This window comes from Triticum aestivum, chromosome 3D (genome assembly GCF_018294505.1).
Source record: "Triticum aestivum cultivar Chinese Spring chromosome 3D, IWGSC CS RefSeq v2.1, whole genome shotgun sequence".
NCBI classification, from domain to species: domain Eukaryota; kingdom Viridiplantae; phylum Streptophyta; class Magnoliopsida; order Poales; family Poaceae; genus Triticum; species Triticum aestivum.
Window position 1 is genome coordinate 4,446,435 of NC_057802.1, and position 70,395 is coordinate 4,516,829.

The following is a 70,395-nucleotide window of genomic DNA, read 5'->3' on the forward strand; positions in this document are numbered from 1 at the left end:
TCTCTGTTACTGTACATGATTTTGGGACTAACTGATACAGATTCATTAGAAACCACGCATTGTACATGACATCATCATGCATACTTGGCAGCTCATTTCTGCTACCGTAGCGAACATTCAGAAGAAAGTAAAAGGAGGAAGGTTCAGCTTTCCCCGATGCGGCGGGGGCGGCGGAGGGGGTCAACAATAGCAGCAGTAGTAGCGGCTGTAGCCTGCCATTAGGACTGGGGAGCTGGGCAAAATCGCCACCGCCGGGAAGTGTGACGGGCGACAGAGGAAGGGGACGGATGGGCCCTGTTGATTTTTTCTCTCTAGTCGATCCAGGCCACGAACGTTCAGACTTACGCGTCAACATGGGCCATGTTATTGGGCCAGTTGAAGACGCCTTCTTGGCTGGATTGCTTCACTATTCCTTGAGGCGGTAGCAGCGGCGCAGCTTGTTCTGGTCTCTGAATCAGGTTCCAACTGCAATGTTTTGATGTGTTGACATGGCAATATATTTTACAGATCCCTAGTATTATTAACTGTCATATGGTTCAAGCTAGGGATTAAATTTGCAACACCAACCTCCTGCCATATGGCCTTGTGAAGCTCTGCACAAGCATGCATGAGGAACTACGGGACATGGCTCTGCACAAGCATGCATGAGGAACTACGGGACAAGCATGCATGAGGAACTACGGGACATGGCTCTGCACAAGCATGCATGAGGAACTACGGGACAAGCATGCATGAGGAACTACGGGACATGGCTCTGCACAAGCATGCATGAGGAACTACGGGACAAGCTTGTGCAGAGCTTCACAAGGCCAGAGACAGCATGTTATCCGGATTCTGGAACAGCAGAGCGTCTTGTAGACATATGATGACAATAATTTTTCAGAGACAAGAACTGGTTAGGTTAATTTGTCCAACACTAATGAGATAGAAAAAAAAACCTCAGCTGACAATATTGCTCTATTTCCTCAGAAGCGGAAAATACGGCTGAAACCTATCGTGAATCATCACAAGAAAAAAAGTATAAAATGCTACGAATATGGGATTTTGCTGCTCCTTTTCACCACTACAGGTAACTAACAATGTTGGCAGTTGGTTGGGCAAATTATTTGTTTTTTCAGTGGCCGTTTGAGGATTTTGGTGCATTTTCAGTCCAAAGATTTAAGACTTTTTGAGCTTGCCAAGCCGTGTGCTCTGTCTGGAGCTACAAGAAACAATGGATGAATGGAAGGAACAGACCTGCAAAGTAGTAGTTGGAAGGTGTGCAGGAGGTACCTGCCGTTCCTGTGGCCCTTAAGACGATCGACACACAGCTCAGCCGCGAACTCTTCTTACAACACCGTAATTTCCAGAGGATTTCTTACAGTTTGCAAGTCCTTTGGTGTGAGAGTAACCTGAGACAATTTCAGAAAGGTATGCAGGTATTTTGACGAAAAAGGGTTTCCCCGCTTTATATTATATAAAGCAACGACCACAGAACAAAGTAAAGGTAGCAAGGTTCCGTTGACCGGATCAGACACAACCAACACACAAGTACAAGAAACAAAGGTCTTGCTGGGGGAGCAGCACAACAATCCCCAAAATCAAGCAACAAAAGCTAATCCGACTCCGGAGGGGGAAGAGGGAGCGGCGGCTGAAGCGGTGGAGCAAGTCTGGATGCGGAGGCGCGGAGGTCGGTGATCATCCGGTCGATGGAGAGACGGTCTTGGTGCTTGCTAAGCGGCCTTCAAAACTGTAGAAAGCCACACAGTTTGTAAATGACGTCAGTCACATGATGTGGAATGATCTGCTCAATCACCAATTCATTACGGACATTCCATAATGTCCACACCAGCAACCCAACCAAAACTCAGAGGGAGGGACGCGCTGCACTAGGAAAGGTAAGAACCTCCGCAAACATATCCGGGAGGTCAGCATGGCACCAACTGCCGCCCATAATCTCGCGCATGCAACTCTATAAAAATCTTGCAGAGGGGCATGTAGTTTTAAAATATATTCGTAACTTTTAAAAAAATGGTCAAGTATTTTTTAAAAAGAGTTCATGTATTTTAAAAAATGTTCCGTACTTTAGAAAAATGTTCATGTAATTAAAATAGGAATTCAACGCATTTAAAAAAATGTTCATGTATTTTTATAAATATTTATATATTGAGAAAAATGTGTTTTAAAAAATGTGCACATATTATTAAAAATGTTTATCTAAAAGAAGTGATCACATATTTAAAAAAATATTCATATCATTTAAGAAGTGTTCATGCCTTTTCAAATAATTTTTAAAATTGTTTGCTCAATTCTACAATTGTTTGCTTATTTTCAAAAAATACTTATGTATTTGTTTGAAAAGAAACAGAAAAAGAAGAAGAAGAGAAAAGGAAAAGAACAAGAGAAACGAAAAAGATATGAAAACCGAAAAAAAATATTGGAAAAGAAACAAAAAGGAAAAAAAATCGCTCTTGGACATGCAGCCCGTGCTTGTTATATCTCACAATAGGTTTTGCACCAGCACAGGCATCTGGCATGACCGGGCAAGTGATTACAGCATCGATGAACTTTAAATGGCAGGCTCTCTACGCTCTGCAAAGGATTTGCCCTCCCAAATAACCATACTTGTGCATGTACATATCAAATGCGCATGAACAATTTCCAGTGGAGCCTGTAAATACTTGACTAACCTTGTAGAGAAAAATATCAGCATCTACAACACTAAAGTTATATGTTATGAAAATTAATTTCATCATGCATCTAATAATATTGATTTCATAGTGTGAATGTTGATATATTTGGGTCGCACTAGGTACTTGCCTGGTCCCTTTGGTGTACCCGCAATAAGCTAGTCATCGAACGAGTTATTCCGTCTCGTGTGACTGACGTGATCTACAAAATGTGTGGCTTCTTACAGCTCTGGAGACCGCTTAGCAAGCGGAGCGACGGAGGCGTCATCGACAACATCATGGCGGGTCTTCATGCCTTGGCGGCAACTTTTGCTCCTCCTCCACCGCCACCCCCACCTCCTCCCGAGCCGGATTAGTTTCTTTCTTAGCTTTATTTGGGGCTTGTCTGCTGTGCCCCCAGCATGACTCTATGACTTGATTGTACTTGGTACCGATGCGTTGGATGCTTGGTGGTTTGCTTTATAATATAAAGCGGGGGGAAACCCTTTTTCTCGAATGTTGATATATTTTCCTACAAAGCCAGTCAAACTTCATAAAGTTTGGCTTTGATCAAATCTTATATGCAAACAACAACAAAAAATGACTTGTGGCCATGACGTACGTACATGGTTTTCCTTGTTCTTAAGTTTTTTTGGTGCCCTCAACTCCAAATCTTAATACCTTCACTTTAGAAGGCTTGGCATACATAGCTCAAGAGACATTTTGCACCCCATAGTAAGTTGACCACTCAAGATATCCAGGCCTGCAGCTGCCGGCGATCTGACTGTCGCATCAAAAACGTACAGCAAATCAGGAATTAACAAAGGCTATGTCCTCTAGCTAGCAGTACAAGTAAGTTATATGCCCAGTGGTAGCCGGCTTGATATATAGTGGAGGACGGCAGATGACCGTTGAACATTTCCAGCACGCTCGCAAATCTTTAGAGAACTACACACTGATCCAGTTTTATCGACCATTTCCTCCAAGCTAGGTCCTATTAGTAATTTATTCCTCAAGAAAGAAGCTATCACACACAATAAAGGGAATTTATTCAGGTCAGGTTCAACTAGCAATGCGAGCAAACCGCACAACACAAATGGCAGCCACGGCTACCTCTGTAGTAACTCGCCTCCTCCTCTTCCGCCTCCTCCTGCCAGTCGTAAGCACTACCACCGCCGTCACGTTCAACATCACCAACCGATGTTCCTACACCGTGTGGCCGGCGGCTATGCTACTGGACGATGACAACTGGCCAGTGGGCGGCGGCGGCATGCGGCTGGACCAAGGGAAGACATGGACCCTCAACATGGCTGATGACATCAGTAGCGGGGACATCTGGGCACGAACAGGCTGCTCATTCGACAGCAAAGGCAACGGGTCGTGCCAGACAGGTGACTGCGGCGGCCTGCTCGCCTGCAAGAACCGTGGTGAGCCGCCCTTCACAACTGCTGATTTTGCGCTCAACCAGCATGGCAGCAACACTTTCTTCGATATCTCACTCCGCAACGGCTTCAACGTACCCATGGAGTTCCTGCCAGTGCCGGACAAGGGGCAAGGACTAGGGTGCAGCAAGGGGCCACGCTGCGTGGCCGACATCACGTCGCAGTGTCCAAGCAAGCTCAAGGCGCCGGGAGGCTGCAGCAGCTCATGTCAAGTGTTTAACAATCAGGTGCACTGCTGCACCGGATCCCACTGTGAACCCACCAAATACTCGGCCTTCTTTGTGCGGATGTGCCCGCAAGCATTAAGCTTCTCCAACCATGCTCCCAAAGAAACCGACTTCAGTTGCCCGACAGGAGTCAACTACCAGGTAGTCTTCTGCCCCCCGATCAATCTAGCATCTTCGCCGGCTCCAAGTCCTCCTAATTCAACTGCTATTGGGCCATCAAGCACAGGACCCTCATCCAAAAAAGTAGACACAGTTGTTTCAATTGCAATTACAGGGTCTGTAGTCAGTTTCATTTTAACTACCGCATTCATCCTTTTCGTCGTACATCGAAGACTGACACGACGATGCCATGAGATGGAGGAAGAGGAGGCAGAGTTCGGTAAGCTGCAAGGAACACCGATGAGGTTCACGTTTCAACAGTTAGATGTGGCAACCGAGCAATTCAAAGACAAGCTTGGGGAAGGAGGATTTGGGTCTGTTTACAAGGGACGGCTAGGTGAGGAAAGGATTGCGGTAAAACGTTTGGATCGAGCTGGACAGGGAAAGAGCGAATTCTTGGCAGAGGTTCAGACAATCGGCAGCATTCATCATATCAATCTGGTGAGGCTGTTTGGTTTCTGCGCTGAGAAATCCCATAAGCTCTTGGTTTATGAGTATATGCCAAAAGGATCATTGGACAAGTGGATCTACTGTAGACATGACAATACTGCTCCTCCACTAGAATGGAAGGTACGATGCAAGATTATTACTAACATAGCTAAGGGTCTCGCTTATCTTCATGAGGAGTGCATGCAGAGAATTGCTCATTTGGATGTCAAACCACAAAATATTCTCATAGATGACGACTTCAATGCTAAAATTTCTGATTTTGGTTTGTGCAAGCTCATAGATAGGGACATGAGCCAAGTGGTTACTAGAATGAGAGGCACACCTGGATATTTAGCCCCTGAATGGTTGACATCACATATCACGGAGAAGGCCGATGTCTATAGTTTCGGCGTGGTGGTCATGGAAATCGTCAGTGGAAGAAAGAACCTTGACACTTGCCGGTCCGAAGAGAGCATCCATCTTATTACTCTATTGGAAGAAAAGGTGAAGAACGGTCACTTGGTAGATTTGATTGACAAGAACAGTAATGACATGCAAGCACACGAGCAGGATGTAATCCAGATGATGAAGCTAGCAATGTGGTGCTTGCAGATCGATTGCAAAAGAAGGCCTAAAATGTCCGAGGTAGTGAAGGTCTTGGAAGGTACCATGGATGCAGAGAGCAGTATAGATCACAACTTTGTTGCAACACACCAAGCGAATTTTGGCATTGCTGGAAATGTGAACTCCTCGGCTCCACCTGTAGCCTCACATCTATCAGGCCCCAGGTGAAATGGGACAATCCTGACAAGACAGGCAATTAGATTATGAGCAGTACAGGAGATTTTCTTATGTAAAGCAAATGATATGTTCATTGTATACTTGTGTAACTTGTCATATTACTACAATCTGACGCCCCTTGTGTCGAGTTAATTTTACCTGCAAAATACTTGTAGTTGTACAGCAGCTGGACTGAATTTATTCATTGGAATGTTCGGTTTCTCTATGTAATGCAGGTCTGTTTGTAGATCAACTAATGTAGGAGTTCTGTTTCTAGTCATTGTGTTAGGAATTAACAGCATGTTCTAAAATGCTAGAAACAGCTGAAGTGAATTTGTTCACTAGAATGTTGAGTTTATCAATGTAATGCAAGTCTGTTTTTAGATCGATGAAGGCAGGGACTTTACTAGTCATTGCATTTGGAATTAGAGCATGTTTCAAAAATGCACCTAGGCCCCAACAAAGCAGAGAAAATGGACAGAACGAAAGAAAATATCTGGACTAACTAACACGGATCAGTTAGGAACCACAAGCTCTTTTAGTATAAGTTCTCCCAGTTGGATTGTGCTTATATTACATGATCTGCTCACTCGCCGCAGGGCCTTCGGACCGTGCCTTGGGCCCGGCTAGATGTCTCGTGTGTGTTATTTTGGACTTATTGAGTTGTGCCGGCATGTGGCGGCATTTTGCACAAACCATCCTAGAAGGTCCTCTCTTCTAAATTTTTGGCTCTCCTCTTTGCACAAAACCTACATGGATACCATCTAGCCATCAATCTGACTAAGCCGGCCATCTCATTCCCGTGATTCTCTCGCACGATCCAGTTGCCGCCATCCTACGTTTGTGTTCCGCAAATCTCGCTCTCCGACGCGGTGGCCCCTGACCCCCTCTCCATGCGGAGGCGGCTTCCTTCCCTGAAGAGCGATGCGCCAACAGAGTACGCTGGAGGGCGGCACTAGCAGCAAGCAGCAGGCATGTTCCGGCCTCAGTCCTCCTCCTACCACAACGCGGAAGTCTCGATGACTACATCCCCACCTCCTTTGTTATATTTGTGTCGAATATTTGTACGTGTGGGATTACATGGACATGGAGTTGTAATTGATGTGGACAGGTACAATTCATGTTGGAGTCGGACAAATTGCATCTTAGGCCTCCTATATAATGAGGGTGCACCACAAGTTATAGCCCATGATAACTTGATAGCAATAGGTACGCAGGGGAGCTGCCGGCATGTGTCGTTGCCCGGGAGGCCGGTGTTGCGGCATCTTTGGGAGAAGCGCATGTAGTCATTGCCTCAGGGATGTACCCGATCTCGGTAAACCTCGTTAACAAATATCGTGCCTTGTTGTCGTCTCATCGCTCGAAGGTATAACTCAATTTTTAACACCGGCAATATATAAACAGAACCACATAGGTTGTGAAATGTAAGGAGCACTCGTGAAATCTGTATAATTAGCTACCTCATAATGGTGAATTTACTAGGTATAAGAAGAAGAACGTTGATGGCCTAGAATTTTTCTCATATAAATTCATCCCTTGTCATGTTAACTTACAAAATTATGCCAAAAAGAGCACAGTCTTACAGTAAAAGTGATCTCGAGTATTACATCTTAAATTGATGAAGCCCGAGACAAGAAATTCTATTTATTTCCATGTGTTACAGTACTAGTCACCTGCAGAAGGGGCCATGAACAAATGACAAAATCACTAATATTCCAAAAAGTATGTATCTGACGTAATTGTTTTATGGAGTTAGGATACCGAGATAAAAGAATGGATAAAGAATATAACTAGCTTTGAGGTTTCAAACATGCCAAGTGAGTTATAAATTTATTGTTTGATGTGGTATCCTTGAAGACAAAAGGTGGCTTAGATGATAACACTATTAAGTTCTTCCATCTAGCAAAGGGATGATAATTAAGTTTTCTTACCAGGACTTGCTTACCATGTTCATGTTGATAGTGAACATATTATACTTATGATATAAAAAAGGATGAGCAATCACCTGATGGATAAAAACTCTTGAAAAGATATAAGCCATAGACGTCCTCGGTTGTATAAAGTCTCTTGGATTGCATCGACTTGAGTTGAACCATGTATACATTCTCATCCACAGACAAAAAAATTGTATTGGTATCCTCACTATAGCACAATATAGTTTTCATTATAGGTAACTCAAGCTGGGGAGGGAGGCCAAGAATGGTGTGCATTTGAATGGTTTTCCACGGCACCCATGTGCCAACACCACGACAGTTCATGTTTCTCTGCCACATTTGAAAATGCGGGTAAGACAAGATTGCAAAGCCAATAGCGCCATCCTCAGCCAGGATGATCTGACGCTCGCGGACTTCCTCTGTACCAGGAGGCACACTCATCACAGCTAGACTTTGCTCTTCCAAATCAAACTCGATTATGGTATCACCCGTGGACAGCCAGTAAAGGGTCCTGCCAACAAGCAACCCAGGACAACGGGACGTCGTCACTGGAAAAGGCCAACCGTCGAGATGAGATTGCCCCATGCACCAGTCTCCGAGAAGTAAACACAGGCGATCTTTTCCTCATCATAAGCGGACACCAAGACCACCTTAAAGGGGCCCGAATGACAGGCGCCGTGCACGTGGCCAGGGTCGCCGGCAGCGCACATCACCGTACCCATGAAACAGCCCCTGTCGAACTCCGTCGGGATGGGCACGCGCTGCTGCTCGCCGGTGATGGGGGCGCACACGACGAGCTCCAAGCTTTCACGGTCTACGATAAGGACGCGACCGTGGCTGCATCCGAGCATGGTGCAGTGTCCGAAGTCGATGCTCAGAGGGACGCTGTCTGGAGGGTCCAGGATTGGGTGGAACACGACCACCTCGTAATGCTCCGGGTAGTCTTTTACAGAGAAACCGAGGATGGGCGGCCCCTCCTTTCGGTGGTGGTCGACGAAGCTGGAGAGGAATCCGGGGTCGGTGACGAGGCTCTGCCACCGCTTGCAGACTGCGCAGGCGCGAGGGAGGGAGGACGGCAGCGGCGAGAGACGGAGGAGGATCTCCCGGAGCAGATCCTCGTCTTCGAGCGCCATCGAGCTGCCGCGGTGGCTAGTCGTTTCAATCGGCACCCTCTTTGTCACGGAGAGCCCGCGGCAGGCCGACGGAGCACGGCGAGCTGAAACGGCGTACGTGCAAAGCTAGCTAGCAGCCTCCACGTAGGTGAACCTCGCTAGCTGCTCTAACCGATTCACAGGATCGACTCTTCTCGGTGGAACTCTTACGGCGCAAATAAACTGGTCGGAACGAACGCGATTTGATGGCCACGGGCTCGTGTCGAGCCTGTTGTTTCTTTTTGTATTGCTTTGGCCGGTTGTGATACAAGCAGCACCCTGAGGTGCTTTTATACACGTCCACGAGGGGCTACGAAGACAGACTAGGACTAGAAATCCTAATACTATTCCTAATCCTAGGTGTACTGAAGCAACGTGGTTAACTTCTACTCCCATGGTGGTTTCGGTTTCGTGTTCAATCTTTTCCTTTGGGGAATTAATTCACACCTGGACTCTTTTCCAAAGAAGTTAGGAGCATCACCATCACGTGTGCTTACTGTTTACTCAACTTTATATACACCTGTATGTACAGCAGGTATATACAGTATGTGTTTATTAACTTTGCCACACGTAGAGCCACCAGTTTGGCTTGTAAAATTACCACTCCTTTGTAGTTTAGAAAATAAAAAGGTTTTGGGATTCCGATAAGGGTACCCTTCTGATAATAGAGATGGCAGTAGGAAGAACGAACGTCGATACGAATATGGTGAACTTGATGATTGCGTGACAGTGAGTGAGGTAGTAGAGATACTAGAAGATGAGGTTGATGGCTTGCAAATGCTTTCGAGGCTAGTTTCGTATGACAGAACCTCTGGGGTGGCACCGACACCGGGTTAGGGGGTATATAGGGGAAGAGAGGGGTGGTAGGAAGCGCCGGTGGCCAGATTAATTCCCTGATTAATGGCAGGTGCAGCGAGGCAGGTGGCGTGCAGCAGGCGACTCGACCCCGTGTGGGAGTCCATACCGGCAGGGGACTCGGAGCCATGTGGGTCGCATTCTCTTCCAACGAAGAATGATGAGTCCTCTGGCTTATATGAACCATAACAAATAACTGGACAACAGCAGCAAGAAGTCTTCTCACCATCAAACAAATTTCTACCATGCTAATTTTGTCGTTCATGAAAGCATCAAATTATTTGTAGACTGGAACCAAAACTGAAATGTTAAAATTTCGTTTGGATCGACAAGATTACATGCCAATTATTTCTTTTTGAAAAATTGCAACACTTATATTTCCCTTATCTGGTATATTCTGGGTTACTTCCTTCGGCCCTGTATTTTTCCCATTAATCTCAAGGCATCAAAAAAAAGAGCATGGGTAGATCATGATCACAATCGATCTATGGTGATGAACATGCTTGTGAAAAACTAAAACAGTTTAATTCTCACAAACTATATTCAAGTGATATTCTTACTTGCTGAACGATTTCAGCACATTATTAAATCAAAAAATGAAACATTCATCCCAATGCACCGTGCCGCGCTTTAGCTCCATCACATCCAGCAGCAATGCCTATGCCTAGAAGCATAAAATTTAATTAATGAGAATGCCGACGAAAAGAGAAATGGATAAGAGAAGACAATAGTAGTTGGTAACATAGTTGAGCTTAGAAATATCACTTGAGCAAAATATCTCATTTCCATCTAAATGTTACATAGTGTTGGTGCAACAGAGGTGTTGATATTGACCTAAGATTAATAACTAGATCAAAATAAGATAAAAGTACTAGATAGAAAATATAACTAGCTTTGAGGTAACAAACATGCCAATTGAGTTACCGATTTGTCATTTGATATGGTATCTTGGAAGAGTGAAGACATCTATACTGGATGATAGTTACTAAATAGTACCACTATATGTCTGTTTGTATATAATTAGATTTAAGTTGTTATTAAATAGTATAGTAGCATAACGTTAATATTTGGGCAATCAAGTGTAAGATGTAACCAGATCATACACATATAATATAAGGCCTAAGGATGAACAATCACCTGGAGGACGGAAACTCTTAGAAGGATAATAGCGACAGCTTGCATAATTGGTGACTCCATCAAGTTTCTTGCATTGCATTGACTTAAGTTGAACCATATAGACTCCCCCGCGCATATGTAGAACTATTGCTTCAGTATCCTCATCATACCCAATCAATCGCGTCTTATTTATCTTAACCTGAGGAGAGATCCCAAGAATTGCAGCATTGCGCAACAACCAAGTGGTAACACCTTGATAATTGACCTTCATGTGCCACATTTGAATGCTATATTCAGTTAACACGAAAAGACCAACATGACCATCCTCTGCTTTGATGATCCGATGTTTGTGGGGTTCATTAAGACCAGGCCCCTCGATCATGGCAAGCGTCCCTCTATCCAAATCAAATTGAAGTATGTCATCTTTCATGGGCAACAAGTAAATGGCACTACCAGTTAGGGTCCCATGATTATGAGTATAAAAACTCGCACGTGGAGCCGATGTAGAGACGTAACTACCCCATATACCAGTCTCTGAGGAGTAAACGCATGCAATGAATGTTGTCAGTTTTGTACATGGAATCATGGACATCAGTGCCACCTTGTATGAGCTGGACTGGCAGCTACCGTGCATGCGGTCAGGCGCTGTGGCGGCACAAAGCACCACCCCGTCGAGGTGGCCATGGGTCCACTGGAATTCTGCCGGAATCGGCACGCGGTGTTGCTCACCTGTAATGGGTTCGCACACAACAAGCTCTGTCCGCCGCCTGTCTTTGACGAGGACACGGCCGTGACGGCAGTCGAGCACACGGTAATGACGGCGCTTGCTGCAGTGTCCAAGGTCAAAACGCTCCAAAGGGGTGCCCTCCGTGGGGTCTAGGATGGGGGTGAACACAATCTCCTTGTCGCTGCACACGAGGGCGCCAAGGAGGGGCGGCTCCAAGCGGCGGCGGAGGAACCTGGGGTCGGCGACGAGGCCTCGCCAGCGCTTGCAAACTGCGGAGACGCGCCGGAGAGAGGACCGCTGCGGTGGGAGACGGAGAAGGATATCCTCCAGGAGATCATCGTTGTCCAGCGGGGAGGCAGGCGCGGCCGGCGCGCTACTGGTGATGGTAATTTCGTCGCTCATCTCGATTGGGGATCGAGAGTTCGAGACGACAGAGAAGACAGGGAAGTAAAAGACAAAAGCAAAGCAACAGCGAATTATTTCCCAGGTCGTGCGCGTGCGTGCATCCTTTGAAGCAGCCTCGTAAACCCTTCCATCCCCAAATAAGTGACAGACAAATCTGATTTTACGTGGGCACCACGGAATTCTTTTGTAGTTGGAACCCTTCCATCCTTTGCTTTGTTTCCTTGGCCTGTCGGAGGCCAATCCTCGTACGGCCGATACATTATATCTACCTAGTCGTCCATGCCGTTGCTTCTTCGATACCCAATCTACGTCCCGCCGCCATGACCGAGAGCGACGGCGCCGACTTGACCCCCTGCGTCGACCGAAGCTGGCCGGCCTCCCCGCTGGACAATGATGATCTCCTCGGTGAGATCCTCCTGCTCCTCCCGCCTCTGCCGTCCTCGCTCTACCGCGCCTCCGCCGTCTGCCAGCATTGGCGACGCCTCACCACGGATCCTCAGTTCCTCTGCCGTTTCCGCACCCTCCATCGGAAAGATGGGCCGCCCGTCCTCGGTGCCTTCCTGAGCCGCGGCGACAGGGTCGTGTTCAGGTCGTCAATCTTGGATCCTCCCGACCGCATACCTCCCAAGCGCTTCGACTTGGAACGTTGCAACCACCACAGCAACGTTGTGCTTGATTGTCGCCATGGCCGTGTCCTCGTCTACAACACCCTGCCCCCGCGGCAAGACATCATTGTGTGCGACCCCATCACAGGCGACCAGCGCCGCTTGCCCGTTCCGCCTGAGTTCAAGAAATTTTATCCAGTCAACGGGGCGGTATTCTGCGCCGACGACGCCCATGACCATGTGCATGGCAGTTGTCACTCCAGCCCCTTCAAGGTAGCCTTGATGTCCAAGTACGTACGTGATAATCATTCACCTACCGCATGTGTTTACTCCTCAGACACTGGCACATGGGGTAAACTCATCTCAGCAACAAAACCATATGTGGGTGATTGTGCTTATATTCATGGGACCCTTATTGGTAATGTCCTTTATTGGGTGTCCATGAGGGACATCATACTTCAGTTTAATTTGAACCAGCAGAGCCTATCTATGATTGAGGGGCCTCCCGGTTTGGATGAACGATGCAGAGATCAGATCGTCAAGGCAGAGGATGGCGGTGTTGGCCTTGCTCAATTATCTAAATATAGCATTCAAATGTGGCAGATGAAGGTCAATTGTGAAGGTGTTCCCATGTGGTTGTTCTGGAAGATCGTGGACATGCATAACATTCTTGGGATCTCTCCTCATGTTAAGAGAAATAGAGGGCGACTCCTGGGGTACGATGAGGATTCTAACGTGATATTTTTATATATGCATGGTAGTGTCTACATGGTTAAACTCAAGTCAATGCAATTCAATAAGCTTTATGAAGGAGCTTATCACATAAACTATCATCCTTTCAAGAGCTTCTGTGCGCCAGGTGAGATTGCTCATCCTTAATTAGTCCTTATATTCTAGGAGTATAATCTAGTTTGTGTTTTAATATGGACATGATTCCTCATATACTTCTATTCTGGTTCATAAATGTTCAATAACAAGTTAAACTTAGTTACAACTTGTACCTTTGCCAGCTATAAGGACCTGTATAAATATTTTTAATATACTATCATTCGATATACTTTATCCTTCTACTCGTATTTTGGTCAAATTTTGGCCATAAATTTGACATGTAAAATACAAATTATATGAAGCAAAACTAATATGATTAGAAATTTCTTTTGAATACGAATCTGAAACATATTTTTTGTGGTATATCAGTATATTTTTATACTAGTCCAATATATGTTCAAAGGTTGACAAAAATATGAGGGGGGCTATAAACCCAGACATACTTGCCTTCACTATTCTTAGATATCAAATGAAATTTCTAGTGACTAACTCAGTTGGCTTGTTTGGATCCTCAAATATGGTTATATTCTTTTATCCCGTATTTTAATATTAATGATCTTAACTCCATCTCAGAAACCTTTGTTCAATCAATATAGTTGTAAATGGTAACTAGTAGAACATTTGGAGGGCACCGAAATAAATCGAATCGAATATATCATTCGGCATGAGCAGTTAGCTATCTTACAGACCAACAACCAACAAAAAGAATATTTGAAACGGAATAGCCAAGATTAGTGCTTTTACTAGAATTAATTAGTTTTGCCATGTTTTAGTTTTGTCTGCTTGGCATGGCAATGCATGAATGTACATAAGAAAAAATTAGGCCATCTATTTATTTTTCTTATCAACTTCGCTTTGAGATATACTAGTAGCTACTCCTTTCATGATATTCCTTGTATTGTAGAACAAATGTGGTTTTGGTATCTATTGCTAATATCAAGTCTGGATTATATAACACTTATAAATATTAAGTGACAAGAGTGAGTTATCTCGTTAAAGTTATAATTGCCTTCGACTATGTAACCGGCTTACTGCTGCCTTTGACTTACCCGTTTGCCTTTTCCTCAACACTAACATTAATTGACTTCTTATACTTCTAGGCACAACCATTGCTGGTGGATGAATTTCGGAGATGAAGTGTTGCACGATGCATTTGGATGACTGTTTGGTTTGATTTGCTAATGTAATTAAATGGTTCAACAAATAATAATATCATTTGAATACAGTTTGTGATATTTGGAACACTTGTACTTTTGAATAGTAAATGTCTGTCTGCCAACATATGTAGCAACATTACATGGACCCACACACTATTCCCAATTTGGTATTGTGGGATCACACGTCTGAGTAACACGAACATCAACTAAGTTATGGTAATGCAATGATAAAATGTCTGATTTTTATCATAATTTATATGGAGACCGCATAGTCTTGATAGGCGACGACTCCAGCCCACCGGAGATGACACGCCGGTGCAGCCCTCCATACAATAGGGAAGAGCTCCAGAAGATAAACCAGAGAAGATTGCAAACATTTTGAGAAGATAAACTATTGAATAAAACCAAATGGAAATAAATTCCAAAGAAATAAAGAAAAAATCAAGGAGCAAAATCCGGTCTGTGACATATCACATACATGTATCTGTTAGTTGCATACATGTTGTACACGGGAGGAGATTAGGACTAAATGAAATATTACGATGACCTGATCATAACTCCTAACAGAACCAAACTATATTGCATGGGTGACTCAAGATGCTCATCGTGTGCTTCAGCACTCTTTACGAGCAATCAAAGTGAAAGAAGTTGTCGGGTCGAATATTTTGGTGGCATTTTCACAGCACCTACGTACATAGGTTGATCAGGGTCAGTCCTCAGATTTCGGGGCCCAAGGCGAAGCTACAACCTGGAGGCCTTTAATATAAACGTCAAAATAGTTACTCCATCCGTTCCTAAATATAGGTATTTTCAGATATTCCAATATGGACTATATACGGAGCAAAATGAGTGAATCTACACTCTAAACTATGTCTATATACATCTGTATGTAGTTCATATTGAAATCTCTACAAAGACTTATATTTAGGAATGGAGGGAGTACCAATGTATATATGTATACATAAAATCTTGCTAATAAACACTTTGAAGTTCACCTAGGATAATATTCATATCAAATTTAGAAATGTTCTTTGTAATTATGTCATCACGGTGGCCAGTGGACGTGGCACGGTTTTCTCTCTTTTGCATACAGTTGGGGGTGGGGGCTTAGTTTTTCTTTGTGGGGCGGGAGGCGGGGCCGCGGGGGGCATCCCTCCTTCAGTACCATGCCTGAGGTTGATCTCATCTCTTTCGTCCTCCTAATTAAGGATTATCCATGACTTTACCTTTTGGAGTTTAGCCTATAAGCCAAAATAATAATAATACCTGTTTATGAGCTTTTGACAGTTTGGGTTTTTGCTTGCTAGCCAACCTGGCGAACGCCACGAGGCAGCTTTCAGCTGCAAGATAAATGACCACTAATCATCATGACCTAAGAGGATTGAGAGGAAATCAGACGGTCAAAAACATCAAAATGAATATCTGACGCCTACAAACGCTAATGACCTGAGATGGCGGCTTGGGTTTTTTTTTTCTTTTAAACTTCCCTCCTCCTCCTTGCAATCTTCATGTGCCTATTGAGGTGCATCTCCTGAAACGACCTGTACAACTGGACGAGAGAGAAAGTACCTTTTTATGAGCATTTGGCTTTGGCATTTTGCTTGCTAGCCAACCTTGTGAACGACGGACAAACGTGCCGGCCGGCCAGCTTTTCACCCACAAGATAAACCACCCACGAGGTGCGCTGTGAGTTGTGAGCATTGAGAGCAAGCACACTAATCCATCGGTGAGATCCGATGGACGACGCCAAGCCACGGCACCTCGGCGGCTCGCTGCCCGTGCCCAACGTGCAGGACCTCGCCGCCCGGCGTGACGAGCTCACGCTCACGCCCACCCTCCTCGACTGCGTCCCGACGCCCCTGCCTGCGAAAGAGCAGGAGCAGATCCCCGTGGTCGACCTCGGCCGGCTCCTCGACCTCGCCGGCGGACGGGAGGAGGAGGCCGCCAGGCTGCGGTGGGCCTGCGAGAACTGGGGCTTCTTTTTTTTAGAACGAAGGCTCCAGAAGAGCCCGGCTTTGAATTAACAAAGCCATCAACCGGCCAGGATCACAGACTCAAAACCAACACAAGAAAGCGAAAAAAAAACGACAAGATACAGAGGCGCTGGGCAACAGCACACAAGCCTCACACACACCCAGCTAAAGGATCGAACAAGGAGACACGCAGCTCGGGGATGTGTAGGTCCTCAATCGCATACAAATCACCAGGGAGAAGGAGAATGTCAGCACAGGAGCAGCATTACGGACGGCGAGGAAGGGCACGCCGTCGCCAAATCACCAGCGGCCCCAGATTGCCATGTCCTCCCAGCTCCACTGTCAAAGAAGACCCCTGTCTCCTCGCCTGGCTCGAAGGCGCCGAACCGTTGACAGTGTAGCAGTTCACCCTAGAACCTGGGAGGAAAGACACCGGCAGGCTGCATTTGGAAAGGAACCTAGCTCACCCGACTAGCCATGAAATGATCTCAAGGAGCAGAGCACCACCCAACACCCACGGACTGGACACGGATGAGGAAGAGCTGCCGGAACGGAACGGACGGAGGAGCAGTAGCATAGTGTCCCTGTAGGCGTTGAGCCGCAGACGAACTCGCCGCCGACAAAGGAGACCAGCTACTGCCGCCGCTGCACACCCACCACATCGCCGCGGAGCCCACTGCCCACCTAGCTCCCAAAAACGGCGCCTTCAGGAAGGACGCGACGCCGAGGGCGCCGCCGCCGCCCAACAGAGTTGAGGTTTTCACCCGGGAGACTAGAGGGATGGGGGGCGACGGATCTGACCTGAACGGCGCCTCCAGGGAGGGGAAAGGCGCCATGAGCGTCGCCGCCGCCAAGACCGACGAGGCCGGCCTGGAATTTCTCCCGGTCTACGAATCCTCGCCACCACCACCCCCACGACGCAAGATCTGGCGGCCCGCAAAGGAGCCGGGCAGATCTGGCCGGGGCGGAGCGCTCGAAACAGGGGGGCAGGGGCGGCCAGATCTGGCGCCACCGCGAGCCACCAGGGCTCCCGTCCACCGGGCACCCGCCATCCACACGGCCAGGAACGCCGGCCCACGCCCGCGCCACCGCCTGCCGCCGGGCCGGTGACGCCTCTCCGACCAGGGCCGCCGCCCTAGGGAACACGGCCCCCCGCAGCAGAGGCAGGGGCGCCAGGGCCCCGCCGCCACCTTCCTCGGCGACACCCCGGGCTTGCCCGGCGGCGGCCTCAGGCGGCGGCGAGGAGGAGGGGAGAAGAAAGGGGAGGCGGCGGAGCTAGGGTTTGGGGCCCCCGAGTCGCCCTAGCAGGGGCGACGCGAGGGGAGGGGCTTTTCTCATATCACCGGGAACTGGGGCTTCTTCCAGGTGGTGAACCACGGGACACCCGAGGAGACCGTGGAGGAGATGAAGAGGAACGTCATGGGATTCTTCGCGCTCCCGCTGGCGGAGAAGGCGGCCCTCGCGCAGGAGCCCGGAGAGATCGAGGGGTATGGCCAGGCGTTCGTCGTCTCGGAGGAGCAGACGCTGGACTGGGCCGACATGTTCTTCCTCCTCACGCAGCCGCCCAGCTACCGCGACCTCCGCCTCTGGCCGTCCAACCCTCCCACGTCCAAGTAAGTAAGTCGATGGAGTAATAATCAACTCACAGCAGAGAAAAATCAAACGGGATTGTTAAATCTCAGTGGACTTAACAAAGTCTCAGTTGATGCTATATCCGTTGGATATTCATGTAAAATTTTCTTTCATTGTTTCTTTTTTATTTTATATATTCTTGTCATTTGATTGAGACTTCATTAAGTCTTAGTCGACTGAGATCTAGTCACATCCAAAATAAAATCATTGTCGATCCTGTGTCGGCAAATACCGCTATGTGATGACTGATGAGCATGAGCTCCGCTTGGTTTGTTTGCCGTGGCAGGAATTGCTTGGAGAACTACTCTGCGGAGGTGCAAAGGGTGGCAGGCGAGCTGCTGCGAGCCATGGCGGAGAACCTGGGCGCGAGGGACCACTCGGACATGACGAGGCTCGCCGCATCGCAGGCGGTGAGGATGAACTACTGCCCGCCTTGCCCGGAGGCGCACGTGGACAGGTTGCTGGGCTTGTCGCCGCACTCGGACGCCGTCGCGCTGACGCTGCTGCTGCAGGTCAGCCCGGTCCCCGGGCTGCAGATAAGGAGGAATGGCGGCTGGGTCCCGGTGATGCCGCTCCCCGGCGCCCTCGTCGTCAACGTCGGCGACGTGGTCGAGGTGCTGACCAACGGGAAGTACAAGAGCGTCGAGCACAGGGCGGTGGTGAATGCACGCGAGCAGCGGATGTCCACCGCGGCGTTCCACGGTGCGAAGTTCGGTGGCACGTACGGACCACTGAAAGAGGTCGTCAAAGAAGAGGAGGCCCGGTACAGGAGTGTCAGCGTCGAGGAGTACACCAAGCTCATGCTCTCCAGCAAGCTCGACGGCAAGAACATCATAATAGTCCCAAAGGTCAACGAACTAAAAACAGAAGAAAGTTTAGCTAAGCTATCAGTAGCCACATTAGCTTCTCTGAAACAATAACCGTAGTCAATATTGGCGAAATCCATAGCGAGTTGAATACATTCTACTATTACTATCACATCAGGACCCATATAATCATGTGCTCGTGTAACAGCCTTCACCACAAATATGCTATCTGATTCAATGTATAGCTTATTGCATCCAGTTCTCCCTACTAGATATAAGCCATTCCGAATAGCGGTCAACTCTGCTGATTCTGCACTGCGAACATGGGGTAGAACCCAAGGTCCTACCGAAATAAAATTGTCTTTATGGTATCTCGCCACCGCTCCACTAGAGTCTCTGTTAACAAGGATGAGTATTAAGTTTTGATGTTTCCTATTTCAGGCAACTAAATTTGTTTTCCGATCAGTTGATTATATGGACGTCGATTCAGGCGCTTTGTGATTCGTGCATGGCAATGCTGGGCTTTAGTCCATTTCATCTTCCTGGTCTCTTCTATTTTTCAGTGTTGGTGTTTTATTGTATGAAGACTGATTTCTATTGCTATGTTGTAAGACTAAATGCTAAGATGGAACATTAACTTTGGTTTGAAATCAAGGGCTTGCCCCTGCGTAACTTTCATGCTCTTCGAAATCTCAGCTCACAAATTAAGTGATACTGTGAGAGGTATATCAACATACACTTGAGTTCAAACCCATCTTTGTAATCCTCTGACCATTACCAACCCGAGCCCCGCTTGTATACGTTTGTACAAGACCTTTGCCAAATTGTACTCACTTTCTATGTACGATGGGTCGCTAGCCCAAATATATACGTTTTTTTAGGGAAGCCCAAACATATACATACGCTCGAGGAGTAGCGTACGTCCACTCCCGCTGGCTATAGGCTTCCTCATCCTGGGCTTGGCCCATTTACATTTTTCTTTCCATTCTTTATGCTTATAAAATATTGCGCCAACTGGAAACCTACAGGTTTAGTTCCGACCGCAGTTACCAGCTGGGAGAGATAACTGGTTGTGAATAGTTCTACTTCTTCATCTTCTTGTTGTGTACCTTTCCGGTTCAAGTTCTGCAAGGTTTTTCTGGGAAATTTTTCTTTTCGTTTTTTCAAGCATGGTTTTCGCTCGGTTTTTCTCTTTCTATTTTCCTTTTTCGTTTTATTTTCATTTTTCCAATTAATTTTTAAATTTTTCACGAATTTTCTTTTCAACTTGTGAAGTTTCAAAGAATTCATGATTTTTTTCTCAAGACTGCATTTTAAAAAAAATTGCAAACTTTTCACAAACTCGTCAAATTTTTAAATTTTAGCTCGTAAACACTTTCCAAAGTTGTACTATTTTCCAAATCCAGGAACCATTTCCAAATTCATGATCTTTGTAAAAATTTAACTCTTCAAATTTTATAAGTCGCGAACCATTTCCAAATTCATGATCTTTGTAAAAATTTAACTCTTCAAATTTTATAAGTCGCGAACTTTTAACTGTGAACTTTTTCAAATTGATGAATTTGTTTCAAAACAAACGGGCGAAGCGAGCGTGCGAAACTGGCGCAGACGAGCGAGCTGGCCCAATTTAGGCTGCGCCCGCGCGAGCGCCAACTTCCTAACCGGAGCTTAAAGCGCTGACTAGGAGCTCCCAAAATAGACAGCACCTTGCACAGGAATTTGTTGGAAATTCTAAAAAAGATCGCCTTTCAAAATTTTCTCATAATATTACAAATATTTATATTTCAAAAAATTACAGAAATTAAAAAAAGGATTGTTTTTTAAATTCCAAACAAATTTTAAAAGCATGAACATTATTTGCATCTCCCAAAAAATTTGTTAGTTTTCGACAAAGTTTGGAAAAAGGAACATTTTTTTTATTTTCTGAACGAATTTTGAAAAGAGGGACTTTTTTCAATCAATGAACTTTCTTTTAATACGCGAGTGCTTTGGCCCGGCCCAATAGAAGCCCGAGGTGAGCGATGTCGTCGCCTAGTTGGGCAAAGGCCTAAGATTTCTATCTACTTTTTCGGTTAATTCATTTTTCTCCTTTTCAAACTTTATTATTCTTTTCGAACCCCGTTAAAAGATTGAAATATGATTTGCAATACCAAACTAATAGTTTTAAGTTCTTTTTGCATTCGAACATTTATTTATTACTGCTTTGAATTTTGTTCCTTTGTACTTATTAGTTATGTTAAACACTTCAAATAATATTTTTATGAACATGTTTAAACTATGATTTTAAATACTTTTTCGTTCAAACCTGGTATGCTCGCATAGGTTGGTTCATTTCAAGAATGTCCAAAAAAATATCATGTTTAACGTAGGGTGTCCGAGTAGGCCGTATGCTCTGTCTAAGAGCACATTGTTTCTCGACATGTGTCACCCTAATTTTTGTCATTGGCTTGTAGGACGAATTCAAGGCACCATGCCAATTTGTTTGGACTTTTGATAAATTCTGGTGTTTCTGGAGTTTTCTCACACAACAAAGGCCGATAAATGGTCAGACATATCGCAACTTGCATACGGCGTCCGAAATTAATAGTATTTCTGTTCCAAATTTTTATCACTAAGTTAATACTCTCTCCGTTCCAAATTACTTGTCGCAGGTATGGATGTATCTAGATGTATTTTAGTTCTAGATACATCCATTTCTGCAGCAAGTAATTTGGAACGGAGGGAGTAGTTAGCTAGTGGCTTGTGTTGCAATCCTGCATTCAGGAGACTTGGGTTCAATCCTTGACTTCTCCCTTTTTCACCTCTATTTATTTTAAGTGTTCTAATGGGCCGGGTCATTACTGTAAATGCCTCAAGCATATATAGGGGCGCTGGGCGTGGACACCATTTTTTTTAAAGACCGTCATACTCTTTTTCTTTTACTCTTTATTGTGAAGGAGTATGAAGAGATTGTGGACAACATAATTTTTTTAAAATACTATCATACGTTTATTATGAAAGGGTGTGCAGAGATCACGGTTAATATTTTTAAAAGGGGTGTACCGAAGCAGAAGTGTACCAACAATAACTGAATGGGTTTTCACGTGCTATGTGTACTGCTTCACTGCAGCAGATATCATACACTTGATTCGGAGCCCATGCTCATCACCTAAATCAGGCGGGAGAGATACGTGATGTTGGATATCAGCAAACACCTGTGGAAATATGAAAACTCCAGCTAAATCAATATGAAATCTAGCAGTGCTTAGAATGGAAAGAAACATGGGCATAAACATATATTTCTTCTTCACTGCTTTCAGCGCACAAGTACTACTCCCTCCGTTTCATAACATAAGTCTTTTTAAAGATTCCACTACAAACTACATACGAATGTATATAGTTCACTCATTTTGCTCCGTATGCAGTCCATGTTGCAATATCTAAAAAGACTTATATTTAGGAACGGAGGGATTAGTACACATAGGAGATGTCTATCATACAACTAGGATAAGTACAAATCGCTCCTTTCCTAAATATATGCCCATTTAAAGATCTCGATACAGACTATATACATAGAAAAATGAGTGAATCTACACTTTAAAATACGTCTATATACATCTGAATGTAGACCGTATTAAAATATCTAAAAAAACTTATATCTAGAAACGGAGGGAGTATGTTCTTTCGGCCACTTCCCCTGAAAGTGCAGGATCAACATCAACAGGCCTAGACACTATGAAAGCACCCAAGTTGGGGGTAAAGTCGATGGATCGTAACCCCTTGGGTTGTTAAGGTTTTCAACTTGATTTCTCGCACAAACTGGATCAATGTTTTTTTGTCTGGTTTCACACATAAACCAGATCTCTCTCTTTCTAAATTGAGAAGATCAATATACACGGATACGATCATCAGTTAAGATGCATGAAGAAAGAAAACACAAGAAACTGGCAAGGAAATTGTACATAACCCACTAAATAAAGATTGCTCGCGCCAGATCCTTGGAGATGCTAATTGTTTGTAGTGATGCATGCACATTGTTGGGTATATGGTTTCCAAACAACAGGGTACTTCATTCCCTACAGCACACGCTTTATGACCATAGTTCAAAACTAACTGGATTTATTTGGAACCTATGAACAATTTCACCATGCGTTGAAAATGGAATGCAGGTCGCAAAATCTGAAGGGGTAAACCGAGCATGCAAGCTGCACCCTTGTGCTCGATTGCCGCCACGGTCGCGCCCTTGCCAGATACCAGGCACGGGAAGAGGCTGCCGTGTCTCGTGTGCGACCCCATAGCAAAAGTGTGCCTCCACACACCTACTTTATTCCTCTGCTGACTCTGACAAAGCTGGTGATTCTAGCCCTCCAGGGCACCAAATTGTTGTAGAGCTGATTTTAGGATATCTGGGGCGTAACCGTCGACGGAAGCAATTCCTGGCTTGTCAAACGATACGACATCCTCTAGCGAATAGCTTCTGGCGGCATGAAGCTGGTTTGGTGCGGAATTAAATGAGCCTTTGAGTATGATGGTCTTCTGCACGCCTCCGAGTAGCCCTTCATAATCTGTATCGCCGCTTTCACCGACAACCACCGTCATGTTCGACAGCTCTACCCCCCACCTTATATACAAGTACCTGGACAAAGATGAACAAACATACCATCAGGACTTTGCAGCTGCCAAATTTTGGCAGATTTGTCTGAGCATGCAGTTGTTAGTATACATGAAAGAGCATATCACATCTTCTCATTAGGTAGGAAAGCAGTCTAGAATGATACAACAATGAGGTGTCAAACTGACCCTATAGGAAAGAAGAAAAAAGAACGCTAAAGGAAAGCCTAAACCTAACCGTGGTCCAAAGCCCAAACACAGGTCTCAACCTTGCTAGCCTTCAGCCTTCTGATGCTTAATAGGTTTTGTCAGCCAATCGGTGCTTGCAGAACACGGCTACATACATCTTACTGCTCTTATGTTCGTACCAGGAACCAGATTATTAAAGTCATTCAGGACACTGACATAACGATGTCCTACTATGACCACTATTTCGATCGTAATATATGTGATCAATCTATATACTCTGTTACCTCGCAAAAACACTTCATACAAATTGATGATCAGAACTACAAGCATCCTAGAAGGTTAACATGTAGTGGCAGATAGATTATAACCATACAAAGTATAGCATTTTACTCAACTGAGGACTGAAGGCTGTGTTCAAAAAATATATACAACAGTTATAGGAATAAACAAACCTTAGCGCTTGGGATCGTGATGCTAGAACAGGTATAAAGTTCAACTTGCTGCCATCATGGCTGTACAATACATGACAGCGCAATGCTTGAATTCTCATTGTCTTCCTAAGATCCTTCACAGGAGGGACCTAAAACAGTTGAAAGTTGAAGCATAATAAGAACATTGGCTATAGTAGAGAAGGAAAATCAGTGAAGAAGTAGATGAAGAGGGCATAACAGGATGAAGAACAAACGTACAGCCTCAGTATTCTTCACTTTAAATGAAATGCAGTAAGTGGATGAACATTCGTCATCTTCAACAACTGCTTCTTGTCCACTCTCGCTATTCTTTTCTGCCGCCCAACGAATCAGTGTCTTCCTTAAACCTTCTCCTCCCCAACGATATTGAATCTGAGAGTGATAATCAAGATCGATCATAAACGGAAGCTCGGCAGGGCTAAGCATGTCTTCTGAATTTGAAGATGGATAGCAAAGATCACTGCCACTGCTGCATATGAAGGCATCAAAATCAGTAATTTCTATGCCCCCAGATGTTAACAAAGGATGTATCTCTGATGCTGCTCGAGATGTTGACAATACAAAACCAAGAGCGCCAGATGATTTTTCTTTGCTTGAAGCCTGAAAAATGTTTTTGATAATCTGAACCAAGTCCGCATCTTGCACAGAATCTACAGCAATAACAACGATGTGCTTTCTCCTTCGCAGAGATGGCCATTTAGTGGAGCCTGTGGTGGCCCCAGCTTTCTCACCAGACTCATCCTTTGTGCCAGCACTAACAGCTTCTGAAAATTTTTGTACAGCATCCTCAAGGTTTCTCCTATCACTGGTTGAACTCCTTCCATATTTTGACATGCTGCCTGATTTTTCACTGTCCAAGGAAATCTTCAAGTTAAGTGATATATCATGAATATCCCTCAAAGAGTCACCAGGTGAATCAGTTTCAGAAACTTCAGTAGCATCATCACTCTTTTGCCATTGTGGATGTCTAGACTTGAGCGTACCAACCCGTGACAAATAGTTCTTGCAATGTTCAGGCCAAGAAAATCGATGGATATTATCCAGACCATTCTGACGGCATTTTGCCCACAATTGCTTGTCAGAAACAAGTCTATAAAGTGCCTCAGCTATATCATTTTGATTGTGGGGATCAACAAGAATGCCATTGTCAAGAACCTGAATAAAAAAGAGGACATCAATAGCCAGAACAAAAAGTGAGTCACTGTGAAACATAAACCAAGATAGCAGAACAGTACCCGGTGTATATCAACAGGCCCACCATTTTGGGTAGCAACCATAGGTAGACCATAAGCAGCAGCCTGGCAGGCAACAAGGTGTAAAGCTTGCATAAACATTATCAATCCACAGATAAAGTAACAACAAAATGAAATGTTGCAGAAGTAACCTCAATCAAGGTGAGCCCAAATGGTTCAATATAAGCACAGTTAATAAACACCCCCTGGAAACAACAGAAACTGAAATAAGCATATATTTATGTATAAAAATGTGAGTAAGCCACAAAGAAGCAGCACGGTCAGTTTGTTGCTGCAAGTCAGACTGAGCAAAAAAGGAAGCAAAAATAACAAGTCAAAAAACCAAAGCCACTAAAATTAGAACACAAGATATGCATCAGCTAACTAATACTGACAGATAGTTAAAATGTGACTACCAGTAGGCCCATTGCATCCATTCATAACTTAATTATGATACAATGTCAGAGAATCAACTAGCATGCTTATTATAGAAGGCCACCGAAATATTTCAAAATATAATGATACACTTGGTTACCTTTGTTCTTGCCGCTAAACGATAAATATCTGGAACTTCAGATTGCTTATGGTGCTTGGGGTATGCCACTTGCCCATATAGATCATACTTGTCAATTAACTTGAGTACTGATGTCAAAACAGCTCCATTTGTGCTTGACATTTCATCAATAACATCACGGTTACCCATGATCAATGTCTGCCGATAAAGAATAGTTATCAAGACTGGGAACAGGCAGTGATAGTTGGTGGAAGAAGATTATTAATGATAACTAAACGGCTGGATAGCAAAAAAATTAATTGAGGCAACAAGAGAAACTACACAGGACTGGCACATACAAGGTTTGCTAAATTTCTCAGCTCATGGTGTTCACCAAATGCCTTAACCAGCGTAGTGATGTTCTTCTTGGGATCTGGACGAGCAAGAGCGAGAATCATGGGCTTGCGAGGGTTCGAGAAGAAGCGCATTATCTGAAATTGTTTTAACCAGAAAAGTAAGTAAATATAACACCCGATCCCAGTGGAACATCAACAATTATTCCTGCATATATCCCTTAAGGGGGGATAAAATGGAGAACGTACATCGGCCCAAACAGGTGGATCTGGTGAATCTGAGCCAACTTCATTCGCTTCTTCACTATCAAGATCAACATCATGAGGCACTATATGGCTGAACTCCATACCGGGAGGAATTGGCTGATCATATATTGTATAACAGTAAGCATATAAATATACTGAAATAATGAAATCCATTAGACCAGAAAGGAATCAATGTAGATGGACTTACAATCATACGGGGCATTTCACGACCATAGCAGCTAACACCACGCTTTATTCTGGCTCTAAGTTTCCTCTCCATAATTACATCAAATCCATTATATAATCCCCATTGTTTATCTATCTCTTGCCTAGTGCTTGTGATTACAATTTCAGATGCATCAAGACAAAGTTCCTCAGCCTCAATCCGACGCATTATCTTGTATGTTGCATCTATTTCATCCCTGGTTTGACGACCTTGCTTTAAAAGTTGCTCCAACTTGTCTCTGCCAAGAGAATGACCTGTGAAGACCATTGGCACATTGAGTGCCCCAGATAATAAAGCAGCAGAATCGCCTGCATCAGCATAGTGTCCATGGATAACAACAGGCCATACTGGCTGGCCATTGCCAACTTGTTCTCCAAGAACCTTGGACATCTGCATGATATGGACAAGTGCACCATCAACAAATTCCTGGATGTGGGGCCAGAGCTGCTCTTTAGGGATATACTTTTCTCTTGGCCCAAATGGTATCCTGACAATATAAGCACCACTGCTTTCACCCATGTCATCCCCAAGATTCTCTGAATTTCTTGGACTCAGCATCTCTGTAGGTTCCCCATAACTCCAATCAACATCAGGTGCAGAAATCTGCCTTGTCAGCAGATCCACTCTATATACTCCAGGTGTTTCACCTAACGCCCTAGCAAGCTCTACAACATATTTGACCTGCAGGTTATGGAACCAGTTAGCTGAACTCAAGCATCAATGGCATATAGACCAACCTGTAAGTACTATGTAGGCAACTAGCAACAAGATAAACAACAAGCTAACCCAGGAATGTAAGAATTAGGTACAGATATGAAGCTAACATCAAGGACGCAAACACGAAAATGAGGGAGACGCAAGAAGTACCTGGCCTCCTGTATCTGAATCACGCCCAAGCTCCATATTCTCACCACGTATAAGACCATGAATGCTGCACAACGACAGAAGATGCCAAAATAAAATCATCCATGTAAACAATGTTCATGTAGTTTAAAAAAATTAATAGCGCCTCTTCCATGGGCTACTAACATTATGAAAACCTAAAATCAAGTCCAAGGGGCCCCATGACGAGGACGCGTGCATGTGCCATACAAACGGATGTGACTTCACTCCTCTTTGAGCTCCCTGTGCATTTGGATGAGACTTGGCTACTACCCCAATCCAGAACCCTATGCATGCTTAGGTGCGAAGGCAAGGACCATGAATGAGGCTTGGCTACTATCTCAATCCAGCGTGTAGTGGATATACTTTGTGCACATTGGCAGAACCAGATCCATAGGTAGACACAACAAAATTGCAAGGCCCACGTACATCTAAACCATTAAAAATTCATGGAAACCAATGACCTCTGCACAGTGGGTGTATTCATATCCACTAGATACCATCTACTCTTTCACGAATCGCTCTTTTGTGGATTGGAGCTCCACAGTATTTGGAGCAATCAGGTAACTATGTTTAAACAGTCATAAACTCATAATGCATTGAACTGTCACTCTGATCATTCCTACTTCACCAAAAGGTGTCTATTTGAAGCCGCTATAACTGAACTTTCTAAGAGAAAACACATAGGGTGTGATCAATATGTCCCTAGAACAAAATTAGAGCCATACCTTATTAGCACTATGTACAGTTTTTTATCTTTGTGCTGATTTGCCCAAACATCAATAGCATCAGTTGAACCTATCCTTGGCATGTGTCCCCTTGTACTCTCAGCGTGAATAGATGATTCATTAATATGTTCTCCTTTTTCTCCGTCAGATAGGTCCTCAGACAAATCAGCAGCAGCATCTCGACGGGCCTTCTCACGCTCAAGACGTTTCTTCGATGAACGGGAGGCTTCCTCACCTTCAATCTGTATTAAACAATTCAAGATGGTAAATAATTAAACAACATGATGTAAAACTGAGATGTTGGCAGAAACATGTGTTCATGTTAATGTATACTAGGGGAATGAGGAGTGTCCAAATTAGTTTTTGTATTTACTCCTTTTACTAAAATTCAAGAAGCTACCAGGGTAAATGTTCCCTCCATGATTAGTGTATAAATAAGTAAATATGATATCATAAATGGCATGAGAGGTAGTATAGTCACTTGGGAGCTCAGAACAATTGAGATGATTGGTTCAAGAAATGTGACCAGTAAAAAAAAAAACTCCCATCTGACCAGAAGGAACATTGTTTGTGCACCTGGGATAAGTGACCTTTGGTGATTATATTAAAAGTCTGAGGAGAACACAATTACTGGCTAAAGCAGTAAATTATTTCATTGAACACAGAGCCAAGTAAAGAACAACATTATTCTCAAGACTGAAGGAGCATCAAAACCACAAAAGTCAAGCAACATATATGTGTATGGCAATTGGCTGATTTGACCATCATGAGTTACATCAGAAGACCTAGTAACAAAAACATTAGTTGAACACTTGATTATAGCGGTCGGAGTGTGAAAGCATATTCAAAGCACCAAAGTTTGACACAGAATAGGAGTATGAGAAAACTAGAATGCGTGACTGGTATAAAATAGCTTGCCTGAAAGGAGAATGTTCTGGGATTTTATGCAATGCACTTGGTATGCTGTGAATGGTATAACTAGAGTGCGTTTAGAATCCATGTACTATCATTAGCTGTAGGGCTGTAACTATAACTATAAGAAGTACATGTAGTTGGAAAAATATCAGTGTTAACGCCTTGACAGAACTAGAATAGATCCCAAATTGTGACGCGCAGTTGCTTTTCAGCAAAAGAAACAGAATTACAGGTCTAAATAGCAGGGCCACAAAAAAAGTAGCACCAGGACAGGACAGGCCGTTGGCCCTGATAGCTCACTGAAGATGTCCTAAGAATCATGAATTGTAAACTGTCAGACATAAGATTTCTTTTCTTTTTCTGAGCCACACACACGGCAATGGGCTACTACTCTCATTTGAATGGTGATACGAAACGACTTTCTTGCACGAAGGGTGGACAGTCAGTTGAGGCTGGATAAGTGGATACCCATTGCAGTCCAACTCGTGCAGGTGTGCCAAATCCTTCAAGCAGCATATGTGCTTTATGACAGGAGAGAGTTCATCCAAAACAACACATTAAAGAATTGGGGCATTCTAGCTAACAGGAAGGAAGGAAACAGAGCAGGCATATGCTACAATACAGACCCATCATTACTGTCAGCATCACCGGGGGTGCCAATTCATACACAGCACACAAGTATGATTCAGCATTCCCTGGTGCAACAGAAACAAATATGATGCCCAGCCACATACATAATCACTAACCAGCAACTACACTAGTTTAATTTGTTTGGCTGGCACCAGCAGTGAACCCGCCAACAAGAGTTTGGCAGGCGCCAGCAGCGCTGCTAATTAGAGAGTACATAAAGTTGACAAGCAAATCGGGGCATTCGTACCTGCTTCTTCTTCCTGGCGAGGTTCCAGATCCTCCAGGACATGTTCTCCAGCCGCGTGTTCCGCTCCTGCGGGCTCCTCATCGCCGACGTCTGATGCACATAACAAAAAAGGAAAAAAAATATCCAGAATAAATCGCCGGAAACAAACTGCAGCCTCAAAATCTCGCCACCACCTAAGCTAATCTAATCTAATCTAATCTAATCTGGAGCAAGCAGCTAGCTAAGACACGAGGAGGAAGGGGGCGAGGGCGAGGAAGGCTTACGCGGACCCAGGTCTTGTAGAGGTCGGTCTCGTCGAATCCGGAGATGACCTCCTCCACGAAGTAGCGCGCCGGGTTGAAGCGGCCGCGCTCCCGCAGCATGAGCGACGACTTGTCCCGCCTCTTCTCCGCCGCGGAGCCCCCGGGCGCCGCGGAGGCGGCCGAGATTTCCCCCGCGGCGCCCCCCGCGTCCAGGATGGCCTCCAGGTAGCTGTTGATCCAGTCGTTCCCCACCATCGCGCCGCCCGCGCGCCCTCAGGCGACGAGACGAGACGAGATGAGATGCGATGCGATGCGGAGGTGGGTGCGGGGGTCCGAGCGGAGGGGGGAGGGTTCTGGAAGGAAGGGAGCGAGGATTGGGATCGGTGGCGGTGCTAGCGAGTGGTGATGATTGCCGTGGTTTGAGCCTTCCCGAAGCAAAGCTGGCGAGGGGAGATTCGCAGTGAAGATACCGGTGGGTGGGGTGGGGTGGGGGTGGGGGGTGGTGGACTCCGTTTCCGTAGGTTTCTTCTCCCGTTTCCGTCAGCGTGCGCCACGTCGCGTCCCGGGGTGGACAGCTGTGTCCAAATCAAAGCATCTTCAACAGTTGAAATCTCCTGGAATGTTATTCCCCTCAACCGACGGATTTTTCAGCACCAATCCACCGCCCCCCAGGGCGCCACGTGCCACCATATCACCGCTCTCGTTTTTTCCTTTCACTAGCAATAGCAAACATGCCCGTGCGTTGCGGCGAGAGAAAAGCAGTAGGCTGGAATCGGCTCGACGGGGGTGGAATCGACGTGTGGCGACCAGACCCGGCGGCGGCGGACCTCGAGCGTTGCGAACGGCCAGCCAGAGCTTGGGGAACGGCGTTGTCGCATGGCTAGAAGGCGGATCCGATGACGGACGGGCGGCGGGATGCCGATCGGGACGACACCGAAATTGGGTGTGACGGGTGGCGGAGCTTGAGGACAAGTGGCAGCAACGAGCTCGATGTATGGCGGTGGGTAGCTCTGAGGGCGGATGGTGGGGGTGGAGGGGAGCGCGGATTCCGCGATGGACGACTGAAATAGGGTGGCGGCGTCGTGAACCAGTCGCGGGAGTCTCCGAGGGGCGGGGCTGGGCAACGACGGGGCTTGGGTGGCTCGGTGGCCAAAATCGACTGGCACAGATGCGGGATGTGCCCGCACGACGATGGTGAAACTTTATCGAGCAGGGTTAGGGTTGGCGCTTCGGGTTTTTTTTTTTTGGTAGCATGCAAGAGAGAACCCAAATATGGGTCTTAGGTAGCAAAATTCAGGAAGCTGCCAAAAGCTTTTCGGTCTCATTCAAATCTATGTGTGCTTTCCAGCCTTTTTGGCTAAAAGTGCAAACAATATTTTTAAGTCTTTGGTATTTTTTTATCTTTGCTTGATGGAGATTCTAGATCATCTTCAATAGCTGCCCTAACACTAGTAGAGAAACGGCTAGCCACAATTTTAGTTGGTGGTGCGCCATTTACAATCAACTCCGGCACTGCTCTTTTTATAAATAATGATGCGGGGTGGAACCCGGCTGGAAAGCTGAAGGTGACGAAGACATAGACTTCTGGCAAGGGTGTGGCGTGGCGGCCGGGGTGGTGGAACGACGGCGAAGGCAAGAGAGAAAGAAGTAAACAGAGAAAATGGGAAGGATGGAGGCACGAGGGGTGTGGGAAGGGTTCTGGGTGGGCCAGAGGTGTCGAAGTCCTACAGGAAGCTGTCCGCAAAAAGCCCCTCACATATGTCTCGGTTTGCCAAAAAAATACGTTCAAACCCTTCGGTGAACCGATACAATCCTGCATTGAATGGCAAACCGGCGCTCGAACCGCCACGGTCCGAATGGTTGTGAGCGGTTCGAGATCCGCTTTGGAGATGCCCTTATAAATTAGTACATCCGAAGGGCCGATCACTGCGTCATTTTAAGACTAGCCACAATGGATAGTAACATAGACTAGTAACATGCATATGTTACTACCTCTATAGTGGGGAGTAACATATGTGTGGTAACATGCAACACTTCATTTATTAGCCTATAGACTCATCTTGCCTTGATATGTGTGATGTTACTCATATTAGTACTCCCTCCTTTTCGGTTTATAGGGCTCAATTCAAAAATCTCATCAACCAAGGTAGATGGTGAGTGGTAAAATACTTTTTGTAATTTGCAAAACCACCCAATTAATGCTCTTGTTTTCTTTAAAAATTTATGTTTACCAATGTATTAATTGCAATGTATACATGCATAATGAACATGCATTGGTCAATTTTCCCTTAATACTTGCATGCAATTATTTAATGCACCTTGGAATTTGAACTTGTGACGGTGAACAACCAAATTGAGCCTTATAAAATGAAAAACTAATATTTTGAGATAAACCCTATACACCGGAAAGGAGGGAGTAGTAACTAGTTGTGTTACCACTTTCCTCTCTTTTCTTTATTTATTGCTTGCCACGTCATCTATTTTATCTAGATATGTGTGATGTTACTATCTATGTAACTCTCGCTCTGGATAGTCTAACAGTGCGCACTAATCAAAACTGCAGGTGTAGCTAAATAAAAAATGCTTAAAAAGCTCAATCATTGCTTCACTGCATGCGTTCTGGTGCTCACGAGAGAGGGACGCCACGCAACGTCATCTCGGCTAGCTCTACCTTTGTTAGTCGACGTGTAGTGCATTGGTTGTGCCTGTGCTAAAAAAGAAAAGTCTTAGTTCGGCTCTAATTAAAACACTAAAGAGAATGGTTAATAATAAAGCCAACAATTAATTATAAAGAGTTATCATATTATCTACAGACAACTTAATAGCCGGCATGTATAAGGCTGGTCATAGTGGGGAGTAACTTATACTAGTGTCATGCATCTGGCACTAGTCTAAGTTACTACCTTCATAATGTAAAGTAACATAATAATAGTTTTATATATGGGTTCATTTATTAACTCGTAGTTTCATCATTTCTCGGGAAGCGCTATGTTACAGTAACATATTATTAGTATGTTACTCTAAACACATCTCTCCTCATTAACTATATGCCACATAAGTAAAATTTTCTTGGAGTGTGCTATGTTACTATCTAAGTTACTCCCACTATGACTAGCCTAATACTCCCTTCTTTTTGGTTTATAGGGCTTATCTCAAAATTTTAGATTTCCCGTTTTATAAGTCTCAATTTGATTGTTTCCCATCACATGTTCAGATTTTAAGGTGCATTAAATCATTGCATACAGGGATTAAGAGAAAGTTGACCAATGCATGTACTTTATCATGCATGCATTGCAATTAATGCATTCGAAACACAATTTTGTGAAGAAAATGGGCACACTAATTGAGTGCTTTTGCAAACTACAAAAAAAATTCCACTACTCGTCATCTACGCCTTGGTTGGTGAGATTCTTGAATTGAGCCCTATAAACCGGAAAGGAGGTAGTAGTCTATTTTAAATGTGTACTGTAATTGTTGGTCTAACTTACAACCTCACAAATTGTATTTGGGGCTCGTGTTGCAGCTGGCTACTATTCAAGAGTCCGTTTCTCTTCTATTTTCTCTTCTTTTCTTCTCCAACTAAGTAAAAATGTAATATTTTAGTCCTTACAAGCTGCTTATCTCATCTTATTATGCTTACTCTAATAGCACTCACGCAGGGCAAGTACGCACATCTCCGTCTCGGGAGGCGCGCCACGCCCGTGCCTCTAGTTTAATTCAAAGCCTACTGCTCGTCACCATAGAACATGCAAACAGAGGTTGACGTAAGGTGGCACTATTATGTTTATTTGCTACCACTCACTTAGCAAATAAACATAATAGTGCAGCCCTGGTTGGTGCGAACCCGGACATTATCGATGTTAAGTGAGTGGTGCTCGCATCCCTGCAGAGGGCCGCATGCTCCACCTCAAGCGTTAGCAGCTCTTCGAGAAGCCGGAGGTCGAGGGCGATGAGGCTTCGGAGCAACGCAATGACAGATGCCAAAGAGGCCCACGTTACTGGCTCCAGGTTTGAGGGATATAGTTGGATGTCGGCCGCCCGAACAAAGGTTGGACCGGACATTTGCTGGAGTCCATTTGAGATGCTCTAAGGCGCTGTTCGGCAGTCCACCCGCTCTGTGGAAATTATGAATCTTCAGAGTACCTTTTCACTCGCTCCACATTTTTTAACTAGAACTCCGTCAGTTCCGGAAGCGGCCTCGTAGAGCGGAGGGGCTCCGAACAGGCCCTAAATATCGACGGTTGTCCAAATGACTGGCTGGAACACATTTAAGCACTTGGGTAGCACAAATATATTTAACTTATATTGAGGAGCAGACGGAGCAGAACATTCCCGCAAAAAAAAAAGACGGAGCAGAACACGATTCTTAATACACTCCAGAGAGTAATGCTGTTCCAACTTGCATATACAGTCTCACATGTATGTAAATTACTTGCTAGCTGAGCAGAGGGAGCACTCCAACTGAACCCACGATGCCGACTTGACGAGGACATCGCGTTCCTCTTAACTTGAATACAGAATCGGGCCCTATCCACTTTTAAGTAAACTATCACATGCCATCTGTCGGTCCAATTTTTCCAATGTAAGTTGGTTTTGAATAATCAGTGTGAACGGCACGAGAAACAGAAAGAAAGAATACCTGTCGCCGTAGTTCGTCCCATCATCCGAGGAATCCAGTCTCCGGACAGCTTGGTCTCTGTCGCTCAAAATGTTTTTCTCACTCAAATTAAGTGTGTGGAGAAAATACATGTCACCAATAAAAGCATTGACAAAGGCAACAGAAAACAGACCTTCCTGATGGAGGGACCTCCAACTTATGTAAAACTTTTATAATATGCCTCCTTGGCAGGAAAGGGGTACTGGCAGTTCTTCCATCATAGAAGTTCATGCCGACAAAACTTCCATCCGCAAAATTAATAAGGGGGCCTCCAATCCCAGCCTAGTCCAAAATCACAAGCCAACGTTACATGTAAACACCTCATAACCACAAATATATATATATATATATAGGTAAATAGAGTAACAATATATATATAGGTCAATAGAGTACCACAAGCAAGCAAGAGAAATCACCAGTATACCTTCTTGATTTCACAAGTGGACAGCCTGAGGTCTTTGCAGCCACGTGTTATAGGATCTCCACTCACTACCCCCATTGAGCCACATAATAATCCCTCTTCAGGCTCACGACCTATAGCTAGTTCAGGCTCTTCACGAGACATTTTTCTCAACTGCCTGTCCCGGCTTTGGTCTTGTGGGTTGTCAGTGAGAAGAATATAACACGCAGATACTCAACACTAACAATAGCAACATTATAACATGAGTCGTACGCTACCAATGCCCCACCGACACGCTGATTCGGTGGGAGAAACACCACTATCTGCAATGATGACGTCAGCTCAGCCAACCATTATATTTAACTTACACTCCCTCTGTAAAGGAATATAAGAGCAAATATAAACACTCTTATATTTCTTTACAGAAAGAGTAAAAACCAAGAAAAATGTGAAGCACAAACCCTCAATTTCTCATCAGTGGTGTTAGCATCATGAGTTCTAAACAAACTGGCTGAAGTGAGAATGACCATGCGCGACGGCACAACACTACCATAGTGTCGGCCAACCCTACACTTTATAAGCAAGCCTGTGCATGCGAAAAATCTCCTGGCACCTACACATTATAGCCTTGATCATCATCTTGTCAAGATCAAATACTAGCACGAAAAAGTAATGAGCATGTAACTGTAAATTGACCTTTGAATGAACTAAGTGAGACAACACTTCGGGATGTAGATTTAATTATGTTTGAATCAAGTCTTGCCCAGGGATTTGGCCCCTCGCCGCAAAATGAGAGATTAAAAAGATACCCTCTCCAAGCAAACAAGTAACCAAAAAAATCTTCAAATGTATGAAGTAGTTCCCCATTCACTGGTAAAGAAACAAGTATAGAGGTTAGTACTACAACAACTGCTAAAAACAATTGCACAAGGGAGAAGTCATCTATGTACCACAAGCACCGACATACATTCAAGCATAAGTGGTGGCGGCTTGGGATAGCCCATGGCGTCTAGCCACCTTAGCTTTCTCATAAATCCTAAGGCAATAAGATCATGTACATTAGTACATCGATTTTATGTATGATAACATTCACATGATATTCTGAGCACATTGATAAAACGGTAACGTCTAGAACGACAACTTGCATGATAATTCACACCTGAAGGGACTATCACCTTGGCACCTGCAGGAGGGGAATAATCCTGGTAGCTAATTTCAGTTGTTCCGCTTGAGCCCCCTAAAATGTAAAAGAGGGTGGAGGAATCAGCAAACCATGGTAAGATATATTGCATCATAAGAAGCAAGAGTATGAAGCAAAACCATGAAACCTGTGCAACAGCGTAATCAGACTAGCATTGACCATAATAGGTTAATTAAAATGAGAAAATAAAGGATAAGTGCAAACAATGATCAACAATCATGACTAGAAAAGGACGAGGAATTATATTGTAAAGCATGATTTATAGGTATGAAGTGGTCATGCCACACTCACCTACACCATACGTGCTAGTGTCTTCTGTCTCTTCCTGCCCAGAATCATCGCCTCCTTCCACATCTTCCTGCCCTGAATCATCGCTTCCTTCCACATCTTCCTTCTCAGAATCATCGTCTCCTTCCAAATCTCTAAGACTGCAATAGAAGACAGTAGAGTTGTTATGCTAAAAGAAATAGGTGTGTGCGTTAGTACTATGTAGTTCAAAAGCTAAATAGTCAAAGGCTCATGGCAATGTAGGAGCCAAATTGTACAAAAGTATTACAGGAGTCAGGCTTATAAATATTTAAAAAAAGACACAAGAGGATTGAGAAGACCTAAAATTCATGTACAGAGAAAGATAGTTTGTCCAAATTTTATTCCAAGCAAACAATTTAATAATTCAATGTCTGGAGAATATACTATCTCCAGTGCTTCACCATTGAAGACAAAGCACTGAATTAGGCAAGACATCAAAACTAAATTGTTGTCAATCAACAGATTACTAGCAACAACTCCTAAAGCTAACACTGAGTATCCAAAAATGGCTCAACTTATATGATGGAAGTAGATCAGGAGAAGAGGTTTGCAACAAATATAGTCAAGGAAAATGATGGCAGATATAGCTCATAAATACTGGAAGCATAGAAGAAATACATACGTTAGTATCTGATATTGTTCCAAGCATTCACGAATTAACATGCGTGGTAGGAATGCAGTCTTCCCTTTTGCACAACGAATGTTTATCCCAACAAAGCTTCCAGCGGCATCACCGACACGCACAAGTGACCCTCCAAGTCCATTCTAGAACAAAAGTGATGTGGCAGGGTTGACACATTAGAAGACCACGATAATCATATTCTAGTGCAAATTATCCATTTCAAATCTTCCATAAGGCCAAAAGGTGACAAGGAAATCATCATCTACCTCTAGGATTTCGCAATCAGAGAACTCGAGATGTTTAGGATCACCTTCACTTGGAGCCAGCAGATTCCCATGCTGAAGCATCCAAGTACGTGCCATGAATTGACGCCCGGCAGCTACTACCGTAGTATCAGCAGGCAGATCTTTGTCCTGGTGACCTAGGTATAGAGGAATTACATCTGCACGTGATAACAAGGACGTCACGATGGCAATATCGGCAAATTTGACAAATTTGACCTATAATCGAAATCAAATCACAGAATGAACTGTCCGTGAAACTATTTCACGCGGCTGACCCTTGGCGCCTAACTCTCAGGCGCTGCACTAGTGCAACGCCCAGGAGCTAGGCGCTGCACTGTGTAGTGTGGCGCCTAGCTCTCAGGCGCTGCACGCTGACTTGGGCACATATGGGTGCGACGTTGGCCGTGTAGCGCCTATCTGGGAGGCGTTGCACAGTAGGGTGTGGCGCCGGCGTGGCGGGCGCTACACAAAAGGGTCAGGGGAGTGAAATAGTTTCGCAACCAGTTCATTCTGTGATTTGATTTCGATTATAGGTCAAAATTGTCAAATTTGCCGGCAATATCATCATCGTATAGTTCTAAGAACCCATCGATTGGCCCCATTCCGGCAAAAGGTAGGCACACTTCAATCTATAGCAATAATAAATAAAAGCATTATGTCAGCAAAAAGAAGGATCACAGTAAGCTTGAGCAAACAGAGCAAAATGGAAGCACAGTAATAATTAGCAGCACCAACCCTGAGCTCATCCTTTCTATTTCTCTTGTCATTGAAGATGGTAACCAGACGTTCGGAAGTCAGGAATCTTGTTAATCCATTTGTCGACTCGCCGGTTTGTACAGCTATGCCTGTACACTCAAATAGCTGATTAACTCCTGCAAAAAGATCATGGTTTTCTTATCATTAACCAGCGGAAACAAAGTACAGATGTGGACATTCATCATAAGAGCATCTCCAATAGAAGATGCAAATTTGGAGATGTAAAACAAGAGATGCAAAAAATTACATCTCCAAAAAGTGCGTTTTGCATCTCCAAAAAAGTGCCAACTCCAACAAAAGATGTATATTGGAGATGCAAAAGAGCAACTCAAATAGAAGATGCAAATGAAGATGTAAAACTATACTTCAACTACTACTCCATTTGAAACCTATACTTCAAACATAGCAAATTCAACTACTACTTCATTTCAAACATAATTAAACATAGTTCTAATTAATAAAAACATAGCAAACTCAACTACTACCCCGAAAGTGGCGGCCGGCATCGCTAAACTCCACCCTAAAGTTGTCGGAGGGCTTCGCCTTCACGCCGAAGAACCTCGTCTTGCCTCACGGGGTCTTCCTCGGCGGCATGGCAACGACGGGGCGGGGTGGTGCGGTGCGACGGGGTAGGGCGGTGCGGCGACGGGGTGGAGGCGGCGGGATCGAGGCGGTGTCGGGGTGGAGGCGGCGGGGTCGGGGTGGAGCGTGACGGAGCCGGAGCGGAGGCGGCGGTGTCGGGGAGGAGCCGGGACGGCCTGGTGGGGTCGGGGCGGAGCAGGGCGGTGACGGAGTAGGGCGACCCGCTGGGGTCGGGGCGATATGGGCCGTACGAGGCGGGCGGCAGTCAAAACTCTGCGGAATCGGAGGCGGAGGTGGATCCGCGGCGGGGCGGTGGTGGTGCGCTGATTTGGGCAGCGGCCGAGAGGCGGGGCGGTGGCGGCACGTTGATTTGGGCGGCGGCCGAGCGGCGGGGCGGGGGGAGGATGAAGATGGGGGGGGGGAGTGAAATGACAGGCGATTGGTGTGCAGCTGCAACTTTTACATCTCCTATAGGTGGAGATACAAATTTGCACCGCGAGGTGTTGTAGTTTACATCTCTGGAAGGCGGAGATGTAATTTTTTTTCATCTACATCATCTATTGGAGAGGTGTTTTTGGCCCTTGGAGATGCAAAAGTTAGATATTTTTACATGTACATCTTCTATTGGTGATGCTCTAATTAGAGCATATGGCAACATACCCAATTGAATAGCAATTAGCAGCATACGTACCGTCAAACAAAGCAAGAGAGACCACTGTTGGAATAAACTCTTGGAAATCATCAGGCCCGCCGTGGGAGCCAAACGCTCGGCTTACGAAGGGTTCGGCAGGAGCAGCTTCCTTCAAATCTGAGAGGCCAAACTGTTGTTCAAATTCTTCTGACTTCTCTGCCCAAATCTTGCGAACTAATCAAAAAACATGATGATGCAACTCAACTGTGAGCGCTCTGTTGGAGAGGAGAAACAATGTATGCACAGTATTATGTAGATGTAGATAGAAAGAAAAGGAGAAGGAACGGGCGAAGTGGACTCACTTTTCGTTGCGGTTTCAAAAGCACACATGCCCCGTTTGTTTCTTCCTTTGTCGCTCCCAAAGATACAAGGGTTAATGCAAGTTATTTTCTCCATTTGCAGGCCTGAAGCAGAAAGTAAGTAAATAAATATAGATGCCTTAGGGCAACCAAGGTGGCAGCCGCCATGACATTCTTGGAGCTCAAAGCTCTGATAGGTAATAAAAGTTCACGTAAAAACTCAAAAGTTGCTAGGTTTAGAGAGAATAGGCCATGCATGACAGATTCGTGAGCTTAACTCGAACCATCAAACTAAACTACGTACCCACAACTCGAATCAAATCGGTCAAAGCGCAGCTACTCCTGACTCAAACCAATCCAAAAGTCAGTTGGATCTGCCAATGGATGGATTTAAGAAAACGAGATTGTTACCGAGGGGTGTTGAGTACGCTGCGGAATCGGGGTTTTGATCCGCGATTTTTTTGGGTTTTATATTGTGGAGGGATCGGGGGGAAGAGAGAGTCCTTCACGGGTAGGCCTTAAAATATCCAGACCGGGCCCTAATTTCCGACTGCAACTATATATAGAGATCAGATCATATACGACACACAGATAAATAAAAGAAGGAAAAAAGCCAGGGATCAGCCCCCCCCCCCCAAAGAAATCCAACCTAGCTTGCGTGGCAGTGTCTTTGATCGCCGTTCCACGTACGTCCCGCCGCCATGAGCGAGCCCGAGCGCGCCCATGTGATCCGCGGCCGCCGCTGCAGCTCCGTGCTGGACGATGACGATCTCCTCTGGGAGATCCTTCTCCGCCTTTCGCCGCAGCCGTCCTCCCTCCCACGTGCCTCCGCAGTCTGCAAGCAGTGGCGGCGCCTCACAACGGATCCAGTGTTCCTCCGCCGGTTCTGCGAGCATCACCGGGAGCCGCCCCTCCTTGGCGTCTTCGGGTGCGACAAAGAAAACATCGTGTTCGCTCCTTCCCTGGGCCCTCCTGACCGTATCCCTTCCGTGCACTTTGACCTTGGACCACGGCGTAGCGGCAGGATCGCCAAGCTTGTGAACCCTGTGCTCGGGTGCCACCACGGTCGCGTCCTCATTGGGGACTATATACGGAAACAAGTCATTGTGTGTGACCCCATCACTGGCGAGCAATGTCGTGTGGCCGTCCCTTTGGAGTTCCGGAGGGACCACTTCTGCGGGGCAGTGCTCTGCGCCGCTAGCGATCAAGGCCACGTGCACGGCGCATGCCATTCAAGCCCCTTTAAGGTGATATTGGTTTCCACGTGGTGTTACGATGATGGACGAACCCGTGCATGTGTTTACTCCTCGGAGACCGGTGCATGGGGCAATATCATCTCAACGGCATTTCCACGTTTCATTTGGGATGCTGGTTGGTCTGGGTTGCTTGTTGGTAATGCACTTTACTGGTTGTGCGGAAATGCAGATTGCATACTTGAGTTTGATTTGAAAAAGCTGAGTCTTGCTATCATCACCGCTCCACCCATTCCAATGGAATCCTGGTCTTGTCACATCATCCAGGCTGAGGATGACGCTATTGGCTTTGCTGCATTGTCCTACCCACGCTTCCAAATGTGGCAGAGGAACTCCAATGGTCATGATGTTCCCACATGGGTGTTGTGGAAAAACATTGAAATACATAACATTCTTGAGCTACCTCATCATATTGATAGAAGGTCAACAGGTATATATGGATACTCTCAGGATACTGATGAAATATTTATACTTGTGGAACCCAACAATGTATACTTGGTTCAACTTAGGTCGATGCAATCAAAGAGACTTCATGGAATAGATTGTATCATGAAATACCATGCTTTCACGAGTTTCTGTACACCAGGTAATTTCTCATCCATAGTCCTTATATTGTCGGAGTAATCAAATCCATTTATGTTCCATACATCATTGTTCGATCATCTATATTGTGGTTTCTGCAAGTCACTAACAACCTATACCTAATCAACAATTCTGCTACAAAGACAACTTAAGTTATGGCCATAGTTTCTTTATGTTATTATTAGTTGTCTTCACTCTTGTGGGATCCAAATCAAATGTCAAATGAATAAAAATTGTGAAATCAAATTACAGTATGCATGCAATGACTAGCTCATGTGTTTGAAGCAGCTAATGGCTAGCTAGCAATTTTTATGTCGCTCGGCGCATCGCTAGCCAAATATGCCCTCTGTGTTATTGATACTTCAAAACACCTTGATATATAGAAACCACGGTATGCTTCATCCACAAGCAAAAATAATGCATTTTTTTAGTACTATGGTTTTTATAATACTTTGCTGCCAAACCCAACCTTAATCTTTTATCAGCATGTGATCTACTACTAATTTGAATCGTATGACCCCACATTTACTCTGAATCATGTAAGGCGTCCGAGCGGGGAAGAGGACTACTCCAAAATGATTCTTGAGAGGAACAAGTCGACACCACTGACAACAACTCTATCGTCACTCTGCACCCGACCACCCGTACACCATGGACAAGACGCAACTCTTTCTTGGCGCCAACCAGTTGATGGTCAATGATGACAACTCCATCATTTCTCTACACCCGGACACCATGGACATGTTGCGGCTGCATGTGAAAACACTATCCTGCTGAAGGGGTGTGTGCTACCTAATCTATTCTTCCTAGATGCAAGGCTCAAGACATTATGACATGACGGACTAATAGATCAGTAATATGATCCTTAATAATCCCTATTTTTTCCTGTTGCAACGCACAGACGCATTTCCTAGGAAGTAGAATAATACTCCCTCTGTTCCTAAATATAAGACATTTTAGAGATTCCACTATGGACTACATACGGATGCATATAGACATATTGCAAAGTGTGCATTTATCCAATTTGCTTCGTATGTAGTCCATAGTGAAACCTCTAAAAGGTCTTATATTTAGGAATGGAGGGAGCAGAATGAAAAATATTTTCCCATGCACGGTTGCATGTGGTGGTGGATCTTTTCCCATTCGTGCTGCATGTTGAGGTTGGCCTTATCCCATTCATAAGCCACCCTAGCGTCCTTCATCTGGCGGCTGCACCACGTAAATCAATAGGAACATGGATCCCCTTTCATAGTAATATTACCTAGTAGGAGTAAAAAATAAGGTGCTTCCATGATGATCTGCTAAAAATTAGAGGCATAAAATCAATGCAAGTTGCTGCAAAAATATATTAATTTTCTAAGAACAAACTATGTCATCATTGTTTTTAAAAAATTCATCTCAATCTTGAAGGAAGAGATTGCCTTGACAAGTAAATACAACAATGCACGTATCTTCAGCTCATGATCAGTTTCCAAATTACTTTCTTTAAATTCCATCTCTGCGAGGGCTTGTTCAACATCATTATCATACTCCGGGTTAAACTCTTGTCTCTTTGCATTCTATCCACTCAATTTAGTTAAAGTAGGCCCTTCATCTAGCACATGTAAATTGAACAGATCAATTTCTCATATAGTATATTGCAAGATCATGAGGAAAAATACAGATGTGAGGCTTATATTTAGTATGATAAATGACAAGCAACTGTTTCTAAATCTATCTTTGGATGATGAGTGAAAAACTGGAATGAAAATAGCTCAAATGTATCCCTCTGGTCACCCATCAACGGTTTATATATGCCTAAATCCTAGAAAATGCAGCTGCGCTTTTCTGCGGTCCTGAGCGCACACCCCTCTGGCCCGTCCGATCTTCATCCCGTCACTCACGTGCCCAGGTGCTACCTGGACGGGATCCCGTCGCCGCATCTCCGCCGCCGGAAAAAACAGAGTCGAGCTCCAGCGCACCTCTACATCTCCTCCTTACCATTTCTCCCACTCTCCCTGCCTTTATTTTCTCCGACCGAGCCACCCTGCAGGTTCTTCCCGAGGCCATCCATGGCGTGCCGCCGGAGATCAACCCTCCAAGCCCCCATCGGATCCTTGCCGCCTCCAGCCTCTTCGTCGACCCCGCCCTGGACCTGCCATCCGTCCCCTGTGTTGTTCTCGTCGGATGTACGCCAGCCGCCCGCCTTAGCTGTCGACGCCCGTGGTGGTTGCCTCCAAGGCGTGGGGAGGCAGAGCGAGCCACGAGCGACTTAGGAGCCGGTCAGGGCGGGCAGCGGCGAGGCCGACCATGGCTCGATGGGCGATAGAGTCAGCCATGGCGCGGCGGAAGGGTCGGCCAAGGCGCGCGGTACTGCAGAATTTCAGTATTCGGATATCATCTAATGACCACTGCTAAGCAGTTCATAGAATATACTCCTCTACATGCTTCCACTCCGCAATGGTGAGGCATCGATAATGAATCGGTATACCCAGATATTTAATTGGGAATTTGTCGTAAAATTGTCACATCAGATGTCCTTAGCGTGAGGACTTAGTCGTGAGGCCAGCGCATCTATGTAGTAGCTTGAGAGGGGTTGATTGGGATGAGAGACGCAGGGCGGATCAACGCATAAGACAAGGGTTTAGACAGCTTCGGGCCCCGGGAAACATCATCCGGTAACAACCCTACGTGCTGTTTGAGGCTAGGTCTCATTATGATCACGGGAGAGTCGCCGGCTTCGGCTCTCGGTGTTTAGCCCTAGAGATTATTTCTTGCTGCTCGTCCCTCTTTGGGGTGCCCTGCCCCTCCTTATATAAGTTGAAGGGGCGGGTTACATGTGGAGTCCTATTAGGATTAGGAGTAGTCTATTACAAGTGGAATCCTAGTCTGCTCCCTTAAGGGAAAACTCCTTATGCCTTTCCTCGTAAACCGGCCCACCATAACATGAGCCGGCCTTCTGGGCCTTGGGCCTTGTCATCCATCTGACCCGCCGTTGGGGTTATCAGTAAGTCACCAAAGACTCGCCGGGTCTCTGTGAGCCGGCAAGTCCGGCCGGGTCATACTTCCGGCCGGGTCATACCGCGTGGTATATCCCCGACATTAGCCCCCAGTTTAATTTGGATTTATCCATGTTAAACTGATCCTGTAAAATAAACACGAGAACAAACTTGATAGGTTGTGTTCCGGGTTAAATATTTTCCTGAACTGGCACCTGATCATCTTTAAGTCCTTGTCATTTCCTTGTTGATATGTATATGTCCATGATCTCATAGTAAATCTTCTTTAGCAGATATGTTTCAACTTTGTCAATGCAAAAAATCCAGATACTTCTTTTGAAAAGTCTGGGTCAATAGGCCAGCTTCAGAGTCAATTTGCTGACATTGGTCTCTTGTAAAGAAATATTGTGAAGAATAATCCACTTGAGTCGGCTTTCAAAGCGCCGGCTTAAGAAATATTGGTCTTGAAATACTCATCTGATATTCAGCCGGTTTAAAGATGTAGAACTTGCCGGTTTATGATTACCACCATTGTCGGTTTGTAAAAGCCGTAGCCCCCAAGTCTTGAATAGAACAAAGTGATGGTTTAAGATTTGCTTTAATATAAATGCTACCACTTTGAAGAAATCCATATTGTTCATCTCAGTCACTAGTAAAAACTGAATACTCCATATTATGTAGCTCCCAAGTGCCGGGTTGTCAGGCTTGCAGCAACCTGGGACTTGTAATTGCCTTATGCTCATATAAACTTTAACCAGCGTAGCCCCCAAGGGCCGGGTCATTATGCAATAATGAGCAGGGACTTTGTAAATATGATCATTGATAATAACAGTATATGATGTAATCTTCATCATGGGGCTTGAACCCACGTCCACAAGGTTAAGAGCTTTGTACTCTACCAACTGAATAGTGGATCTTTCAATATAATGGATTAAGGCTTGTGTACCTCAAATTTTCGACAGGAGCAATTGATAGCCCCTAAGGGCCGGCTCATTACAATGTGATGAGTCGGGTCTTTGAGCAAAAAATGTCTTTACATTAGCCCCCAAGTGCCATGGTGCATGCTGGCAGTGACATGGGACTTGCATATTTTGATGTGATCTCAATTTAAATAATGTAGCCCCCAAGTGCCGGGTTGTAAGCCTGCAGCGACTCGGGACTATTCCTTCCATTGTAGAATAAATTATATCCATTGATAAAATAATAGCCATTGCGCCAAAGCGACTTTGAATACCTCATCTGTTATAAGTCAATACGGAGTTTAAATACCCGGCGGCTCTTGGCCGATGGCGACTTAATACGCCTCCATTGTAAGCCGGAATTTGTACAACCCGGCAGCTTATAGCCTTTGAGAAAACCAAGAATTGATAACCCTTTTGAGACACCAATTTCAATCTTTGATGATGGGCTTGAACGTAATCATTTATGTAAGTCATAGCCCTGTAAATCCTGCACAGAGTTTAAACAACATATGCCCTGGTGACTTAACGTTAAAAGCCAGGGCGGGTAACCACCCAAATGTAGTCTTATCCTGCACACAAGTAGATCACAAGATCTCTTGGCGGTTTACCGTAGGGCGGGTCATAATATCTCACATATAACCACTGTAATATTGAATTTGTACTGCCGGTTTACAGGACCTGTGCAGTAAGGGTGATAACCCAATCCTTAGAAGCCAATGCTTCCACATAGATGATGATTATCATAAGCTGGCGATTTATCATCGAAAATCAAGCCGGGTTAAATAGCAACCACTCATATACACTTTAGATAGAAAAAAGAGCTTCAAATAAAATCCAAAAATTGTTTGCAAAAAGAGACTTCAAAAAACTTTGAGGCTTCTGATTCGAATACGATCAGAAAACCGTCCCAAAGGGGTTAAGCTAAGATTCGAATACGATCATATAGCCCCCAGTGGCTTTGGCGTTGCCGATCAAGAGGGTACCGACAGCTATGTTCTCTTTTGTTCGAATACGACCTATGTTTGAACAGGAAGCCCCCAAATGACCTTGAGAGTTGTTTAACGACGCTGATTCGAATACGATCCACGTCGGTTCCCAAAGGGGGTTGAGCTATGGTTCAAATATGACCAAGAAACTCCCCAATGAGCTTGGCAGTGTGCCGATCAAAAGGGTATCGACAGCTATGTTCTCTTTGGTTCGAATACGACCTATGTTTGAACAGGAAGCCCCCTAGTGATCATAAGAATATTTAACGACTCTGATTCGAATACGATCAGGGTCACACCAAAAAGATTAAGCTAAATTCGAATACAATCAGCTCCCAATGGTCATTAACGCAGGGTACCTATGTTTGGGTTGTGCTTTGTAAAGACTCTTTTTGGTCCCTTTAATTTTTCCTGAGAACTCGAACTTTGCGAGAGATAAATTCTTTTTGAACCGGAAAAACCGGATATAGAAAGTTTCAAAGCTTTGTGATAAACAAATTTACCTTAAACCGGATTTTGAACCGGATTTGAGAGCTTCAAAACTTTGTGGCAGATAAATTTCCCTTGAACCGGATTTTAAACCGGATATTTAAGAGCTTCAGTGCTTTGTGGGAGATGTCAAGTCTCTTGAGCCGGATTTAAACCGGAATCCTTCTTTTTAAGCCGGAAATTTTCTGACGGCCTTTAAACTTTTCACCAATATGGCGGCTGCCTCCGGGACCGGGTTATTTTTCCCTCCAATGACCCGGAGTTCTTGAATGCATTGAAATCGACCAATGATGCTGAGTCATATCATTGTAGCCCCCTAGTCTCAAGACGACTCGAGGAGTTGGCTTTGAGATTCTCCATATTGACCATAGCATAAGGTGTATATCATTGGTATTGATAGCGCAATGTGAATCCACAGAAGGTTGAAGTGACTGCGGCGGGTTATGAATGATCCCGTATGAGCCGTGTCAGCAACTCGGCCAATGGTTCCTTCCAACTGGATGTTTTGAAGTTAACCAAACTGTAGTGGCATCGACTTGTGCGCCTGCCCATTGAACCATCCAGTGCAGACGGCGGCTGATAATACATGATAATTCGCCTCCAATCTGTTGGAAGAAAACCGGGCTTCCCAAGTAGTGACTCGCTCATATTCAATAAACAGCTCATGCATACAGGTGCGGCCCAGTGTGTATATATAGACCAACCCGCGAGGGACGGATGGCAAAGATGACCGTTGCATCAGAGGCGGCACAGACAGATGAGCCGGCCGTGGTGTTGTAAGCCGGTCCGGACGGGCGAATCGATCGCCGGCGCGGTAAGCCGCGCGGATGGGCGAGTCAACCACGTTGTGTTGATGTAGTGAACGATTGTCCTGTATCAAAAACCTCGCAAGCCAGAGTAATTGCTCTTTTTAAAGAAAACAATATATAATATATATAAATTTACTGGATTGATTTCACCTGATATGTCAGGCCAGAAATTATCCACCGCGGAGTTGATGATCATCACGGTGAAGCTGAAACCAATCACGGCCGAGTCGGCCACGGGAAAAGGTAAATGAGCCGGCCGCGGCGTTGTAAACCGGTGCCGACGGGAGATTCGGCCGCGGCATTGTAAACCGGTGCCGACGGGAGATTCGGCCGCAGCATTGTAAACCGGTGCCGACGGGAGATTCGGCCGCGGCATTGTAAACCGGCACGGATGAAAGAGTCGGCCGTGGCGTTGAAAACGGCACGGACACGGGCAAGTCGGCCGCGGCGTTGTAAGCCGGTGCGAGAGTCCGTTGAATAAGGACGACCACCTGTGCCATCTCCGTGGTATAATACCATTTTGTAGTGAATAATTCTCCTGCATATAAAATACAGCAGGGCAAAGTAATTTTGTTCGGATGAAATAATATGTGCTTAGAAATAAATGGGGTAAATAGCACCTGGTATTTTTTGGATGAGCGCAGACTTTGATAATGTGCAACATGGACAAACAATAGAAGAAATTCTGCTCTGCGAACGTCATAGCACTTGTAGTATTGTACAGGCCTCCACACGTGGTAATAGTCCACCAATAGTTAATCAAATCAGCCTTGACGTAATTGGTCTACCAGTGTACTTTGCTTCTGGTCTTTGGGATTTAATCCAGCATTTTGACCGCCATCAACCTGTTGTAAACATAATAGTAGTACTTGCCCACTGGGAGTCCTGCTCCATTATTATCAGCAGATTAGTCTTCGAATCATCATGGATGTATGCACTGCTCCATTATCCTCTGGCTGAACCCCCAATTTTGTTTTGTACTGGCGAGTCAAGACCACACCAGCAGGGGCGCCTTGGCAACGTGGAGACGAGTCTTGGGAGAAGAAACAGCGGGAGCGGCCGCGCAGGGCCTCTCAAGGTGGAAACCGGATCCAGCTCAGCGTGTTATAGCAGAGGACGGCCTGGGCGGCGGCGGCTTGAAGCTCGGGCAAGGCAAGAACAAGTCCCTGGCGGCTCAAGAAGTATGCGACGGCAACGGCGATTTGGCCGCGCGGCAATGCGGCGACTCACCTGCTGCAGTTAAAACAGGCGGCGGTTCGGCACGCTGTGGTTGCCGCAGCAGGGGACGCCGGCCATGGCTATGCGCGAAGGCAGACGGCGGCTCACGGCGGCGGAGTGACCCAGAGGCGCGCCGGCCACGGTGGCTCGATGCAACGGGGAAGACCGTGGTGGTGGCAAGGCGGCGATGGCCAGTGAGGCCGTGCGTGCCTAAGCAGGCGACGGGGCGAGACGAGACGGGCGAGATCGAGTCCTTGTCTTCCCTCTGCGGGTGGAGTTTCTCGCGGTGGCTACGAGGTGAGGTCGAATTCCAGATGGCGACTGGGGCGAGGCGAGGTGAGGCGACTAGGAGGCGAGGTCAACCCCGAGCCCGACTCGAAAAGGCGCTGGTAGAGGCGGGGCGCGTGGCCGAGCCGCGATGCGGCGGCTCAAACGCGGTGGATCGGGCCGGCGCAAATATGAGGCCGTGGCGGCGAGGCCAACCGAGGTGTCCTCCCCAGCGACAGAGTAGTGCTTTCTTTCTTTCCTTTGATTCCTCACACGAGGCGATGCAATCCGGGGTGGCTCAACAACAATGGAAACCAAGACAGCCAATCCGTTGGGGTGACTTGAAGACAACGGCCGGTGCTTTCCCACAGCAGCGGCCGGCGCTGCGGCGGCTCGGAGCGCTGATGAGGACGGCTTGGTGATTTAGTGCGAGGCCGTGAGGGCGGTTCAACGACTTGAGGCGCTTGTAACAGCAACAGAGGAGTCCGATCCCATGGTCAATCCGCTCCGGGGTCGTCGTTGATTCTGGTCTTTGCGCGGAGGTCATGCTGTAGCAGAGGGCTGGTCCGGCGACTCAGCGCGGGATGGCAGCCGCGGAATCCGAGGCAGCCCGGAGCGCACAGCGGTTGCTGGCGGCATCTCAGTTTCCTCCAAGCAGCAGACGTATTCCTTATTGGGGATTTTTCCTTCAGGTTGCAGAGAGAGATTTGCTCGAACAGCACCACAGAGCACAATAATTGAAGAAAGAAAAGTGGCCCTGTAGCCTCCACGTGACGACAAGTAATATTAGTGAACAGTATAATATCTGATGATCGGGTTTGCTTTGATTTTCCTGCAGTCTGTAGATGATATTGACGTTTTTGTAGGAGCACTAGTAGATCTCCGCTGGCTTTGCAGATTCATTGCGCAGTGCACTGATGAATCATCTCGAAACTTGAAGCGAGGGATCCCAGCCACTTCGCCGAACAGCGGTGACTTTCAAGGGGTTCACCATCGCGTAATTAGACAGTACGTGAAAGAAACGGTTTCGATCGCCTCGAACTCCTGTCGGTCTCGGCTGACACTTGCGACTTAACAGATCGCGGAACGGCGGCTGCACACAGACGTGACCCTACAACAGATCTTGTTGGATAGATGCATCTGCCGGTCGATTCTGAATTTACCTTTTGATTCTCCTCTGTTTTGCGCAGCTGCAAAAACTTCCCCAATAAATTTTTTCAACTATCCGGCAAATCGCGAACTTCTCGAAACCCTAGGACAGATCCCTTCAAGAACTCAACACCACCGTGCGCAGGCCCCACGGTGGGCGCCAACTGTCGTGGAATTGTCACACCAGATGTCCTTAGCGTGAGGACTTAGTCGTGAGGCCAGCGCATCTATGTAGTAGCTTGAGAGGGGTTGATTGGGATGAGAGACGCAGGGCGGATCAACGCACAAGACAAGGGTTTAGACAGCTTCGGGCCCCGGGAAACATCATCCGATAACAACCCTACGTGCTGTTTGAGGCTAGGTCTCATTATGATCACGGGAGAGTCGCCGGCTCCGGCTCTCGGTGTTTAGCCCTAGAGATTATTTCTTGCTGCTCGTCCCTCTTTGGGGTGCCCTGCCCCTCCTTATATAAGTTGAAGGGGCGGGTTACATGTGGAGTCCTATTAGGATTAGGACTAGTCTATTACAAGTGGAATCCTAGTCTGCTCCCTTAAGGGAAAACTCATTATGCCTTTCCTCGTAAACCGGCCCACCATAACATGAGCCGGCCTTCTGGGCCTTGGGCCTTGTCATCCATCTGACCCGCCGTTGGGGTTATCAGTAAGTCACCAAAGACTCGCCGGGTCTCTGTGAGCCGGCAAGTCCGGCCGGGTCATACCGCGTGGTATATCCCCGACAGAATTGGTCATGTGCGCAACCAAATAGGTCAGCATAATCGGCCGCCGCCTCAACGGCTTCTCCAAAGCAGAACAATTCGCTTTTATGGAAGTTTATTTTGAGACCCGACATGTAACACTCAAGATGTGGCTATATCTCCCACGTGTCGAGGCACGACTTAGAGGTATAACCGCATTTTGGTTTTGTCGCAAGAAGGGTTATCTTCACACAATCCCATGTACAAGAACAAGGATAAATAGATAGTTGGCTTACAATCGCCACGTCACATAATGATAAAATAATTCATACATCATTCAGAGTACACACACAGTCCGACTACGGACAAATCCAAATGAAAAGAAGAAAACCCCAAATGCTAAATCCCGATCGTCTCAACTGGGCACCACTACTGATTATCCGGAAAAGACACGTAGTAACGGCCAAGGTCCTCGTCGAACTCCCACTTGAGCTCGGTTGCATCACGTGCACTGGGATCATCGGCACCTGCAACTGTTTTCGTAGTATCCGTGAGTCACGAGGACTCAGCAATCTCAACACCCATGAGATCAAGACTATTTAAGCTTATGGGTAGGATGTGGTTATGAGGTGGAGTTGCAGCAAGCGCTAAGCAAATATGGTGGCTAGCTTACGAGTACAAGTCTAAGATGAGAAACTACGCAACGGTCGTAAACTAGAAGTGATCAAGAAGTGATCCTGAACTACTTACGTTCAAACATAACCCAACCGTGTTCTCTTCCCGAACTCCGCCGAAAAGAGACCATCACGGTTACACATGCGGTTGATGCATTTTAATTAAGTCAAGTGTCAAGTTCTCTACAACCGGATATTAACAAATTCCCATCTGCTACATAACCGCGGGCACGGCTCTTGAAAGTTTATACCCTGCAGGGGTGTCCCAACTTACCCCATCACAAGCTCTCATGATCAACGAAGGATATTCCTTCTCCCGGAATCACCCGATCAGTCTCAGAATCCCGGTTACAAGACATTTCGGCAATGGTAAAACAAGACCAGCAAGACCGCCCGATGTGCCAACAAATCCCGATAGGAGTCACACGTATCTCGTTTAGGGCACACCGGATGAGACATCCTACGAGTAAAACCAACCCTCGAGTTTCCCCGAGGTGGCCCCGCTGTCTACTTGGTTCGGACCAACACTCAAAGGAGCACTGGCCCGGGGGGTTGAATTAAGATAATCCTCGGGTTAATTACTCCCTAGGCAAATTTTAGTTGTTATTAAGCAAATGGCAAAACCAAGGTTGGGCCTTGCTGGAGGAGTTTTATTCAAAGCGAATTGTCAAGGGGGTCCCATAACCACAGCCGCGTAAGGAACGCAAAATCAAGGAACATAACACCGGTATGACGGAAACTAGGGCGGCAAGAGTGGAACAAAACACCGAGCAAAAGGCCAAGCCTTCCACCCTTTGCCATGTATATAGATGCATTAAATTAAATAAGAGATATTGTGATATCCCAACATATCCATGTTCCAACATGGAACAACCTGCAAGGCACCTGCAACTAGCAACGCTATAAGAGGGGCTGAGCAAAAGCGGTAACATAGCCAAACAACGGTTTGCTAGGAAGGTGGGTTAGAGGCTTGACATGGAAATACGGGAGGCATGATAAACAAGTGGTAGGTAGCGCGACATAGCGATAGAGCGAACAACTAGCAAGCAAAGATAGAATTGATATCGGGGGTAATGCATCTTGCCTGCAAAGTTCTCAGGGTTGTCGAAAGCTTGCTCCTCGTAACGTACTCGACAGGATCCTCGTTCACGAACTCGTCTCCCGACTCTACCCAAAGCAAGAACACAAGCAACGGAACAATAATCAATCACGGTGCAATGCACAAGCAACATGATGCAAGACATGGCATGGAATGCAAGATATGATGTACAATGCATATGGGTACTCCGAAAGGGAAAAGATGATCATGGCATCAACTTGGCAAGCCAAGCATGCCACTGGAAAGATGGAGTGATTTCGGTCGAAATCGATATAAAGATCGCCGGAAACGGATACACGGTTTGCAAATGACGAGCAGAACAAGAACGATGCAAAACTGCGCTTAACAGCATCATAGCACTTAAGATGCATCATGAAGCTATGCTACAACACTCCAACATAGCAACAAAGCACATAGCAGTAAAGTACAAGTGAAGCTCTACAAATCACGAACATTGAGCTCCTGCTAGAACTCACTAGAACAAGCCTAAAACAGCATGGCAAAAATGCAAATGATAACAGCTACACAGACTTGGTGAAAATACTAAACATGGCATAAACAACATCAGGTAGCAATATTTAGAGCTAGCAAACAACATGCTGCAGGAACATATCATGGAAACCAAGGCATGGCATGCTAGTACTAAAGGCAAAGAACAAAACTCTCTAACTAAACTTTAGCCAAAGATACACAGAAAAGATCGTAGCATCAATGCAAATATGGCAAGTGATATGAACAGTTTCAGATTTGGAAGAAAAACATTGCATGACAGAAACAGATTCATGATAGCAACTTTACAAGCTCATGCCACTCACCACAAATCATTACATGACATCACAAGGTAACCAACAGTAAGAATATACATTTATGAAGCTAAACATGGCAATAGCAAATTCATAGGGTGCATGGATCAGTACCAAAACACATGGCAAAAATGCACTTCATGATAACAATCCGCCAGCAACAATATTTAGCAAAAGTAGAGCATGGTAATGACAAGCTATTTTACCCCATAATTACAACCAGATGCATGAATGGATATAGCAGGACCATATCTTCAAAACACTATTAATGAACCTCATAAAAATATGCATGGATCTACTTATGGCAAGAAGTCAACATAGCAACATAATGTAGGAAAAGACGGCAAAAATACTAAGTGTCTGAAATCAACAACATCATGTGGTCCACTTTGCATGCTTGTGCTAGTCACTACATAGCTCATAAAAAATACAAGGCTTGCATCACTGTATAGACGGCATGGAGATACTCCTAAAACATGTAGACATGATGCTCAAAGGATGCACACACAAAATGCAATGAAAATGACAATCAACAGGTTATGATGAATTCCAGAAGACAACATCATATATCACTTTTGCAACGAAGATTAAGGCATCAATATGGACAGTAACATGCATGCAAATGACACTAACATGAAGAGCATCACGAGGCAAACATTTCGTTATATCATATGCGCAAATCGGAGGTACGAGCACGGAGATATGACCGGTCAAACTTGAGCACATATTGTAGAAAGTCCAGGGACTTAGAAGAAAATGTCACCACCTCGCAGATCTAGGGTTCCCGGCGCGGAAAACGAGGTTCGTCGGAGTTGGCGTGGAGGCAGTGGCCGGAGGTGATGGAGAGGCCGGCGAGGGTCGGGGGCGCCGGATCTGGTCCGGCCCGACCGGATCTGGCTGGCGACGAGGAAGGCGACCGGGCGTGGGGAGCTCCGGCGTTGGCGTCGGCGGTGGCGGGCGGAGCGGTGGCGGGACAGCGGCCGGAGGCGAGACGAGTTGGCGGCGCGGCATGGAGGCGGCGGGCGACTCACGGGTACGGGGAGGCGCGCGGCGGCAGCGGCGGGTGGGACTCGCGGGCTCGCTTCGGGCTCGCCGGGCCGCGGCGGCGGTGGAGGCGGGGGGACACGTGGCGTGGTCTGATTCGCTGCGGGGTGGCACCGGACGCGTCTAGCACCGTCCGGACGTGTCCGGCGCGCGGAGGAGGGGTGGAGCTAGGGTTTCGGACCCGGATTTGGTTGTTGAATTGCCCTTGACCTTGATTCCCTTGGTTGCCTTGGCCTTGGTTGCGCTCTTGCAAGAGTTGCAAAAGTATCTGGGTGTTGGTGTTGGTGGCTGCCATGACAGCTTGCCATGCCTCCGGAGGCGGAGGAGGTGGCGGAGGTGGAGGGTTTGCCTGATCTCCATCGTTACTTTGCAGATTTAGACGCGTTGGAGGAGCCATCCCGAAGAGGGTGACATCCGTTAGAACCATGATAGACAAGCTGAATCAACGGATAGAAATTACAACATATAGTCTTCACAATAAACATTCGAACAGAGATTGAACGAATGAATTCCAAAGTTAACATTACACGACTATTAAGGTGAGAAGCCACTTAGACAAAGGTTGATGAATGAAACAAGAAGGTACGACTGGAACAAATAAGTGGTAAGGATCGACCAATCACATACCAAATATTTGCCGGAAGAATAACTAAGAGCTACTTGAATTCCCACCTATTAACTCCTGAAACTTTCTGGTTATGCAATCTGGTGTTGGGGATACAGGGAGGCATAATATATATCACACAACTAACAAGCCCTACACTCCAACTGTATCCATCCGTCAACACATAACCAAGAAAACTCCGGAAATCGTGTACCTCAACCTTCGAAAAGCATCCGTTATACGAGTTGTGGCAATACTCCCGAACTCCCTCCCCAGAACTGGGTGGCGTCGAGGTTATCTCACCACTAACTGCATAAAAGAGATTTTTGATGTCGGCGAACTCCGGTATTCTAGAACTGCAACGATAAAATTGTGACGACAATACCTCAGAGCTCAGCTCCCCGGGACACTGCTACAACCCCTAAATGTCACGAGGCACCAAGAACAATGTTCTCGTCACAAGAATATCGAAACGATCCCAAGATACTCGCGTGATCCTAATTTTTTTAGTGAAAATGAGGAGAGGTAAGTCAAAACATCTACGTCAGGAGACCTCACCAGAGCGACGAAGGGGGCTGAGGAGTAAAAAGAATCCTACTCTCCGATATATATATATATATATATATATATATATATATATATATATATATATATATATATATATATATATATATATATATATATAATCCTAAGACTCAAAACATTTTGCTCTAGACTCAACAATGTCAGCGATTCGATCAAGCAGGGGGCTCCTAAGTTGGGGATGGCTCTAATACCAACCTGTAACGCCCAAGATGCGGCTATATCTCCCGCGTGTCGAGGCACGACTTAGAGGCATAACCGCATTTTGGTTTTATCGCAAGAAGGGCCATCTTCACACAATCCCATGTACAAGAACAAGGATAAGTAGATAGTTGGCTTACAATCACCACGTCATACAATGATAAAATAATTCATACATCATTCAGAGTACACACACAGTCCGACTACAGACAAATCCAAATGAAAAGAAGACAACCCCAAATGCTAAATCCCGATCGTCCCAACCGGGCACCACTACTGATCATCCGAAAAAGACACGTAGTAACGGCCAAGGTCCTCGTCGAACTCCCACTAGAGCTCGGTTGCATCACCTGCACTGGTATCATCGGCACATGCAACTGTTTTGGTAGTATCCGTGAGTCACTAGGACTCAGCAATCTCAAGACCCACGAGATCAAGACTATTTAAGCTTGTGCGTAGGATGTGGTTATGAGATGGAGTTGCAGCAACGCTAAGAAAATATGGTGGCTAGTTTACGAGTACAAGAGTAAGATGAGAAACTACGCAACGGTCGTAAACTAGAAGTGATCCTGAACTACTTACGTTCAAACATAACCCAACCGTGTTCTCTTCCCGAACTCCGGCGAAAAGAGACCATCACGGTTACACACGCGGTTGATGCATTTTAATTAAGTCAAGTGTCAAGTTCTCTACAACCGGATATTAACAAATTCCCATCTGCCACATAACCATGGGCACGACTCTGGAAAGTTTATACCCTGCTGGGGTGTCCCAACTTAGCCCATCACAAGCTCTCACGATCAACGAAGGATATTCCTTCTCCCGGAATCACCCGATCAGTCTCGGAATCTGTCGGAGATATACCACGCGGTATGACCCGGCCGGAAGTATGACCCGGCCGGACTTGCCGGCTCACAGAGACCCGGCGAGTATTTGGTGACTTACTGATAACCTCAACGGCGGGTCAGATGGATGACAAGGCCCAAGGCCCAGAAGGCCAGCTCATGTTATGGTGGGCCGGTTTACGAGGAAAGGCATAAGGAGTTTTCCCTTAAGGGAGCAGACTAGGATTCCACTTGTAATAGACTAGTCCTAATCCTAATAGGACTCCACATGTAACCCGCCCCTTCAACTTATATAAGGAGGGCAGGGCACCCCAAAGAGGGACGAGCAACAAGAAACAATCTCTAGGGCTAGACACAAAGAGCCGGCTTACCGGCGACTCTCTCATGAGCATAATGAGACCTAGCCACAAACAGCATGTAGGGCTATTACCGGATGATGTTTCCCGATTCCGCCCAACCCCTCTCAAGCTACTACATAGTTGCGCTGGCCTCGCGACTAAGTCCTGACACTAAGGACATCTGCCGTGACAATTCCACGACAGTTGGCGCCCACCGTGGGGCCTGCGCAAAGTGGTGATGAGTTCTTGGAGGGATCCCCAGGGATCGAGGATTTTTGCAATTTTTCGGATGAAGATTTTTACAATCCATGAGATTGAAGTAAAAAAAGAGATTAGGGTTGAAATATTCGCGTCTGCCGCCGCTGTCCGATGATCCGCCGAAACTGACAGGTACTCAATCTATACGTCACGAAACGATGGGGTTGATGAGATTAATTTTTTCTCGGTGGATGCTGTGCACTACACCTGGTGATCCGACAAAGCGTCAAATCCCAGAGAAGGCGAGGACAGCCGTTTTCTGCAGCACCTAGTATTGGTTGGACACGCAAAGCACTAAGACCAAGGAGGACCGTTCCGATGAAGAAACCAGCAAAACCGCCGAGTTGACGAGACCGACAAGGATTCTAATCCAAAACCGGATCGATTTCTTGGGATGCTGCCGCGCGTCGCTAAGACTGGTTAGATTTCCATAACACGCTGCCAAGGATTCGGAAGTACGGCACATGTTTCCCGTCCATGGCAACCATACGTCAGGGAAGCTTCAAGTCCCGAGGAGCTCAAGCGCGGCTGGTGTTTTTACTACTCGTTTTTTCTAATCAACACTACAGCTGTTGCGAGGACTATTGCTGCCACGAGACCATATTGCTGCCACTTTCCATCCATCCGAGAACTCCAATCTAGTTACACATACGGGCCAAGTCCCAAAGGACTCCTGTGGTGGCAGGGAACAGCGGCGGCCTCGTTTTTTTTCTGATCTGCATTCATTGAGGAGATGGAGGAACATGCATATTGTGGCAAAAAGTGTACTAAAAAATAGACTACATCCACACCTGTGGTGGCCAGGCGCTACAAACATTAACAGGCGTCTCAATCAGCGTTTAAACATCAGCCGGCATCTGTCGACCCGCCGGTGCCGTCATCGCAGCCGACGCCCCTCCGCTTCTGTGCGAGTCTCCGCACCGGGACGCTCGTACCGCACGTCGCCCGCCTGTCCGCTTCTGACTCGCTCCCACACAGGCCGTCTCGTCGAGGCGCTGAAACACCCGCTGCATATACCATGGCCGAATCGCCCCGTTCTCCCGTCGCCTCCTGTGGGAGGAAGAACCTAGTTTTCGCAGTACAATCCAAAGGAAAGGAAGCGATCTACCAGAGTATGCTGTCAACGAGACCTCCAAGAAAGCTCTCACGTGGTCACAAGGGGCAAGCCATCACATCAAAAATTAAATGACACGCCCGAGAAGTTTGCCTGCCGGCTGTATTCAGCAGATGCATTGTGCCACGTGGGTGCTACTGTTTATCAGACCTACGTCTAGGCGTTCGTCTGACGTTGTCCAGCATTGACTAATGCCACCATCCGTGTTCATCTGACAAAATATATCAGTACGTGTTAAGCATCATCATGAACGGGCATCCGCACCCACTTGATGTTGAACGCGTGTGCGCGAGCCGCCGCCCGTACAGCTCGATCTACATCAACTCACCAAGACCGCGCCCGCGTCCGTGCCGTTTCCAACGCGGCGGCCGACTCTCTCGACCGCACTGGCTTACAACGCCGCGGCCGACTCTCTGGACCGCATTGGCTTACAACGCCGTGGCCGACTCACCCGTCCGCACCACCTTACAACGTCACGGATGACTCGCCCGTCCGCCTTCACCGCCGGTTCACGTGTCCGCGCCAGCTTACAACGCCGTGGCCGACTTGCTGTCCGCGCCGGCTTACAAACGTCGTGGCCGACTCACCCGTCCGCACCGGTTTACCACGCCGCGGCCGGTTCACCCGTGAGCGACTTCAACTTCACCTAGCGATCATCAATTTCATGGCGGATTATTTCCGGCCTGGCACATCAAGTGATATCCATCTAAAATATATTTTATTGGTACATGTTATTTTTTGTCAAAGAGCAGTTTATCTTTGTCTTGGTCTGCAATATTGTTGATGCAGGACAATTGTTCACTACATCAAAACGATGTGGTTAACTCGCCCATCCGCACCGGCTTACAACGCCACGGCCGGCTCATCTGTCTGTGCCGCCTCTGATGCAACGGTCGTATTTACCATCCGTTTCTCGCGGCCTGGTCTATATCAACATACCGGGCCACACCCGTCTGCGTGAGCTGATTATTGAGTATGAGCAAGTGACTGCTTGGGAAGCCCGGTTTTTCTTCCAACAAAATTGGAGGCAAATTATCATGTATTATCAGCCGCCGTCTGCACTGGATGGTTCAAATGGGCAGGCGCACAAGTCACCGCCACTACAGTTTGGTTAACTTCAAACAGCCAGTTGGAAGGGACCATTGGCCGAGTTGCTGACACGGCTCATACAGGATCATTTATAACCCGCCGCAGTCACCTCAACCTTCTGTGGATTCACATCGCGCTATCAACACCAATGACATACACCTTATGCTATAGTCAATATGGAGAATCTCAAAGCCAACTCCTCGAGTCGTCTTGAGACTCGGGGGCTACAATGATATGACTCGGCAGCATTGGTCGGTTTCAATGCATTCAAGAATTCCGGGTCATTGGAGGGAGAAATAATTCGGTCCCGGAGGCTACCGCCATATTGGTGAAAAAGTTTAAAGGCCGTCAGAAAATTTCCGGCTTAAAAAGAAGGATTCCGGTTTAGATCCGGCTCAAGAGACTTGACATCTCCCACAAAGCACTGAAGCTCTTAATATCCGGTTTAAAATCCGGTTCAAGGGAAATTTATCTGCCACAAAGTTTTGAAGCTCTCAAATCCGGTTCAAGGTAAATTTGTCTATCACAAAGCTTTGAAACTCTCAATATCCGGTTTTTTCCGGTTCAAAAAGAATTTATCTCTCGCAAAGTTCGAGTTCTCAGGAAAAATTAAAGGGACCAAAAAGAGTCTTTACAAAGCACAACCCAAACATAGGTACCCTGCTTTAATGACCATTGGGAGCTGATCGTATTCGAATTTAGCTTAACCCTTTTGGTGTGACCCTGATCGTATTCGAATCAGAGTCGTTAAATATTCTCATGATCACTAGGGGGCTTCCTGTTCAAACATCGGTCGTATTCGAACCAAAGAGAACATAGCTGTCGGTACCCTCTTGATCGGCACACTGCCGAGCTCACTAGGGGGCTTCTTGATCGTATTCGAATCATAGCTCAACCCCTTTTGGGAACCGACATGGATCGTATTCGAATCAGCATCGTTAAACAACTCTCAAAGGTCATTTGGGGGGTTCCTGTTCAAACATAGGTCGTATTCGAACCAAAGAGAACATAGCTGTCGGTACCCTCTTGATCGGCAACGCCAAAGCCACTGGGGGCTATATGATCGTATTCGAATCTTAGCTTAACCCCTGTGGGACGGTTTTCTGATCGTATTCAAATCAGAAGCCTCAAAATTTTTGAAGTCTCTTTTTGCAAACAATTTTTGGATTTTATTTGAAGCTTTTTGCTCATATCTGAAGCATATATATATGTGGTTTCTATTAACCCACCCTGGCTTTCGACGAACAAGTCGCCAGCATATGACAATTTTAATACTTGGAAGGTTTGGCTTCTAAGGATTGGGTTATCACTCTTACTGCACAGGTCATGTAAACCGGCAGTATAAATTCAATATCACAGTGGTTATATGTGAGATATTATGACCCGCCCTGAGTAAACCGCCAAGGGATCTTGTGATCTAATTATGTGCAGGATAAGACTACATTTGGGTGGTTACACGCCCTGGTTTTTGACATTACATAAATGATTAAATTCAAGCCCATCATCAAAGATTGAAATTGGTGTCTCAAAAGGGTTATCAATTCTTGATTTTCTCAAAGGCTATAAGCTGCCGGGTTGTATAAATTCCGGCTTACAATGGAGGCGTATTAAATCGCCATTGGCCAAGAGCCACCAGGTATTTAACCTCCGGATTGACTTATCAACAGATGAGGTATTCAAAGTCGCTTTGGCGCAATGGCTATTATTTTATCAATGGATATGATTTATTCTGCAATGGAAAGAATAGTCCCGAGTCGCTGCAGGCTTACGACCCGGCACTTGGGGGCTACATTATTTAAATTGAGATCACATCAAATATGCAAGTCCCATGTCACTGCCAGCATGCACCATGGCACTTGGGGGCTAATGCAAAGTCATTTTTACTGGCCTTATTGAAGACCCGACTCATCACATTGTAATGAGCCGGCCCTTGGGGGCTACCAATTGCTCCTGTCAACAATTCAAGGTATACAAGTTTAAATCCATTATATTGAAAGGTCCACTACTCAGTTGGAAGAGTACAAAGCTCTTAACCTTATGGACGTGGGTTTGGGCCCCATGGAGAGGATTACAGCATATGGTATTCATTTCAAGGAAATATATATAAAGTCCCAGCTCAATATTATCTTACTGAGCCGGCCCTTGGGGGCTACATGTTGCTGCTCAAGTCTACATCTACAAAGTCCCTGCTCATTATTGCATAATGACCCGGCCCTTGGAGGCTACGCCGGTTGAAGTTTTGTGAGCATAAGACAATTACAAGTCCCAGGTTGATGCAAGCATGACAACCCGTCACTTGGGGGCTACAGGTAACACGGATATAAGGAGAAATACTTTCGAATTCTCAGTTTTGAGCAAATCAGATTGACCCGGCATCACCAATCATTATGACCTGGTGTCTGCAACAATCATAGCCCGGCGTCATCAACAATTATGACCCGGCGTCGGCAACAATTATGACTCGGTGCCATCAATATTTACAAACCGGCAATTTTGGTAATATTAAACCGGCAAGTTCTACATCTTTAAACCGGCTGAATATCAGATGAGTATTTCAAGACCAATATTTCTTAAGCCGGCGCTTTGAAAGCCGACTCAAGTGGATTATTCTTCACAATATTTCTCTACAAGAACCAATGTCAGCAAATTGACTCTGAAGCTGGCCTATTGACCCGGACTTTTCAAAAGAAGTATCTGGATTTTTTGCATTGACAAAGTTGAAACATATCTGCTAAAGAAGATTTACTATGAGATCATGGACATATACATATCAACAAGGAAATGACAAGGACTTAAAGATGATCAGGTGCCGGTTCAGGAAAATATTTAACCCGGAACACAACCTATCAAGTTTGTTCTTGTGTTTATTTTACAGGATCAGTTTAACATGGATAAATCCAAATTAAACTGGGGGCTAATGTCGGAGATATACCACGCGGTATGACCCGGCCGGAAGTATGACCCGGTCGGACTTGGCGGCTCACAGAGACCCAGCGAGTATTTGGTGACTTACTGATATCCCAATGGCGGGTCAGATGGATGATAAGGCCCAAGGCCCAGAAGGCCGACTCATGTTATGGTGGGCCGGTTTATGAGGAAAGGCATAAGGAGTTTTCCCTTAAGGGAGCAGACTAGGATTCCACTTGTAATAGACTAGTCCTAATCCTAATAGGACTCCACATCTAACCCGCCCCTTCAACTTATATAAGGAGGGGCAGGGCACCCCAAAGAGGGACGAGCAACAAGAAACAATCTCTAGGGCTAGACACAAAGAGCCGGCTTACCGGCGACTCTCTCATGAGCATAATGAGACCTAGCCACAAACAGCATGTAGGGTTATTACCGGATGATGTTTCCCGGGGCCCGAAGCTGTCTAAATCCTTGTCTTGTGTTGCGTCTCTCGATTCCGCCCAACCACTCTCAAGCTAATACATATTTGGGCTGGCCTCGCGACTAAGTCCTGACACTAAGGACATCTGCCGTGACAATTCCACGAAAGAATCCCTGTTACAAGACATTTCGGCAATGGTAAAACAAGACCAGCAAGACCCCCTGATGTGCCGACAAATCCCGATTGGATTCGCATGTATCTCGTTCTCAGGGCACACCGGATGAGACATCCTATGAGTAAAACCAACCCTCGAGTTTCCCCGAGGTGGCCTGCTACCTCTTCAGCATGCGTTGGTTTTCCCTTGAAGAGGAAAGGGTGATGCAGCAAAGTAGCGTTAGTATTTCCCTCATTTTTTGAGAACCAAGGTATCAATCCAGTAGGAGACTACACGCAAGTCACCTAGTACCTACACAAACAATCAAGAACCTTGCAACCAACGCGATAAAGGGGTTGTCAATCCCTTCACGGCCACTTGCAAAAGTGAGATCTTATAAAGATAATAAGATAAATATTTTTGGTATTTTTGTTGTATAGATTGGAAAATAAAGATTGCAAAATAAAATAGATAGTAAACTTATAAGATGTAAGATAGACCCGGGGGCCGGTTTCACTAGTGGCTTCTCTCATGATAGCATATATTACGGTGGGTGAACAAATTACTGCCGAGCAATTGATAGAAAAGTGCATAGTTATGAGAACAGCTAGGCATGATCATGAACATATGCATCACGTCCGTGTCAAGTAGACCGAGACGATTCTGCATCTACTACTATTACTCCACACATCGACCGCTATCCAGCATGCATCTAGAGTATTAAGTTCATAAGAACAGAGTAACACATTAGGCAAGATGACATGATGTAGAGGGATAAACTCAAGCAATATGATATAAACCCCATATTTTTATCCTCGATGGCAACAATACAATACGTGTCGGTTCCCTTTCTGTCACTAGGATCGAGCACCGCAAGATTGAACCCAAAGCTAAGCACTTCTCCCATTGGAAGAAAGATCAATCTAGTGGGCCAAACTAAACCGATAATTCAAAGAGACTTGCAAAGATATCAAATCATGCATATAACAATTCAGAGAAGAACCGAATATTGTTCATAGATAATCTTGATCATAAACCCACTACTCATCGGGTCTCGACAAACACACCGCAAAAGAATATTACATCGAATAGATCTCCAAGAACATCGAGGAGAACTTTGTATTGAGAAACAAAGAGAGAGAAGAAGCCATCTAGCTAATAACTATGGACCCGAAGGTCTGTGGTAAACTACTCACACATCATCGGAGAGGCTATGGTGTTGATACAGAAGCCCTCCGTGATCGAATCCCCCTCCGGCAGATCGCCGGAAAAGGCTCCAAGATGGGATCTCACGGGTACGGAAGGTTGCGGTGGTGGAAAAGTGGTTTCGTGGCTCTCCTGGATGTTTTCAGGGTATGAGAGTATATATAGGCGAAAGAAGTACGTTGGTGGAGCTCTGTGGGGCCCATGAGGGTGGGGGGCATGCCTACCCCCCTGAGCGCGCCCTCCTACCTCATGGACACCCCACGGAGTTCCAGACTTCCACTCCAAGTCTCCTGGATTGTGTTTGTTCCAAGAAAGATCCTCGCGAAGGTTTCGTTCCGTTTGGATTCCGTTTGATATTCCTTTTCTGCGAAACACTGAAATATGCAAAAAAAACAGCAACTGGCACTGGGCCTCCGGTTAATAGGTTAGTTCCAAAAATAATATAAAAGTGCATATTAAAGCCCATTAAACATCCAAAACAGACAATATAATAGCATGGAACAATAAAAAATTATAGATACGTTGGAGACGTATCAGCACCCCCAAGCTTAATTCCTGCTCGTCCTCGAGTAGGTAAATGATAAAAATAGAATTTTTGATGTGGAATGCTACCTAACATAATTTTCAATGTAATTTTCTTTCTTGTGGCATGAATATTCAGATCCGAAAGATTCAAGACAAAAGTTTAATATTGACATAAAAATAATAATACTTCAAGCATACTAACGAAGTAATTATGTCTTCTCAAAATAACATAGCCAAAGAAAGCTCATCCCTACAAAATCATATAGTTTGGCCATGCTTCATTTTTGTCACACAAAATGCTCCCTTCATGCACAACCCCGGTGACAAGCCAAGCAATTGTTTCATACTTTAGTAATCTCAAACTTTTTCAACTTTCACGCAATATGTGAGCGTGAGCCATGGACATAGCACTATGGGTGGAATAGAATATGATGATGGGGGTTGTGTGGAGAAGACAAAAAGGGAGAAAGTCTCACATCGACGCGGCTAATCAACGGCCTATGGAGATGCCCATCAATTGATGTCAATGCGAGGAGTAGGGATTGCCATGCAACGGATGCACTAGAGCTATAAATGTATGAAAGCTCAACAAAAGAAACTAAGTGGGTGTGCATCCAACTTGCTTCCTCACGAAGACCTAGGGCATTTGAGGAAGCCCGGAATATACAAGCCAAGTTCTATAATGAAAAATTCCCACTAGTATATGGAAGTGACAAAATAAGAGATTCCCTATCATGAAGATCATGGTGCTACTTTGAAGCACAAGTGTGGAAAAAGGATAGTAACATTGCCCCTTCTCTCTTTTTCTCTCATTTTTCCCTCTTTTTTCCCTTTTTCTGGGCCTTCCCTTTTTTTATTTGGCCTTTCTCTCTTTTTTTTTATTTCCTCACACAGGACAATGCTCTAATAATGATGATCATCACACTTCTATTTATTTACAACTCAAGAATTACAACTCGATACTAGAACAAAATATGACTCTATATGAGTGCCTCCGGCGGTGTACCGGGATGTGCAATGATTCAAGAGTGACATGTATAAGAAAATTATGAATGGTGGCTTTGCCACAAATACGATGTCAACTACAAGATCATGCAAGGCAATATGACAATGATGAAGCGTGTCATAACAAATGGAACGGTGGAAAGTTGCATGGCAATATATCTCGGAATGGCTATGGAAATTCCATAATAGGTAGGTATGGTGGCTGTTTTGAGGAAGATATAAGGAGGCTTATGTGTGATAGAGCGTATCATATCACGGGGTTTGGATGCACCGGCGAAGTTTGCACCAACTCTCGAGGTGAGAAAGGGCAATGCACGGTACCGAAGAGGCTAGCAATGATGGAAGGGTGAGAGTGCGTATAATCCATGGACTCAACATTAGTCATAAAGAACTCACATACTTATTGCAAAAATCTACAAGTCATAAAAAACCAAGCACTATGCGCATGCTCCTAGGGGGATAGATTGGTAGGAAAAGACCATCGCTCGTCCCCGACCGCCACTCATAAGGAAGACCATGAAAGAACACCTCATGCTTCAAATTTGTTACACAACGGTTACCATACGTGCATGCTACGGGACTTGCAACCCTCAACACAAGTATTTCTCAAATTCACAAATACTCAACTAGCATGACTCTAATATCACCATCTTCATATCTCAAAACAATCATCAAGTATCAAACTTCTCATAGTATTCAATGCACTTTATGGAAGTTTTTATTATACCCAACTTGGATGCCTATCATATTAGGACTAATTTTATAGCCAAAGCAAAATACCATGCTGTTCAAAAAGACTCTCAAAATAATATAAGTGAAGCATGAGAGATCAATAATTTCTATAAAATAAAACCACCACCGTGCTCTAAAAAGATATAAGTGAAGCACTAGAGCAAAATTATCTAGCTCAAAAGATATAAGTGAAGCACATAGAGTATTCTAATAAATTCCGAATCATGTGTGTCTCTCCCAAAAGGTGTGTACAGCAAGGATGATTGTGGTAAACTAAAAATCAAAGACTCAAATCATACAATACGCTCCAAGAAAAACTCATATCATGTGGTGAATAAAAATATAGCCTCAAGTAAAGTTACCGATAGACGAAGACGAAAGAGGGGATGCCTTCCGGGGCATCACGAAGCTTAGGCTTTTGGTTGTCCTTGAATTTTACCTTGGGGTGCCTTGGGCATCCCCAAGCTTAGGCTCTTGCCACTCCTTGTTCCAAAATCCATCAAATCTTTACCCAAAAACTTGAAAACTTCACAACACAAAACTCAACAGAAAATCTCATGAGCTCCGTTAGTATAAGAAAACAAACAACCACTTTAAGGTACTGTAATGAACTCATTCTTTATTTATATTGGTGTGAAACTACTGTATTACAACTTCTCTATGGTTCATACCCCCCGATACTAGCCATAGATTCATCAAAATAAGCAAACAACACACGAAAAACAGAATCTGTCAAAAACAGAACTGTCTCTAGCAATCTGGATAGTTCGTATACTTCGATTACTCCAAATATTCTGAAAAATTAGGACAACCAAGGAAATTTGTATAGTGATCTACTGTAGTTGGAATCAGTATTTTATCGCTCTCTGGTAAAAGATGAGAATTATTTTCGTGAGCGCATACTTTCTGTTTTTATCAGCAAGATCAAACAACAATCACCCAAGAAGATCCTAAAGGATTTCCTTGGCACAAACACTAATTTAAACATAAAAAACACAATCATAACAGAGGCTAGATGAATTATTTATTACTAAACAGGAACAAAAAGCAAGGAACAAAAATAAAATAGCATTGCCTCCCAACAAGCGCTATCGTTTAATGCCCCTAGCTAGGCATAAAAGTAAGAATAGATCTAGGTATTGTCATCTTTTCCCTTTTGATGATAAATGGAGACTTTCTTTTCTAACGCACTTATCTTTCTATTGTTTGAAAGCACGTGGCCATTAATGGTGGAAGAAAGATTAAGCACACTACGAAAATTTGCATCTAAGCTAGCCTTCATCTCTTTGATAATTTCATTCTGATAAAAACACAAAAGAGAGGTGGACTCAACTTTTTCACTCATGGGGTGCCCAAATATAGGTTTCATCTTTTCGTAAGTATCAATGGCATCCCCCTCAAGAAAACCTTCTTCAAAAATAGAATCTAAAACTTGCTTGAAAGAAGATGGTAAACTAACATAAAAGCTTCTTAAGTATATCTCAATTTGATATTGGGGTACATAGCTGGCTCGGATCCTTAACAACCTATCCCAAGCATCTTTCAAAGATTCATCAAGCAAATAATGAAAAATTCCGGGGTCATCTTCATCAAGCTTATTTAAATTCTCATTAATAACCCCGATAGGTCTTTCCATAGCATCATTTTTTATGAGCTTAGAAATGATAGAGGGATTATCCAATGTATTAAAACCCGGGAAACCTTTAACCCCTTTTGGTTCGGACATAGTAATAGAAAGGCAAGTTTTAAGCAAACAAGAGGACAATGAGAGAAGGCAAAGGAAAAGAGGCGAATAAAACGGCAAGGGTGAAGTAGGGGAGAGGAAAACGAGAGGCAAATGGCAAATAATTTAATGAGAGGGATAAGAGTTTGTGATGGGTACTTAGTATGTCTTGACTTGAGCATAGATCTCCCCGGCAACGGCGCCAGAAATCCTTCTTGCTACCTCTTGAGCATGCGTTGGTTTTCCCTCAAAGAGGAAATGGTGATGCAGCAAAGTAGCGTAAGTATTTCCCTCATTTTTCAAGAACCAAGGTATCAATCCAGTAGGAGACTACATGCAAGTCGCCTAGTACCTGCACAAACAATCAAGAACCTTGCAACCAACGCGATAAAGGGGTTGTCAATCCCTTCACGGCCACTTGCAAAAATGAGATCTGATAAAGATAATAAGATAAATATATTTGGTATTTTTGTTGTATAGATTGGAAAATAAAGATTGCAAAATAAAATAGATAGTAAACTTATAAGATGTATGATAGACCCGGGGGCCATAGGTTTCACTAGTGGCTTCTCTCATGATAGCATATATTACGGTGGGTGAACAAATTACTGCCGAGCAATTGATAGAAAAGTGCATAGTTATGAGAATATCTAGGCATGATCATGAACATAGGCATCATGTCCGTGTCAAGTAGACCGAAACGATTCTGCATCTACTACTATTACTCCACACATCGACCACTATCCAGCATGCATCTAGAGTATTAAGTTCATAAGAACAGAGTAACACATTAGGCAAGATGACATGATGTAGAGGGATAAACTCAAGCAATATGATATAAACCCCATCTTTTTATCCTCGATGGCAACAATACAATACGTGTCGGTTCCCTTTCTGTCACTGGGATCGAGCACCGCAAGATTGAACCCAAAGCTAAGCACTTCTCCCATTGCAAGAAAGATCAATCTAGTAGGCCAAACTAAACCGATAATTCGAAGAGACTTGCAAAGATATCAAATCATGCATGTAAGAATTCAGAGAAGAACCAAATATTCATCGGATCTCGACAAACACACCGCAAAAGAATATTACATCGAATAGATCTCCAAGAACATCGAGGAGAACTTTGTATTGAGAACCAAAGACAGAGAAGAAGCCATCTAGGTAATAACTATGGACCCGAAGGTCTGTGGTAAACTACTCACACATCATCGGAGAGGCTATGGTGTTGATGTAGAAGCCCTCCGTGATCGAATCCCCCTCTGCCAGATCGCCGGAAAAGGCCTCAAGATGGGATCTCACGGGTACAGAAGGTTGCGGCGGTGGAAAAGTGGTTTCGTGGCTCTCCTGGATGTTTTCAGGGTATGAGAGTATATATAGGTGAAAGAAGTACGTCGGTGGAACTCTATGGGGCCCACGAGGGTGGGGGGCGCGCCTACCCCCTGGGCGCGCCCTCCTACCTCGTGGATGCCCCACGGAGTTCCAGACTTCCACTCCAAGTCTCCTGGATTGCGTTTGTTCCATGAAAGATCCTCGCGAAGGTTTCGTTCCGTTTGAATACCG

The 70,395-nt window shown here is 45.4% G+C and overlaps 7 protein-coding genes and 1 long non-coding RNA gene across 8 annotated transcripts; 4 read left to right on the forward strand and 4 right to left on the reverse strand.

The window, feature by feature from the left end:
* The first annotated feature begins 3,744 nt into the window (after window positions 1–3,744).
* LOC123073616 (PR5-like receptor kinase) lies at window positions 3,745–5,697 on the forward strand. Its single transcript, XM_044496688.1, has one exon. It carries the CDS (start codon window positions 3,745–3,747, stop codon window positions 5,695–5,697), a length of 1,953 nt encoding a protein of 650 aa, XP_044352623.1.
* A 4,330-nt stretch (window positions 5,698–10,027) lies between these two features.
* On the reverse strand, window positions 10,028–11,963 carry LOC123073617 (uncharacterized). The gene is made up of 2 exons (XM_044496689.1): window positions 10,763–11,963; window positions 10,028–10,289 (listed from the first exon to the last, which is right to left on the reverse strand). Exons 1-2 carry the CDS (start codon window positions 11,868–11,870, stop codon window positions 10,231–10,233), a joined length of 1,167 nt encoding a protein of 388 aa, XP_044352624.1. The 5' UTR covers window positions 11,871–11,963; the 3' UTR covers window positions 10,028–10,230.
* Window positions 11,964–12,137: 174 nt separating this feature from the next.
* On the forward strand, window positions 12,138–14,539 carry LOC123073619 (uncharacterized). Its single transcript, XM_044496690.1, has 2 exons — window positions 12,138–13,337; window positions 14,407–14,539. Exons 1-2 carry the CDS (start codon window positions 12,194–12,196, stop codon window positions 14,427–14,429), a joined length of 1,167 nt encoding a protein of 388 aa, XP_044352625.1. The 5' UTR covers window positions 12,138–12,193; the 3' UTR covers window positions 14,430–14,539.
* Window positions 14,540–16,199: 1,660 nt separating this feature from the next.
* LOC123081097 (S-norcoclaurine synthase 1-like) lies at window positions 16,200–18,988 on the forward strand. The gene is made up of 3 exons (XM_044504058.1): window positions 16,200–16,429; window positions 17,783–18,049; window positions 18,355–18,988. The coding sequence occupies exons 1-3, from the start codon at window positions 16,200–16,202 to the stop codon at window positions 18,986–18,988; spliced, it is 1,131 nt and encodes a 376-aa protein (XP_044359993.1).
* Window positions 18,989–22,798: 3,810 nt separating this feature from the next.
* LOC123076775 (probable sucrose-phosphate synthase 4) lies at window positions 22,799–30,723 on the reverse strand. Its single transcript, XM_044498902.1, has 13 exons — window positions 30,339–30,723; window positions 30,076–30,165; window positions 28,284–28,525; window positions 27,541–27,604; window positions 26,656–27,354; window positions 26,451–26,564; window positions 26,208–26,339; window positions 25,891–26,067; window positions 25,508–25,561; window positions 25,359–25,421; window positions 24,343–25,278; window positions 24,106–24,233; window positions 22,799–23,489 (listed from the first exon to the last, which is right to left on the reverse strand). The coding sequence occupies exons 1-13, from the start codon at window positions 30,570–30,572 to the stop codon at window positions 23,213–23,215; spliced, it is 3,210 nt and encodes a 1,069-aa protein (XP_044354837.1). The 5' UTR covers window positions 30,573–30,723; the 3' UTR covers window positions 22,799–23,212.
* A 5,914-nt stretch (window positions 30,724–36,637) lies between these two features.
* Window positions 36,638–37,935, reverse strand: LOC123081098 (uncharacterized). The gene is made up of 4 exons (XM_044504059.1): window positions 37,773–37,935; window positions 37,507–37,649; window positions 36,867–37,003; window positions 36,638–36,702 (listed from the first exon to the last, which is right to left on the reverse strand). The coding sequence occupies exons 1-4, from the start codon at window positions 37,866–37,868 to the stop codon at window positions 36,638–36,640; spliced, it is 441 nt and encodes a 146-aa protein (XP_044359994.1). The 5' UTR covers window positions 37,869–37,935.
* Window positions 37,936–38,525: 590 nt separating this feature from the next.
* Window positions 38,526–40,611, reverse strand: LOC123073620 (uncharacterized). Its single transcript, XR_006435709.1, has 4 exons — window positions 40,423–40,611; window positions 40,122–40,223; window positions 39,820–39,993; window positions 38,526–38,662 (listed from the first exon to the last, which is right to left on the reverse strand). It is a non-coding gene; the product is annotated as an uncharacterized lncRNA (long non-coding RNA).
* A 143-nt stretch (window positions 40,612–40,754) lies between these two features.
* On the forward strand, window positions 40,755–42,846 carry LOC123073621 (uncharacterized). The gene is made up of 2 exons (XM_044496691.1): window positions 40,755–41,957; window positions 42,498–42,846. The coding sequence occupies exons 1-2, from the start codon at window positions 40,820–40,822 to the stop codon at window positions 42,530–42,532; spliced, it is 1,173 nt and encodes a 390-aa protein (XP_044352626.1). The 5' UTR covers window positions 40,755–40,819; the 3' UTR covers window positions 42,533–42,846.
* Window positions 42,847–70,395: the final 27,549 nt, after the last annotated feature.

What these genes read in the sequence shown, in the direction of transcription:
- LOC123073616 (XM_044496688.1), top strand. Translation starts at nt 3,745, where the DNA reads ATGGCAGCCACGGCTACCTCTGTAGTAACTCGCCTCCTCCTCTTCCGC.
- LOC123073617 (XM_044496689.1), bottom strand. Translation starts at nt 11,870, where the DNA reads ATGAGCGACGAAATTACCATCACCAGTAGCGCGCCGGCCGCGCCTGCC. An exon ending in TAAGAGTTTCCGTCCTCCAG is followed by an intron (nt 10,290 to 10,762) that starts GTGATTGTTCAT and finishes TTATGCTTCTAG; the next exon opens with GCATAGGCATTGCTGCTGGA.
- LOC123073619 (XM_044496690.1), top strand. Translation starts at nt 12,194, where the DNA reads ATGACCGAGAGCGACGGCGCCGACTTGACCCCCTGCGTCGACCGAAGC. An exon ending in CAAGAGCTTCTGTGCGCCAG is followed by an intron (nt 13,338 to 14,406) that starts GTGAGATTGCTC and finishes TTATACTTCTAG; the next exon opens with GCACAACCATTGCTGGTGGA.
- LOC123081097 (XM_044504058.1), top strand. Translation starts at nt 16,200, where the DNA reads ATGGACGACGCCAAGCCACGGCACCTCGGCGGCTCGCTGCCCGTGCCC. An exon ending in AGGCTGCGGTGGGCCTGCGA is followed by an intron (nt 16,430 to 17,782) that starts GAACTGGGGCTT and finishes TCATATCACCGG; the next exon opens with GAACTGGGGCTTCTTCCAGG. An exon ending in TCCAACCCTCCCACGTCCAA is followed by an intron (nt 18,050 to 18,354) that starts GTAAGTAAGTCG and finishes TTGCCGTGGCAG; the next exon opens with GAATTGCTTGGAGAACTACT.
- LOC123076775 (XM_044498902.1), bottom strand. Translation starts at nt 30,572, where the DNA reads ATGGTGGGGAACGACTGGATCAACAGCTACCTGGAGGCCATCCTGGAC. An exon ending in CTGTACATAGTGCTAATAAG is followed by an intron (nt 27,605 to 28,283) that starts GTATGGCTCTAA and finishes GTCGTTGTGCAG; the next exon opens with CATTCATGGTCTTATACGTG. An exon ending in TGAGAAATTTAGCAAACCTT is followed by an intron (nt 26,068 to 26,207) that starts GTATGTGCCAGT and finishes CTTTATCGGCAG; the next exon opens with ACATTGATCATGGGTAACCG.
- LOC123081098 (XM_044504059.1), bottom strand. Translation starts at nt 37,868, where the DNA reads ATGGCACGTACTTGGATGCTTCAGCATGGGAATCTGCTGGCTCCAAGT. An exon ending in CTGATTGCGAAATCCTAGAG is followed by an intron (nt 37,650 to 37,772) that starts GTAGATGATGAT and finishes CTTTTGTTCTAG; the next exon opens with AATGGACTTGGAGGGTCACT. An exon ending in CACTAGCACGTATGGTGTAG is followed by an intron (nt 36,703 to 36,866) that starts GTGAGTGTGGCA and finishes GCTGTTGCACAG; the next exon opens with GTTTCATGGTTTTGCTTCAT.
- LOC123073621 (XM_044496691.1), top strand. Translation starts at nt 40,820, where the DNA reads ATGAGCGAGCCCGAGCGCGCCCATGTGATCCGCGGCCGCCGCTGCAGC. An exon ending in CACGAGTTTCTGTACACCAG is followed by an intron (nt 41,958 to 42,497) that starts GTAATTTCTCAT and finishes GAATCATGTAAG; the next exon opens with GCGTCCGAGCGGGGAAGAGG.